This window comes from Carcharhinus amblyrhynchos, chromosome 7, assembly GCF_965287045.1.
Source record: "Carcharhinus amblyrhynchos chromosome 7, sCarAmb.v2.hapA, whole genome shotgun sequence".
In the NCBI taxonomy this organism is placed as follows: domain Eukaryota; kingdom Metazoa; phylum Chordata; class Chondrichthyes; order Carcharhiniformes; family Carcharhinidae; genus Carcharhinus; species Carcharhinus amblyrhynchos.
Window position 1 is genome coordinate 22166063 of NC_137330.1, and position 72089 is coordinate 22238151.

The window sequence follows — 72089 nt, forward strand, 5'->3', positions numbered from 1 at the left end:
GCCATGATGTTCTTAAATGGTGGAGTAGGCTCAAAGGGCTGAATGGCCCACTCCTGTTCCAGGTACATAAGTATAGGACAATTAGTGAGATTTTGCAAGCCCAGGTAGGTGTTGCAGGTAGTGTGACATGAACCCAAAATCCAGGTTGAGGCCGTCCTCATGTGTGCAGAACTTGGCTATGAGTTTCTGCTTGGTGATTCTGCATGCACGCTGGTTAAAATAGAATCACTGAGCAGAAACTGATAGCTAAGTTCCGCACACATGAGGATGGCCTCAGTCGGGATCTTGGCTTCATGTCACACTACCTGTAACCATTTGGCCTGGGCTTGTAAAATCTTACAAACTGTCCTGCCTTGAGACAATTCACACCTCTTTAACTTGTGCTTAACCCTCTCTCCACTCACCTTATCCGCACTTGTAAAAACTTGATTACCTGTTAAGACTCGCATTCCAACCATTATCTTGTAATTGAGTCTCTGTGTCTATATATGATGAAGGGGCAGCATTCCGAAAGCTCGTACTACAAAATAAACCTGTTGGACTTTAACCTGGTGTTGTGAGACTTCTTACTGTGTTTACCCCAGTCCAATGCTGGCATTTCCACATCAAAGCTGCAACTCAGTATTAATTATGATTGAGGCGGCCTCTGCTGTTTAGAACTGGAACTACCATGTCTTAACAAACCACTACATTTAAAAATTAGATTGATATAATCAGCAACTTTGATTTACTTAGACAAGGATACATTTTAATTGTAAAATTTATTTTTAAAAATCTTTCATTTTAAGGTTTAATTGACTAGGTAAGCTAAATTAACTCTCAGTATGTAATGTGATCCATACATGTTAGCTTATTCATTTTAATCTCAAGAAATGTTAATTATTTATGTAGCCAGCTAGTAAAACCATATTAACAGTGGGGATTATGATAATGAAGCAATCCCTCATTATAATTGTAACACTTCTTGCTTTTGGAGTTCAGCTTTTGCTGTAATGCTGGTTGGACTGATGAAAATTATAGCAAGATTAGGCTGTCTGTACATTTTCTGTACTCTTGGTTTTGCCTTTTTGATAAAAGCTGTCATGATCAATTTTAATACTTTCCTCCATGTTAACCAGCGTGCACCGTATGTTGATTACGTCTCATCAACATACTGGTTTCCAAATACTGCAGTTTGTTTTTTTGACTGTTAATTCACAATCTCCAGCTTGGTACGGCTCCTACTCTGACCAAAACGGCAAGAGACTCCAAAGGGTCATGAACGAAACCCAGTTCATAACTCAAAATAGCCTTCCACGCACTGACTCTGTCTACGCTTCCCGCTGCCTAGGAAATACAGACAGCATAATCAAGGACCTTATGCACCCTGGACATACTTTCTTCCACTCTTTTCTGTCGAGAAAAAGATACAAAACTCTAAGATCACGTACCAACTGACTCAAGAACAACTTCTTTACTGGTGCCATCAGACTTTTGAATGGGCCTACCTTATATTAAATTGATCCTTCTCTACACCCTGGCTATGACTGTAACTCTACACTCTGCACTCTCTTGTTTCCTTCTCTATGAATGGTATACTTTGTCTGTATAGCGCACAAGAAACAATACTTTTCACTGTATACTAATACATGTGACAATAATAAATCAAGTCAAATTAAATACAGTTAGTTTAGCAATCCAGTAGGTTGTAAAGCTAAAAATGCAAAAATAACCTGCTTAATAATTGAAGAGATCCTATTCATTGAATTAGCAGCAACCTGCAAATCTTAGTGAAATTGTCAGCCAAAGACATGAGGACCTCAAATGAAAGAAACAATCACTCTGTATCTCCTGGAAATGATGCTTTGGGCTGGGAATGTTTCATAGCAATGTTTAGGAATTATTTTAAATGTACTTCACTGGCTGTAAAGCGCATTGTAGCTAAGTTTTTGTTAATCAGCATCAAACATCAAAATAGGTTACATTTTCAAATTACAAGGACTCAAATAAATAGTATTTTACTGGCGTGGAATTTGCCAGCACTTCCTACCAGCAGGACTTTCCAGTTCCGAGGGAGGTAACCTCCCGTGACAGGTCCCCCGGTGGTGGGATGGGTGAACCAAGCAATGAACTTCTATAACCTAAGCACCACGCTGTTTTCATTTCAATCTCTCTCCTCTCTACTTTCCATCGTATCTTCCTGTTACACGTTCATATTTACCCCTTTAAACAATATATTGAATAAATAAAATGTTCATTTACTTCAGTTTCCTCAAAAACACACCTCAGTTCCACTTGTTTATAGAAACTCATCTGAAGCAAAGAGAATGGTACCTTTCATGACCTCAGGATGACCTTTTACAGCCAATTAAGTATTTTTGAAATGTAGTTACTGGTTTAGTGTAAGAATGGGAACAAATGCTAGCCCCAATATTTCTAATGACACACGTTACACAAAAAAGGATTGTGACAAAACATCAGACCCATCATTCCCCACTCAATTAGCTTTGACAACCTGAGCATCATACAGTTTGGTTCTTGTCTGTTTGTATGCTTCATATTCTGTGTAATTTTATATCATATTAAAATATGATGGGATATTCATATTCTAACCAAAAGATTAACTTAGGAAAAGTTTATCACTTTTCAATGGCTAAGTGAATCATTTTAAAATGAAGCTGAATACATTTATTGAGATGTGCTGAATCAATTTCTCTTAATGAATGAATTAACTTTCAATAATTGCTTGAAGCACTTCCATGTACAGTTGCTTCCTATGTAAGCTTTATGCAGATTCCCCAGGCTGGAAAGGGTGCCATGGTGGCATAGTGGTTAGCACTGTTCGTTAACATAATGGCGTGGTGGCACAGGAGTTGGTATGACTTATCATGTGCTGATCTCAACCCTTTACCAACCTCCCAGGTATGGACAGGGCAGTCCCTATATCTAAAATGGTGTCATATGTGGCCCCTTGGTAGTGCTTTGCAGTCTTTCTCTCTCAGTTCTTGAGTGTCTGAAAACTGAACATCAGAAGGAGGAGGGCTGCTATGATGGGAGAAGGTTGAGTTGGAAAGTAAGGAGTCCATAGTTACAGCACCAGAAGCTTGTTCATCGTGCCAGATGCTGGGAGTTGAGAATGGACTTGGGGCAGGAACGTTGTTCTCAGTGTTAGCTGTCCCTTGGTGGGAGGATTCATCTATTTGGGGTCATGGGTTTCAGTTCATATGACTGAAGAGACCGACCCTGAACAGACACATAGGGCAGGATGTCCCACTAGGTGCTGGGATCCAGAGTGTAGGATTTGTTTCATTTTTTTCTCTCTCTGCTACCACTCTGCATCATCATTAAAATATTGTGATTCAAAACATGATGCAACTTGATTGTACGGCACTGTATTTGGGTGCTGAGTCTTTGAGAGCCCCTGGTTCCTGTGGAAACGTAACATCTCTCTATCTGTCCACCTTCATAACTAGGGCTTCCAGTGCCATCTCCATATGGGTGGACTTTCTCTGCCCTGGTGTTCCATTTTCCTTGTTTAGAATTCCAGCAATGATATTCAACAACAGTCTCCTGTGACTCATTGCAGTTCCCCCTTTAGACTGACAGACTGCCTTTAAGAGCAGGTGGCAATGGGAGAGGACTATATGGTATACAAGAAACACAAATGTCATTGGTTAAACTTCAATATTTTGCATCATCCACAATGTCCACATGGAAAGTCAATGATGAAGCTTCACTTCTCTTTTGGAATTATTTTCCAGATGATGTTGCCTGCCATTACGTTGCCCTATGTGTGCTGAAGCCCAAGTACAGATGGTTGACATTTGATGAACCAACCTGATGCACCCATTAGCGTATGGAAATCTCTCTCATTCTTTCAGGCTCCAGTTGCTGCTACCTGGCCTACAAAAACCAAGGCACTCGCATAACACCTTCGACAAAGATTTTCTTTTTTTTTCCATGCCACAAACATGACCTGAAACAACAAATGAGCAGATACGGAACTCGCTGCGGCTCAGATTTGGGAAGATAGGAACAGACTCCTCGATGCCAGTTGTGCCCACATCTATGAATTGGCGTGAAATTATTGGATCAGAAATTGTAATGCAATCTGCTTTAACATTCAAGTGAACACTTGTCTCGCAGTCATAAATCACGCTATCCTGCTTTGTTTCAGATCAGAGTGAAAATGGCAGTCATGTAGGAAACAAACGGTGATTCTATTGAACAATTTAAAAAAAAACTAAATTGGCCTCAGCTAAAAAAGTAATGATCTGCCTACTTCTGACCTGTGGCAAATGTTTGAAGTGCACACAGGGTGATGAAAGACCTAAGCTACTGTGATACCATAGCAGGATACAGCTGCTAAGTGTTTCATGTAAACAACTCAGGAAGGCGTTTTCAGTCATGCATAGATAGCAGTGATGCTTCAAGACCTGACATTTGAATCTTATAGATGGAAAATGGTCACCTGGCATCTCAAACATTCGAACAACACCAAGGCTGTCATGTTGATAAGAATACAATTACTTTGGCTGTCATCAAGTATGAGACTTGCGCCGGTAAACCATTAATTTTATAAAGCAAATATAGATGATGAGAGGTAAATTGTCTCTTGTTGCGCTGGTCACCTGATAGATGTGGCTGAAACCAGGGATTCAAAACTTCATTGGTAAGGCTCGGTTAAGTTAATTGAGGCAGCTGTTAAGTCCGATAAATTAGTGTTGACGTTACACAAAATCCCATTTAATTATATATCAAAATCTTCCTCAGGCAAATGGAAATAATTGACATTTATTGGGAGTTTCTGGTACTAAGGGGGCAGTCTCAGGCTTTCTGACTTGTTGCTTCAGGTAGTGGTACTTTTGAAACAGGTAGGGCAACATTTTTGAGATGAAATTGGGAAATAATGGCGGTGATTCTCTCAAAAAGTGCTGAATTGGTGGGAAAACTGTTCAAGATCATGACTGTTTTCCCAGTTCAGCTTCTCACTTGAATCTCCTCACTCTGTGCACTGCAGAGGTCACAATCGTGAGTATCATTAAAAACCTGGGGAGCGGGGCCTACTCGCGCCAAAGAGCCTGAAATCAGCAGGATGAGCGGGAAACCGCGCACGTGCACATCTCTGGGAGATCGCTCAAAAGACCTCCCAGCACCCAGATCACTGCCCTCAAATCCCCACAGACATTGCTGGCCTCATCGCTGGCCCTCACAACCCCCCCAGCAGACATCGCTGCCACCCCCAGCCCCCCAGCCCCCCATCTCCTCCCACACGCAGACATGGCTGCCCGCTCACCTCACGTCCCCACGGATAATGCGGGTACCCAATCCCTCCATCCCTTGAACATACTGTCCTCACTGCCGCCCTGCAGAGAACTAGCCTTGTGCTGATACGCAAAACCCCAGCTTGTGATCACTCTCTCTTTTGAATGGGAGCCTTGAATATTGCACCCCACCCCCTCACCTTGACACAGCACCCAATCAATTTGGTGCCCTGAGTATTACAGACCCCCACGCTGGACACAGCAGCCTATTGAATGGCAGCCAATCAGCACCCCAAGGGGTGAATGACACTCAACGAAATGCGGTCTTCAAAATCTCTCGCGAGCATTTGTTGCCAACAGGCTGTTGACTGGCCACAGCCACTGCACGTGCACCCCCTAATCATCCACAGTTATACATAAGCTTCAGGAATGGACACACAGCCAGTCACGCCACGAAGATGTCTTCACGGAAACCGACTCCCAGATTTTTGGAGGCTGACCTGGAGCACCTGCTAGATGCTGTGGTGGAGAGGTGTGATCACCTGTTCTCGGCCAGGGCCCCAACCCCAGGGGTGCATCTGCCACAGCGTTGTGGGAGGAGGTAGCAGAGGCGGTGAATTCCAGGAGCCTGACACTGCACTCTGGCAGGCAGTGCTGCAAAAAAAATGTACGACCTTCTGCGAGCAGCAAGATGAGTGAGAACTTAAGAACTAGGAGCAGGAGTAGGCCATCTGGCCCCTCGAGCCTGCTTCATCATTCAATAAGATCATGGCTGATCTTTTTGTGAACTCAGCTCCACTTACCCGCCCGCTCACCATAACCTTTAATTCCTTAACTGTTCAAAAATGTATCTATCCTTGCCTTAAAAACATTCAATGAGATAGCCTCAACTGATTCACTGGGCAGGGAATTCCACAGATTCACAACCCTTTGTGTGAAGAAGTTCCTCCTCAACTCAGTCCTAAATCTGCTTCCCCTTATTTTGATGCTACACCCCTTAGTTCTACCCGCCAGTGGAAACAACTTCCCTGCTTCTATCTTATCTATTCCCTTCATAATCTTATATATTTCTATAAGATCTCCCCTCATTCCTCTGAATTCCAATGAGTATAGCCTCAGTCTAATCAGTCTCTCCTCATAAGCCAACCCTCTCAACTCTGGAATCGACCTAGTGAATCTCCTCTGCACCCTCTCCAGTGCCAGTATATCCTTTCTCAAGTAAGGAGACCAAAACTGTACACAGTACTCCAGATGTGGCCTCACCAGCACCTTATACAGCTGCAACATAACCTCACTGTTTTTAAACTCCATCCCTCTAGCAATGAAGAACAAAATTCCATTTGCCTTCTTAATTACCTGCTACGCCTGCAAACCTAACCCTTGAGATTCCTGCACAAGGACACCCAGGTCCCTCTGCACAGCAGCATCCTGCAATTTTTTACTATTTAAATAATAGTCCATCTTGCTGTTATTCCTACCAAAATGGATGACCTCACGTTTACAAGCATCCCACTTGGAAACCCGCCACATGCTTGGCATGGATCCCCAACCCTGCTTAGACACCTGAAGGCCATGCAACAAGTGACCCTTCCCCCAGGAACAGAATCTAACCCCTTCCCTCATCCCTCAATAAGTACTCTTCAGTGGTGACTGCTTTCCCCAAATCTGTCAGCACAATGCCCGAGACACAGGCATGCATTGCGCCCCATGCACTATAAGATGTTAATTCTTGCTATCCACCTTATGTTCCCACAGGAAAAGAACATCCACATGGCACAGGAGATGACACAGACTGGTGGTGGTGTGCCTTACCTGCGGCAGCTGACCAGCATGGAATAGTGTGCCAAGGAGCTGGCAGGGGGTGATGGGCTCTCCCAAATGGTCAACGGACAGGTCAGCTTCCAGCATGCAAGTGAGCAGCAGCACACCCTCAACTTAGGTCCTCCTCAGAGTAAGTGCGTTGCTGCGTGAATATTTTGCCTCTCTCCCCCTAATGTGTGTTCTTTTTTGCAGCTCTGGATCCAGAGGAACCCGGCCTTCAAGTATTGCTGGTGCCCCTGCTGCTCTGGAGTGAACTCCCTGTGACCCCCTGGATGACACCTCGGAGGCACTGAGGAATCCTCGGAGGGCAGCATCACTAAAGCATCACTGCCATGTAACATACCACCCAGCAACACAGAGACGATCATGACAGTGAGTACCTTTAGTGTTGAGGCTTCTGGGTCATAGAGCAACACAACTACAGCACAAACAGGCCCTTCGGCCCACGAGTTGCGCCGATCACATCAACACCTATCTATAACCCCCAATCCCATAAAACCCCATATACTCATCCAGAAGTCTTTTAAAAGACCCCAGCGAGTTCGCCTCCACCACCACTGATGGCAGCCGATTCCATTCACTCACCACCCTCTGAGTGAAAAACTTACCCCTAACATCACTTCTGTACTTTCCTCCCCGCACCTTAAACCTGTGTCCTCTCGTAGCGACCATTTCAACCCGGGGAAATAGCCTCTGAGAATCCACCCTATCTATTCCTCTCAATATTTTATAAACCTCTATCAGGTCGCCTCTCAACCTACATCTCTCCAGGGAAACGAGACCCAGTTCCCTCAACCTAACTTCATAAGGCATGCCTCCCAGTCCAGGCAACATCCTTGTAAATCTCCTCTGTACCCTTTCAATAGCTTCTACGTCTTTCCTATAGTGAGGCGACCAGAACTGCGCACAATACTCCAAATGAGGCCTGACCAGGGTCTTATAAAGTTGCAGCATTACCTCCCGACTCCTAAACTCAATCCCTCGATTTATGAAGGCCAGTACACCATACGCCTTCTTGACCACCTCTTCCACCTGCGAGGCCGATTTAAGAGTCCTGTGGACCCGGACCCCAAGATCCTTCTGCTCTTCAACACTACCAAGACTCCTGCCCTTGATAGTGCACTCGTTCATCCCGTTGGTTCTGCCAAAATGGACGACTACACATTTATCCGCGTTGAAGTCCATCTGCCACTTCTCCGCCCAGTCCTGCATCCTATTTATGTCCTGCTGCAACTTTTGACATCCTTCCAGACCATCCACAACACCACTGACCTTCGTGTCATCAGCGAACTTACTTACCCATCCCTCCACTTCCTCATCCAGGTCATTTATGAAAATGACAAACAGCAAGGGTCCTAGAACAGATCCCTGGGGCACTCCACTGGTGACTGACCTCCATTCAGAAAAAGCCCCATCCACAACCACTCTCTGCCTTCTGCAGGCAAGCCAGTTCTTGATCCACAAGGCCAAAGGCCCTTGGATCCCATGCCCTCTCACCTTCTCAAGAAGTCTTGCATGGGGGACCTTATCAAACGCCTTGCTGAAGTCCATGTACACCACGTCCACGGCACTTCCTTCGTCAATGTGTTCGGTCACATTATCGAAGAACTCAACTAGGCTCGTAAGGCACGACCTGCCCTTGACAAATCCATGCTGACTATTCCTGATCATGTCAAACCTCTCCAAATGGTCGTAAATCTTGTCCCTCAGAAGCCTTTCCATCAGCTTACCAACCACTGAGGTCAGACTCACCGGTCGGTAATTTCCCGGGCTATCTCTGTTCCCTTTCTTGAAAATAGGGACTACATCCGCAATCCTCCAATCCTCCGGAACCTCTCCCATCTCCATTGACGACGCAAAGATCATCGCCAGGGGCTCTGCAATCACTTTCCTCGCCTCCCACAGTATCCTGGGGTATATCCTGGGTCATGAACTGGTGACCATATTACAGCTGCTGGTGCACATTGGATGGAGGCTCGGGCACATCTGAGGGCTCGGGCATACAGAGATCTGCTGGATTCAGCTGTCCCCAAGCCGGCTGCTGGTCCCCTGGGTTTGTTCCTCCTGAGGCTGGAGGGAGATGCGTCAGGAGACCCGGGGAGTTGTGGAAGGGTTTTGTCAGCAACCAAGCTGCGACTGTTAGGGGAGTCAGACAGAGTGCTGTTGCAGGAGGTGGTGCCGACACAGCGTGAGACCCAGACCAACACTGCAAGGGTGGCGACCGCAGTGGAAAGTCTGGCTCAGGGGTCTGATCTCATGGGTGACAGGGTCCAGGCCATCCTGGAGACACTACTGGGCGAGTGTGTTTCCAGCATCCTGGAGGCACAGTGTTTGTTGGCCATGAGTGTCAGGGGGCATGTGGGAGGTACTGCTGGCCATGGCTGGGACTCTTGCTGGCATTCTGGAGACACAGCAGGCCATGGCTGTGAGCCTCAACAACTTAGCCCAGGCTCAAGGGTCAACTGCTGAGGGGTGCTCGCAGAAGGCTGCAATGGAAGGGCTCCAGAGCTTGGCCCAGTGTCAGAGCTGAGGAATCACACACATCATGGGGCAGACACATCTAGGCCTCCAGGAGCTAGGTGACGCCGGAGCTTTTGGAGCTCAGTCCAGCTACCCTGGCGTCCCATGGAGTGCCCTCGAAGCCTCTGGGCACCCCAAGGGAGGAGGAAGGGCTGTCTGTTGAGCCTTGCAGACTCAGCCACAGGTTTCAGAGTGCCTGCCCTACCTTCTCCAACATCCACCAGACTCTTGCTGCAAATGTCACCCCCCACTCCGCCTCACCTCATCATCACCTTCCAGCCTTCAACCAAAACTCCTAACCGTTGCCAGCCCAGGCACATTAATAGGATCGGATGTTTCTGGGGGAATAGGGTGGTGGGAAGACAGAAGCAGGGGAAGGCTGATGTGGTGGTTTGAGTGCCCAGATTGGTTTGGAAGGAGGAATAGAACATAGAACATAGAACATAGAACATTACAGCGCAGAACAGGCCCTTCGGCCCATGATGTTGCGCTGACCAGTTAAAAAGCAATGACCCTCTAAACTAAACCAAACCCTTTCCATCCATAAACCTATCCACAGATCTCTTAAACGCCCCCAAACTAGGCGCATTTACAACCGCAGCAGGCAGGGCATTCCAATCCCTCACCACCCTCTGGGTAAAGAACCTACCCCTGACATCCGTCCTATAACTACCCCCCCCTTAATTTAAAGCTATGCCCCCTCATGCTAGCTTTCTCCATCCGAGGAAAAAGGCTATCACTGTCCACCCTATCTAAACCTCTAATCATCTTATATGTTTCAATAAGATCCCCTCTTAGCCGCCTTCTTTCTAACGAAAACAACCTCAAGTCCCTCAGTCTCTCCTCATAGGACCTCCCCTCCATACCAGGCAACATCCTGGTAAACCTCCTCTGCACCCTCTCCAATGCCTCCACATCCTTCCTATAATGTGGGGACCAGAACTGCACACAATACTCCAAGTGCGGACGCACCAGAGTTGTGTACAGTTGCAACATGACGCTGCAGCTCCTAAATTCAATCCCCCTACCAATAAACGCCAAGACACCGTATGCCTTCCTAACAACCCTATCTACTTGATAGCAGCTGCACTTGCTCCTGGGATGTGTTGGTTGCATTCCCCCCTCACTGCACAGCACCAGCTAGGTGAAGTGGGCTGCATTCAAGGTATCCCTCGCTGTCCTTCCCTGCTCGACACCTGCCATCACCACCCGCCCTCTTTCCTCCAGCTCTTATATAGCGGGATGTCCACCATACTGCTCCTCCTCCTCGTCCTCCTGCTCCAGTTGGTCTCCCCGCCGCTTAGCAATGTTGTGATGAGCGCAGCAAACAATAATGATGTGTGAAGCACGCACAGGGTCGTACTGAAGGATCCCCCAGAGAGGTCCAAGAGGTGGAACCACATCTTCAGCAGGCCGATGCACCACTCAACAGTGGACCGGGTGACCACGTGGGTCTCGTTGTCGTGGATCTCCACCTCGATCTCGTGCCTCCCCACAGGTGTCATCAGCCATGACTTTAGCGGGCAACCGTTGTCACCCAGTAGCCATCCTGGGAGCCTGGGCTGGTCCTCAAGGAGTCCAGGGATGTCCGACGCCTGGGCACAAAGCTGTCACAGACACTCCCCGCGTGGCGTGCATCGACCTACATGATCTCCATTTGATGATCGCAGACAATTTGGATGTTCAGGGAGTGAAACACCTTCCTATTCAAAAATTGCTGAGGCTCGCGAGGCGACGTGTGTGCCATCCACTGCACCCTACACATTTGGAATCCTGGCGATGGATGTGAAGCCGAGAGCCCAGGCCTGCTGCTGTGCACGGCCTACATCGAAATGAATGAACCGCCCTACCCAGGCAGACAGGGCATCTGTGACCTGTCTTATACATCTGTGCATGGAGCCTTGGGAGATCTCAGCAAGGTCGCCACTAAATGCCTGGAATGATCCAGAGGTGTAAAAATTCAGGGCTGTCAGCTCCACGTCTACAGGGTGTGTGTGGGCACCCCTCCTGGCACCTGAGGTGCCAGGTGTGAGAGCACCTCAGAAATGTGTTGCACCGTGGTCTTGGTAGGCGCAGCCAGAGACGGCACATCTCCTCTGAGACGGCCTTGAAGGAATTGCGGAGCCTGGACCTCCTTTCCCTCAGCACCTTCCGCCTTCAGTGCACCCTCTCTGGAGGCTGCCCACCCACCTCCTGGGCCTCTGGTGGTAGCTGCTCCTGCAGTGGTCTCTCCACACCCCCCACCTCCTCCGCCCCTGCTGCTACCAACAGCTCCAGATTGATCAAACCGAGATCCGTCTGCACAGTGGGATTTGGAAAGAGCAGAGAATGACGGATTATTCTCATTGGCTGCACAGACCCAGCACCACCCCAAACCTTCATTTGGGTCAGAATCCCAACTTGTGGGAGCTGGCAACCCCATATAATGTAAAATGTCTGACAACACCAGGTTTAAGTCCAACCGATTTATTTGATAGTAAACTCACAAGCTTTCGGGTGTGTCCCTTCGTCAGGTGAATGGAGAGTTCTGGCCTCAGACAGAGCATATAAAGCACAGACAGTTTACAGATTACTGATGAGAATGCGAATCTTTACACCTAACCTGATGTTCAAGTCAGACCGTAACCCCCGTGACTTGCCTGGGTTTGCAAAACCTCGCTTGCTGTACTGTCTGGAGACAATACACATCTCTTTAACCTGTGATCAATGCTCCTTCCACTCACATTGTCAGCCACTTTAAGACTTGATTAGTCTATTTTAACACTTATACGGCGGACAAAGAATTGTGAGTAGACTTCTTGTTAGTACAACAATATTTATTTAAAACACATAATCAATAATCATCCACCGAACCAACAAGTTATCTCACAGAAAATACTAAAGTTTAATCTAGACCTTGACTTAATTTTGCATGACTGACAAGCAGATATTGGCCTTTATCTGTGTGCTGGCCTCGGTCATCCTCTGCGTAGTCTGGTCCTTTGGTCTGGTCTGGCACTCTAGCTCTGGTCTTCCTTTCTTCTCAGGTGTGGCGGCTCTCCACATGCTGGTCTCTACTGGCCATGGTCACTGTTGTTATAGCTCATTCATGGGGTCAGAGAGAGAGAGAGAAAAAGAGTTTCTTCTGTTGTGCAGCACCTCTTTTATCCCTTCTTGGTTTTGTGTCCTTTTTGGGTGATCTCCCGATCCTTGTCAATCAATCGATCAGAGTCCAATCAGGTGCTGCCACACCGATCACGGGGTGTAGGCACATAGGTCACATGCCCTGCTCCCAAATAAGGACTTAAAGAACAAAGAACAAAAACAGCCCAGGAAACAGGCCCTTCGGCCCAACAAGCCCGTGCCGCCATTTTAACATTACCAGTCCCCCCTCCACCCATGACCCTTATCTATTGTTTATGGCAATCCACATTGAGGGAAACTAATTTAGGGACAATTTATTACCTCCAATCAGCCTAAATGGCACATCTTTGGGGTGTGGGAGGAAACTGGAGCACCTGGAGATAACCTACGCAAGCACGGGGAGAATGCGCAAACTCCCACAGACACGGTTCCACTTTGTCTGGTAAACAAGTATGCTTGACCAGAGAGTGTCCATTGTCTTTGGGATGGCCTATTTTCTGTGTATTCAGTCATTTGAGCTGCAGCCTGTTTATCTCTGTCTTTTAAACTGCAGTCTGCTGTTTCAGTGCTTATCCAATTATCCCAGCGTGCTTTGCAAATCACCATTTTAGGTGGCCCGTTTGACCACAGTAGTAAAAGCTGGCGGGAAACCCGCGAAATGGTCGTCACGCACATCTCCCAGCCCAACCTGCAGAAAAGTTACGTGTCGCAATATGAGAATCGTGGCCAATACATGAAAATAAGGAAGGGATGGGTATGAAAATGAGTAAATGAATAGGAGAAATTGATAGCAATATCAAATCTCGATGTAATCTAAGAGCGTACAATGAAGCAGCAGCTACTGGAGAAAAAAATCTCACAATTATGCAGCAGTTTGTCAACAAAATAACATTCATATTCAACCGGAATATGGCTCCTTTATTTTAAAATGTTTGATCTTTAATCTCTGTTGATACACGAAAAGTTTAAGATCTTGATCTCACCTTCTTTGTCCAGGTCTCACTGGAAATATCTTCTTTTGTGGGTTTGATGTCATGTTTTGTTTTACACTGCTCCTGTGAGGTACATAAGCACATTTTATTCTGTTAAAGACACTTTCTAAATGTAAATTGCTGTATTCCCTTGAGGAAAGCTATGAAGCTCTGGCTGTTGATTTTGCTCAAAAGGATCCTGCTCATGGTGTCCCTGTTGAGTTATGTCAATCTTGCCAAACATTGAGCCTGATTTTCATTTTGAGGTGGGGAAAGCAAGTAGGTAGTTTACCCAATATTGCAACGCTGCCTCCTGCTTGGTAGTGCTCACCCATACTATTTTCTACATGGATGGCGGGACATGTTTGAGTTGTTGTTGCCATCTCCTGAAGCAGGCCTGAGACACACAGATGTCAACGCGGGCCCTCTTCTGTACATGAATATGACACCTTCGCTTTCGTTCTCCCTCCTCAATATCTGCCACATCTCTACTTGTTCCACACCACTGTGCTGCCATAGTCCCACCACCCCACCCCCCATATCTTGCATATCCCCATTCTCCTGCCCTGTTCTTCATAGTAAGAAGTCTCACAACACCAGGTTAAAGTCCAACAGGTTTATTTGGTAGCAAACACCACTAGCTTTCGGGGCTTTGCCCCTTCGTCAAGTGAGTGGGGAGTTCCCACTCACCTGATGAAGGGGCAAAGCCCTGAAAGATTTGCTACCAAATAAACCTGTTGGACTTTAACCTGGTGTTGTGAGACTTCTTACCGTGTTTACCCTAGTCCAACGCCGGCATCTCCACATCATGACTATTCTTCATACCCAGTCAACCACTGTGGATGTAAATCATGAGTAATTTAATGACATTAGGAAATCTTTGAGATGCTTATGAAACTGTCAAAATAAACTCGACTTGAAAGATATTTAATTCACTAAGGAACTCATAAAACTTTCGATCAGACACATGGTCGTTCAAAGTCCACATAGGAAAAACCCTTAAATCTATTAAGCAGTAATGAAACTGTCAAAATAAACAGCCATTCAAAAGCAATTTTAAGAAACTCCCATCCTCAGCTTATAAAACTGTTGATCTAAATTAAGTTTACAGTCTCCTCGAGATACATCAACAGCGGCTGCTGAGCTGAATCCAAATGTGGGGTTTGGAACTCAGACTGGCATACATAATGACATTCCATTACACAACAAAACATTCAGAGATGAATATAGACTTTTCAATCAACGAAAAGATCAAAACACTGGATACAATTGACACAGCAAAATCTAAACACTGTTAATTCAGAAGATAATGTTATCCACTGGATAAATTAACATAATGCATAGTAAGACTTTTCCAGCAAAATCTGGTCCATTAGCAGAGATGACTGCAAGTTTGATTAAAGAGGTAGGTTTTAAGAAGCACCTTTAAGGAGGAGATGTAGGTAGAAAGGGTGGAGCAGTTTAGGGAATGAATTTCAGAGCTTTTGACCTGGGCTCAAGTCATAGCCAGCAATAATGGAGTGATTAAAATCATGGATAGTCAGGAAGGTGCAAACATATATCTTGAAGGGTTGTGTGGCTGGATGAGTTAACAGAAATAGGAAGGGGTGAGGCTGTAGAAGGATTTGAAAAGCAGGATGAGAATTTTAAAATCAGGGGGTTGCTTGACTGGGAGCCAACGTAGGACAGAAGGCATCGGGAAATGGGATGTTAAACACAGGCAGAAGAGTCATACAACAACTTCTATTTATGTAGCACAATCAATATAGTAAAGCATTTCAAATGTTTCAGGACAGCATTACCCGAACTGAGCTACATAAGAAGGTATTAATACCACAAACTAAAAGCCAGGTCAATAAAAATGTTAGGTTTTAAGTCTCATCTTAAGGAAGGATGGAGAGATGGAGGAGCTGAATGATTTTGAGAGAGACCACTAGAGTTTAGACTTTAAAAAGCTGCCAATTATAAGGCAAAGGTAATCAAAGGTACACAAGAGCCAATATTAGAGGAGCAAGTTAGGTCGGAAGATTGGAATTCATGGAGACATTTGAACATGAAAATGACAATATTAAAATTGAAATATTGCTGGACTGGAAACACCAGTGTAACACAGTGGGGGTAGCTGAATGAAATTTGGTGTGAGTTAGGACATGAGCAGCAGAGTTTACACGAGCTCAAGTTTATGGTGGATAGAATGTGGGAGGCTGGCCAGGAGAACGTTGGCTCGGTCGTGTCTGGAGCTAACAGAAGCATGGGTGAAGATTTCAGCAGCAGTTTGGTGGAGGCATGGGCGATATTGGGCAATGTTATAGAGATGGAAATCTGTAGCCTTGGTTTTGGCACAGAAGTGAATGGGAAACCCAGCCCACAAAAGCATTGGAAATGAAGGATTTAATCAAATAACATGGCTGAATGTTTTAGAAAGCAAGATGAATGAGTTATTTCATATTATTACCCAAAGATAAATTTGTACTGTATCGATTGTATTGTGTTCATGGTCTTGGGTGCCTGCGAAATAATGCCCCTTGTTACATTCATATCAGGTAGCATCTCAATATTTTCTCAGTCTTCCTTCAGAAAGATTGTGTGAGCTTGTGAGAGCTTGTGGGATAAGCGTGACCATCTGACAATGGTCATAAAACGGTATTATTGCTACATATCTGGGCTAAACTGTTTTTTAAGTAGCTACAGGGCAGTGTGAGTTAGCTGCCATATGAGTAAGATGTTCTGTGAGCTATGAATCAGAATCAGAAAAAGGTTCTATCGTCATTGTACAGAATTGTCACCAGGGGGGATTCTCCCAAAAATGTTGAACAGGAAAATTATTCTAAATCCCGACTGTTTTCTCAGTTCAGCTTCTGACATGAATCTCCGCACTCTGTGCATTGCAGAGGTCCCAGTTGTAAATATCATTAAAAACACGGGGAGACAGGGCCAATTCGCACCAGTGTTTGACAGTTCTGGAACTCTGCACATGTGCAATGGTCCTGATTGGTCAGTCTCCCCGTTTGCTGGCCCTTCAGCTACCCCACGGCGCGATCGCAGTCCCCACAGCAATTACCAGGCCAGCCCTGATCCTAACCTATCTCGGAGCGCCCTGATGCACAGTCCACTCGTCCAGCAGTGGCGATACCCCCCACCCCCTCACTCCAACAGACCCCACCTGCTAATCCCTCCCCCACCCCCCCCAGGAGACCAGCCCCCAAGTCTGCCCCATTTGCTGCTGTCCCTCCATCCAAGCTCAATCCTGTCTGCAGAATGGTAGCAGGAGCCCCCCCCCAACTTATTGTCCCTAGGCCCCTCCCACAATAGGCCCCGCCCCCTTGCACTGCCTAATGTCTGAAGATGGGCGGCACAGTAGCACAGTGGTTAGCACTGCTGCTTCACAGCTCCAGGGACCTGGATTCGATTCCCGGCTCGAGTCACTGTCTGTGTGGCATGTTCTCCTCGTGTCTGCGTGGGTTTCCTCTGGGTGCTCCGGTTTCCTCCCACAGTCCAAAGATGTGCGGGTTAGGTTGATGGGCCGTGCTAAAATTGCCCCTTAGTGTCCCGGGATGTGTAGGTTAGAGGGATTAGCGGGTAAATGTATCGGGGTATGGGGATAGGGCCTGGGTGGGAATGTGGCCGGTGCAGACTCGATGGGCCGAAGGGTCTGTTTCTGCACTGTAGGGTTCTATGTATCATCTATGTATAATCTAAGATGCCTCTGGGCATGGGCAATTTGCCCCTTGGGCCATGCCAGGAGACACAGGTGGCACTGCCAAGGTGCCTATACCCAGGGTCACCACTCCCCCTGCCGACCGTCCCCTGGGGGCCCACAATTGCTCCTGCTTTATTCCAGCGGGGTTTCCCGCTAGTTCCCTGAACGTGGGGAGCTAATCTGAACTCTGACAGAATGAAGTACTCCTGGTGGGGTGGGAGATTCGGTCGGGACCTGAAATTTCCCGATAATGAATTGATAAACATGTTTAAAGTAAGGTTTAAATTACTTACCTGCCTTCCTGCCGGTTTCCAGCATGGTCTGACTGGCGACTGTGCGCTGGCTCTGGGAGATGTGCGTGATTCCCGGCACATGTACAAACCCCTGTTCAAGGCCAGCGATGCAAATCTTCCACCTCCACCTGCCAGAAAAGTTGTGGGTTGCGATGGGAGCATCGTGACCCAGGTTTCTGAAAATCCAATGTTTGTGATAACAAATGCCTTGTCAATAGTACCTTTGGAAAAATCTAGCATGTTAGGTAAGCACAACCTTCTTAAGTTCATGTCGATTGGCATAGATCAATACGAGTCATATGACATGGGAGGACGTCACTTATCTCATCTTGACTGTGCCTGTTCTTTGCAAGATCAGTCGTTCTTCATCCCTCACCCCCACCTTTATCCATAATCCTTTAAAATTATTCCAGTATTTGCTCACATAATATAATTTATCAAAACAATATTTGGACTTGCTAGCAAATGTATGGCTGGCAGGCTTGCTGGCAAATGTATGGCATGACAATAGTTAGACACTGCTGTCTCACAGCGCTAGGTTTGAATTTGACCTCTGTCTGTGTGGAGTTTGCACATTCTCCCCTTTCTGAAAGGGTTTCCTCCGAATGCTTCAGTTTCCTCCCCTGCTTCAAATACATGCTGGTTAGGTGGATTGGCCGACCTAAATTGCCCCTTAGTTTTTCTCTGAGTGTGGCTAACTTTGATGTGATGTGAAGCCCTTCAAGCTATATGCCATGGCAACAGAGTAGTCACCTGTTCCAGGAATAATTTGCGACAGAAATAGATAAAAGTCTGATCTATGCACCACCAGGGTGCAAAAAGGTTGAGGGAGAGGGAGAGCTAGTAAATTGCTCAACATACTGGTGCAAAACCAATATTGTAATATAGTGTAATTATTTAGAATTCTCTGAGGTCACCGTGAGCCCATTATGGGGCACTGAATATGATGCCTTCCTCTAGAATACCATCCTGTGAAATATGGATGAGCCTTTTCATACTTCTGCCAACACTATACTACTATACAAATGTACCATAAATATTGACCAGAATTCTCTGCTCTCTGGTCCAGACTTGATGTTTTGCTAGCAGTGCATGCCTGAACAAAGAGGCCCAATACTGATCTGAAATTGGCCCTTGGGCATTGTCCACATATTGGGGGTGAGCTGTGTTGCTAGTCATAACTTCGTAACAGCCCGCTACATGAGAGCCACTTTAGGTCACTGGTATTGAGTGGTGTTCTCGGAGGGAGTGTCAGATCTGGCAACACTAAGTGGATGGGGATGACCGAATGATTATCTTGCTGTGACTGTACAGGGCACTGGTGAGGCCGCAGCTGGAGTACTGTGTGCAGTTTTGGTCGCCGCACTTGCGCAAGGATATTTTGGCCTTGGAGGGAGTGCAGAGGAGGTTCACTAGGCTGATACCAGAGATGAGGGGGTTGGCCTATGAAGAGAAACTAAATAGACTGGGTCTGTACTTGTTGGAGTTTAGAAGGATGAGGGGGGATCTTATAGAGATGTATAAGATTATGAAAGGGATGGATAGGGTAGAGGTAGAGAGATTCTTCCTGCAGGACTAGAGGGCACAGCCTCAAGATAAGGGGGGGGCAGTTTAGATCGGAGTTGAGGAGAAACTTCTTCACTCAAAGGGCGGTGAATCTCTGGAATTCTCTGCCCGTTGAAGTGGTGGAGGCTACCTCGCTAAATATATTTAAGTCATGGGTAGATAGGTTTTTGATAGGCAAGGGAATTAAGGGTTATGAGGAGAAAGCGGGAAAGTGGAACTGATGCACTTCAGATCAGCCATGATCTTATTGAATGGCGGGGCAGGCTCGAAGGGCTAGATGGCCTACTCCTGCTCCTATTTCTTATGTGCTTATGAGTGTGGTGCCAGAGAAAGCAGTTTCATTTTTGACTCCACAAATAGGTGTCATTTCACAAAAGAAATAATCAGCACAACAAAAGGTTGGAAGAGGAGAGGATCTTGCTGGGATTTGGGAGGGGGCCTCTGTCTACTATTGTGAGGTGGCGGGGTGGGGGTTGCTTCTGGTTATGATTGGAGGTAATAAAGGAGGCTTCCACCCTGAAGGTGCCCTGCTTATCTGTTCAGAGGAGCCGTGTTCACCATGAGAACATGGTGGAATCACATGGCACTTGACCAACGCTTCATTCATGTGGATTCTTCACTGACAACACTGAAGCTGGCAATGTATATTTACTTTGGCTACAGCAAAGCATTCCAAAACGAACTGTTAAAAACAAACATCGTAGAGTTTACAAGAAGTTAAATTTATATGTCGATAATATCGATCGTTATCCATTTTGTCTGTTAACTTCACAGTGCAAAGGAAATTCTTCAGCAAAGCCAAGAGATATGTGGCTTCGAGATATGGAAGATATCGAAGCATGTCAGGGCTGGCAGGCTGAGACTACACTGTATACAATTAATCATCAAATTTCATCACTGTGACCCTATTTGTTAACCAGAAGGCACCTCAGCTAGTCAAAAATCACAGAGAGGGTTTTTTGTACCATGGACTGATTATTGGTTTAATGAAAAACATAAAGGATTCAATTGATTTGTTACTCTTAGAATATTTCATATCATGTTGAAAACTCAATGTTTATTTTGGCAGCTGTTTACAGTGAGGAAATTGTCACTGTCGTTGAGTTTTTCTTCATTCATCTGATGTGGGCGTCACTGACAAGGCCCATCCATAATTGGTGGAGATGAACCACCATAATGAACTGCTGCTGTCCATGTGCTCCAACAGTGCTGTTAGCAAGGGAATTCCAGGATTTTGACCCAACTGTCATGATGGGATACTAATGTACTTCCAAGCCAGGATGGCTCATGCCTTGGAAAAGACATCGGAGATGGAGATGGTTGCATGCACCAGCTGACTTTATCCTTCTAGGTGGTAGGTTGTGGGTTTGAGAGGTGGTCTTGAAGGTTTGCTTCAGCGTGATGGATGGACTAAGTGTAAATATAAGCTCTAAAAAAAAATGTTATTCTGTCTTATATAGTGCCAACAACAAGAATGAATGCACAAATGGGCATATTTACATACTGTCTTTATTACCTCAGAATGTGATTTTACAGATAATAAAGGGGAGGCGATGGCCTAGTGGCATTATAAGAACATAAGAACATAAGAAATAGGAGCAGGAGTAGGCCATCTAGCTCCTCGAGCCTGCCCCGCCATTCAATGAGATCATGGCTGATCTGTCGTGTCTCAGTTCCACATTCCCGCCCTCTCCCCATAACCCTTAATCCCCTTGCCTATCAAAAACCTATCAACCCGCGTCTTAAATATATTTAGCGAGGCAGCCTCCACCACTTCAACGGGCAGAGAATTCCAGAGATTCACCACCCTTTGAGTGACGAAGTTCCTCCTCAACTCTGTTCTAAACCGCCCCCCCTTTATCTTGAGGCTGTGCCCTCTAGTCCTACTGTCCTTTCTGAGCGGGAAGAGCCTCTCCACCTCTATCCTATCCATCCCATTCATCATCTTATATGTCTCAATGAGATCTCCCCTCATTCTTCTAAACTCTAACGAGTACAAGCCTAGTTTATTCAGCCTCTCCTCATAGTTCAACCCCCTCAACTCCGGTATCAGCCGAGTAAACCTCCTCTGCACTCCCTCCAAGGCCAAAATATCCTTGCGTAAGTGCGGCGACCAAAACTGCACACAGTACTCCAGCTGCGGCCTCACCAGTGCCTTGTACAGTTGCAACAAGACCTCCCTACTTTTATATTCAATCACCCTCGCTATGAAGGCCAGCATCCCATTCGCGAGCATCCCATTATTGCGAGACTATCCAGAACTCAACTAATGTTCTAGGGCCAGGGTTCGAATTCTGCCACGGCAGATGGTGGAATTTGAATTCAATATTAAAAAATTAAGAATTAAGAATCTACTAATGACCATGAAACCGTTGTGATTGTTGTAAAAACCCATCTGGTTCATTCATGTCTTTTAGCGAAGGAAATCTGCCATCCTTACCTGGTCCGGCCTACATGTGACTCCAGAGCCCAGCAATGTGGTTGACTCTGAACTGTCCTTGGGTGACTAGGAATGGGTAATAAATTCTGGCCAGCCAGCGATGCCCATGTCCCACAAATGAATTAAAAAAAAGTACATTTTTGAAGCATGTTTGCTGTTGCAGTACAGGAAACCTAATAGTCAATAACAGCTTCCGGCATTCATAAATACACAGTTAAGCACAGGAATCTAAACGTTTCTGTCAGACACAGCCTGGCTGTCCACACCGCACTCTATCTGTATCTCCTTGATAGATTTGCCACTGAAATCAGTGTGAATTTGTGGAATTTAACAGTTACCCACTACACACAGCCAAAAAAGTTTGGGTTGATGCATTCATGAATAAACAAATTTTTAATGGCATCAGAATTAATTTGAAACATCTCTTTTTCTGAAAGTAGATTTTTTACAGATGTGGAGACTTATTCTTTTGTGGATATTTTAAAAAGTAAAAGCACATTTTAACATTTTCTGTCGGTTTCTTTTCTCTCCTCTCTATTAATCCTATCTTTATCGTCCAATTTATATTGCACTCTCATTACATGATTTAAATTTAATTTATATTTCATCTTTGATATGGTCTTGCTGAGACTCAGTGGAAGGGTGATGGGGATATTATGTACCCCCACAAGAGTAGGAAGCATGGTGTGTGATGTGATTTCTTTAGGCAGGACGCAAAAATTTGGTTCCATAATGACACGTTGAAATGCAGAGATAAAGTCAACAGTGTGTTAGCAATGTGTCAAAAAAGAATGCCGACCTGTGGTGGTTTCCTATTTATCATGTATTTGCATGCCATGAAAGCGTAAAACAATTCTTAGTAAAGTCCCATCTTCATGATAAGGTATTGGTGCACGAGAATCTCGTGGCACCTGGTTCATGTTCGATTTAAGACGGCGTGCTCCATTGCGCTTTGTGGAGTGTGTGTAAGATCAGCAGTTTTCCATGTTTAATTTACAGGACAAGGGAGAGGAGCAGGTGAACGGTACCTATATGGAGGCTACGGGTCAGTAAAAGTGAGTCAGTGATGAAGTGCGGGTGGGGGATGTCTGCTGCATGGAGGGGGGGATGGGTTACCATTGGGGGCATGGGGGAGTGGAAGCAAGATCCAGGGAGAACAGAGGGTAGGGCCTGGGGCACGGTAAATTGAAATTGGAAGGAGCTGGCATCTTGGGTGTGTTTTCATTTCAGTTATCCCTGCTGAGAGTGATTTTGGACAATGTCTTTAATACAGAAAAGGGAGGGCCAGCTGAGATTGTACGCTTGGCCATAAATCACAGAGTGATGAGTACAACGCTGGGCACTAACAAGAACATTCAATAAGGAGTGAATACAAAAATAAAATGGCTGGGATTCTCTCAAAAAAAAATCTGAAGTGCCCAAAGGGCGGGAAAACTGGCGAATTTCCCACTGTTCTTTTGGGTGGACTTAGCTGAACGAATCTCTGACACTCTGTGCAATGCACAGTGCCCCAGCATGATTCACTCTGAAAAATAGGGGCTGGATCTCTGCTGCGCATGCACCGATCTGTCAGAGGGGCACATTTGCCCTGCCTCCCCCACTTCACTGGCCTCCTGATCCTGACCTCTCGATTTCTTTGGCAGGCCCTTCTCCCCCCATTGCTGGTCTACCCGAACCCCCCCATCTCTCAGCCAGCTCCAATTACCAGCCTCAACCCCCCTCCCACCAATGGCCAGCCACGGTCGCCCCCTTCCTCCAAACCCCACCGTTCCCATTGCACAGTGCACAGCAGAGAACCCACCCCACCATTGCTGATCACCCCACAGTAGGCTCCCCTAAGCATACCTCACCTCTCCTGGCCCTGCCCCCATTGGCAGTGCCTGGTGGGCAGTGCCAGGGTGCCCGGTGGGCAGTGTCAGGGTGGCATTGTTCAAAGGTCACTCCCTTGCCCCCAACTCCGGGGAGGGAGGGGCTCAAAGGCCTCTCTCCCCACCCGTGGGGTGAGCAAATCTGTTCCCTGTTGGTGGGGAGCAGTTCATAGAATCATAGAACCCTCAGTGCAGAAAGAGGCCCTTCGGCCCATCGAGTCTGCACCGAACACAATCCCACCCAGGCCCTACCCCATATCCCTATATACTATACCCACTAATCCCTCTAACCTACACATCCCTAGATGCTAAGGGGCAATTTCTTAGCATGGCCAATCAACCTAACCTGCACATCTTTGGACTGTGGGAGGAAACTGGAACACCCGGAGGAAACTCCACGCAGACACGAGGAGAACATGCAAACTCCACACAGACAGTGACCCGAGCCGGGAATCGAACCCAGGACCCTGGAGCTGTGAAGCAGCAGTGCTAACCACTGTGCTACCGTGCTGCCCACGGTTGTAAACCTTGCTAGTGGAAACCTTTCCCAGCAGGGAAGGGGAGAATGATATTCACAGGCCTGGAGATTATAGTTCCCTCCCCACCGGCTAATCATATTGAAATAGCGGTTTCAATATGCTAATCCGCCCCATGCTGATTTCCGACACTGCGCTGATTACGTTGAAGAAAAAGGACCTGGGAAACTCGTAATTGGCTGGTTACTAATCTCATTAGAGGCCCCCTGCTGATGAGTCCAGGCCGTGTGTGCTACTTGAGCAGTGCAGCAGGCTCAGAGAATCGCAGCCAACATTGTTCCTTCTACAAGAAAGAGAATATCCCCGGCTTTCCTGTCACCATTAAGGAATGTAAATCATGAGGTGTGGCAGTGCAGAGAGCTCTCTGACTAAGCCGGTCTCAATAAATAATGACGATGCACAGATGAATAAAGTGACCTCAGTGTAATGTGAAATATTTACAAGTAGAAATTCAATTTCGAAAAACACCCATGGCACCTTTGTGCTCTCAAGTCTTATGTAAATGGCAATGGAGTTGGGCAGGGATATTTTGGACTCCTCTTTTTTTAATGGCCCACCAATAACCGCAGTGCACCGACTGCATTGTCAGCTAACAGCAGCTTTCACCATGGAAAAACTTGCCCCTCTGCAGAATTGCAGGGAATTACCATGCAGGCTGCTGGCACAGAGTATTGTGGCATGGTGGCACAGTGGTTGGCACTGCTGCCTCACAGGGGCCCGGGTTCAATTCCCGGCTTGGGTCACTGTCTGTGCAGAATCTGCACAATCTTCCCATGTCCGTGTGGGTGTCGTCCGGGTGCCCAGTTTCCTCCCACAGTCCAAAATATGTACTGGTTCGGTGCATTGGCCATGCTCAGTGTACCAGAAAAGACGCTGGAGAGTGTTGACTAAGGGACTTTCTCAGTAACTTCTTTGCAGTGTTAAGACAGCCTATTTGAGACACTAATAAATAAACTTAAACTTAATTGCAATCATGTAGAAAATGGGGAAAAGTAAGTTTCACAAAGTTCGAGTGACAAAATGAGAGTTCACATGACACCAGCTAACAGTCCAACAGGTTTATTTGAATTCAAGCTTTCGGAGTGCTGCTCACATTAAACAGCAAAGTCTCCGTTCCAAAGCTGAGTAATGTAATGAACGGTGAGCACTGCTCTTTTCCTGCAGAGTATAGAATCTTGGCCACCGTGGTGTAGGTTAAACAGGAAGAATTAGCCAGGACACTGAGGAGAACTACCTTGTCCTTCTAGCAGTAGTTCGTGGAATCTTTCACATTTAGCTGAGAGGGCAGTGGGAGCCCTGGTTTAATGCCTCATCTGAAAGATAGATGAAGGGAATTGTGCCTGCACCCCAATATGTAGCTTGATTTTTATGTATTTTCCATTTGGTCCTCAACAATGAATTATAGTGGGAGTCTATCTTGTATGAAGAAAAGAATACTATGTAAGTCTTATATATAGAGATATTGATTATTTGTATTTGCTGCATGGAAAATGTGACCTGTTTTGCTTTCTTTCATCTGCATAAACTCAAAGTTTAAATTCTGAGATGTGAATCTGGCATCAGTCTGTGTTATGATTTTAGAGTAGGATATGGAATGGCTGGTAATTTACCTTACACTTCGTCTGAAAACATAATTGTGGACAGCAACAAGATGCTGTCAATGAGCAACTGCTCTTATCTGCTGGAATAATTTTTGACATTAATGTAAAAACGGCATTTGCAGAAGTCCGTATTGAGTTGGATGTGTATATCTGCTGCTGCATAGACTTGGCTAATGCAGATGGAGAAAGGAAGAAATACAACATGCTGGAAATTAGAAAGAATAACCATCCCCCATCATCGGATAGACAAAGGTAGGATTACATTTCACTTGCACAGCTCTGATGAAGAGTGGCACGCAAAATACCAACTTAGTTTGATTTTCCCTTTTGATGCACTATTATTTGTCATTTATATTAATGATTTGGATGAGAATTTAGTAGGCATAGTTAGTAAGTTTGCAAATGACACAAAGATTCTCCACTGCAAGGGGATCTTGACTAAATGGGCCAGTGGGCTGACGACTGACTGATGGACTTTAATTTAGATAAATGTGAGGTGATGCATTTTGGTAGATCAAACCAAGGCAGGATTTACTCAATTAATGGTAGGGTTTTGGGGAGAGTTACAGAACAAAGATATATAGAGATACAGGTTCATAGCTCCTTGAAAGTGGAGTCACAGGTAGACAGAGTGGTGAAGAAGGCAATTAGCAAGCTTGGTTTCATTGGTCAGAAAGTTTCATACAGGAGTTGGGACGTCTTATTGAAATTGTGCAAGATATTGGTAAGGTCTGGAATACTGTGTACAGTTCTGGTCACCCTATTATAGAATGGATAATATTAAACTTGAAAGAGCGCAGAAAAGATTTACTAGGATCTACAGGGATTTGATGGATTGAGTTATAAGGAGAGGCTGGATAAACTGATACTTTTTCCTCTGGAGCGTAGGAGGTTTAAGGGTGATCTTATAGAGGTCTATAAAATAATGAGGAGCATAGATCAGCTAGATAGTCAGTATATTTTCCCAAAGGTAGGGGAGTCTAAAACTAGAAGGTATAAGTTTAAGGTGAAAAGGGAGAGATTCAAAAATGTCCAGAGGGACAATTTTTTCACACAGAGGGTGGTGAATATCTGGAACAAGCTGCCAGAAGTAGTGATAGAGGCGGGTACAATTTTGTTGTTTAAAAAGCGTTTAGACAGTTACATGGGTAAGATGGGTATAGAGGGATGTGGGCCAAAATGCGGGCAATTGGGGCTAACGTAGGGGTTACAAAAAGGGGCAGCATGGACAGGTTGACTGAATTACCTGTTTGAATGCTGTAAACTTCTATGACTCTCTGCAGATTGAGATGTATAAAATTATGGGGGGACATAGAGAGAATAGACAGGAAGAAGTTCTTCCCCTTAGTGGAGGGGTCAATGCTTTGGGGGCAATGATTTAAGGTAAGGAGCAGAAGGTTTAGAGGGATGTGAGGAAAAGCTTTTTCAATTCGAGGGTGGTGGAAGTCTGAAACTTATTGCCTGAAATTGAACATGAAGTGGACTAAACAAACAGGAGCTGCTGAAGAGAATCTTTCATTAAAATAGAAATGAATCAACACCTTTGTTTTTCCCACCAGTTTTCTTCCTTCCACTCCAGAATTTGGACCATCTGCCATGGGAATCAGAATGGATGGGGGCGGACAATGGGAAGGTCCATTGATCTCGGGCAGGAATTTATGATTTTGGGATGAGCGAGCCGTAAAATCCCACCCACAGATCCTCTCCTTATTTCAGACTCAATGGATAGCAGCAACACTCAAGACAGCACAGGCACAAAAGAGAGAGCAAGGGGGCGAGAGAGAGAGCAGGCGGGGGGCGAGAGAGAGAAAGCATGGGGGCAAAAGAGAGATCATGGGGGGCAAGAGAGAGAGAGCACGGGGGTGAGAGAGAGAGAGAGCAGACGGGGGGTGAGAAAGAAAGCATGGGGGCGAAAGAGAGAAAACATGCACAACTGACTGTTTTTACTCCGTGAACCCAGACAATGAAAAATCAATCTTTTGGTAATATGAATTTGAAAAATTGCTCATTGAAGATCAACAGTTTTTATTCTTGGCTGTGGTCAGTGTTTTGGAGCAGGGGAAGCGAGGATGCATACAAGATATTAAAATCAAATCTAACCTCTTTCTCACCTGACACTTACACATACACCTCTACTGGAGTAATCACTGCATAGCATAGAGTCATAGAGGTTTACAGCCTGGAAACAGGCCCTTCCACCAAATTTGTCCATGCCAACTCTTTTTTCTTAACCACTAAGCTAGTCCCAATTGCCCATATCTCTCTATACCCATCTTACCCATGGAACTGTCTAAATGCTTTTTAAAAGATAAAATTGTATCTGCCTCTACTACTATCTCTGGCAGCTTGTTCCAGACACTCACCACCCTCTGTGTGAAAAAATTGCCTCTCTGGACATTTTTGTATCTCTCACCTCTCACCTTAAATCTATGCCCTCTAGTTTTAGACTCCCCTACCTTTGGGAAAAGATATTGGCTATCTAGCTGATCTGTGCCCCTCATTATTTTATAAACCTCTATAAGATCACCTCTAAGCCTCCTACACTCCAGAGAAAGAAATCCCAATCTATCCAGCCTCTCCTTATAACTCAAACCATCAAGTCCCGAAAGCATCTAGTAAATCTTTTCTGCACTCCTTCTATTCTAATAATATCCTTTCTATAATAGGGTGACCAGAAACCAGGGCAAACAGGAGTGGGATCTCTCGCCCACTTTCCCTCCTTAATCCAAAGTTATAAAATCAATTATAGGAGGCATGTCAATGGCCAGGTGTAATCAGATGACATAACATGGAGTGGGGTCAAACATGAAAAGCTCTGGTCTGTATAACTCATGATGTGGGTATGCCGGCGTTGGACTGGCGTAAACACAGTAAAAAGTCTGACAACACCAGGTTTTAGTCCAACCTATTTATTTGATAATATTCTCACAAGCTTTCGAGGGGTTACCCTCTTCGTCAGGTGAATGGAGAGTTCTGGCCTCAGACAGAGCATATAAAGCACAGACAGTTTAGAGATTACTGATTAAAATGCGAATCCTTACACCTAACCTGCTGTTCAAGACCTGAAGTGGCTGATAATGTGAGTGGTAGGAGCACTGATCACAGTTTAAAGAGATGTGTATTGTCTCCAGACAGTACAGTAAGTGAGGTTTTGCAAACCCAGGCAAGTCACGGGGGTTACAGATAGTGCGACATGAACCCAAGATCCCTGTTGAGACCGTCCTCATGTGTGCGGAACTTGGCTATCAGTCTCTGCTCAGCGACTCTGCGCTGTTGTGTGTTGTGAAGGCCGCCTTGGAGAATGCCACACATCTTGGAGTTCCGCACACATGAGGACGGTCTCAACAGGGATCTTGGGTTCATGTCGCACTATCTGTAACCCCCGTGACTTGCCTGGGTTTGCAAAACCTCACTTACTGTACTGTCTGGAGACAATACACATCTCTTTAACCTGTGATCAGTGCTCCTTCCACTCACATTGTCAGCCACTTCAGGTCTTGAACAGCAGGTTAGGTGTAAGGATTCGCATTTTAATCAGTAATCTCTAAACTGTCTGTGCTTTATATGCTCTGTCTGAGGCCAGAACTCTCCATTCACCTGACGAAGGGGGTAACCCCTCGAAAGCTTGTGAGAATATTATCAAATAAATAGGTTGGACTAAAACCTGGTGTTGTCAGACTTTTTACTGTATAACTCCGCAGCTCATTGTCATAACCAGCAGGGGGAGTTTCAATTACACAATGACGACTTCAAATCAATTCTACTGCTTTTAGTGAGATGTAGTTAATTAGCCAGGGATCACTCTTGCACATATCCTAGCGGCTGAATTAGATCAATATGGGTCAGGGATCCGCAAACGGAGGGGTAGATTTTCCGGGGCAAAACTCTATAACCCATTACCAAAATGGTGCAGTTTCAAAAACAGTGGGCTGAATAGTCTCCTTCTGTGCTATAAGATTCTAAGATTCTTATACCTTTTATAAGTGTGAGTACTCTAAAGATGTGATTCCAGGTTTATTGCAAATCCATGACATGGAACGAATTCATTAAGTGGTTCAGTGGCTTTATTCTGGGGGAATAATCATAACAACATACAAAGGGAGATTTGCAATGGCATTCTGAACTTCACCTAATGAAGTTTGAGCCAGTGCTGGATTACAGCTTTTCAAACGTCAACATTTTTTTTGCATGTTTTCATGCCATGATCAGTGAGAAAGGAAATACCTGTACGAAGAGAGATAAAGGAAATATAGTACTAAGAACAGGCTAACATCTAACTCACAGTCACAGTCTGATATCCATAGAAACATAAAAACTAGAAGCAGGAGTAGGCCATTTGGCTGTTCGAGCCTGCTCCGCTATTCATCTTGATCATGGCTAATCATCAAATTCAATATCCTGATCATCCCTTACTCCCACACCCTTTGATCCCTTTAGCCTCAAGAGCTATACAGAAATCAGACAACGTTTTGACCTCAACTGCTTTCTGTGGTAGTGAATTCTACCCATTCACCACCCTCTGGGTGAAGAAATTTCTCCTCACCTCAGTTCTAAAAGGTTTGCCTCTTATCCTCAAATTATGACCCCATTGGGAACATTCTTGCTGAATCTACCCTGTCAAACCCCGTTAGGATTTTATAAGTTTCTATGAGATCCCCTCTCTCTCTGCTAAACACCAGTGAATATAATCCGAAATGACTTAATTTCTCCTCATATGACAGACCTGCCATCCCAGGAATCAGCCTGCTAAACCTTTGCTGTACTCCCTCTATAGCAAAGATATCCTTCCTCAGATAAGGACACCAAAACTGCATTCAATACTTCAGGTGTGGCCTCACCAATGCCCGATACAATTGCAGCAAAACATCCCTATCCTTATAGTCAAATCCTCTTGCTATGAAGGCCAACATATCACTTGCCTTCTTTATTGCTTGCTGCACCTGTGCACTTACTTTCAGCGACTGATGCACAAGGATTTCAAGGTCTCATTGAGTATTCACCTCTCTCAATTTTTGCCCATTCAAGTAATAATCTGTCTTCCTTTATTCCTACCAAAGTGGATAACCTCACGTTTATCCATATTATGCTGCATCTGCCATGTAGATACCCTCACAGCCTGTCCAAATCACACTGAAACATCTCGGCAGCCTCCTCACAGCTCACCCTCCCAGCCAACTTTGCGTTATTTTCAAATTTGGAGATAATACATTCAGTTCCTTCTTCCAAGTTGTTAATATATAATGTGAACAATTGGGATTCTAGCACAGATCCCTGCGGATCTCCACCAGTCAGGAGTTGTTTATTCTTGTTTCCCACTGGTCCTTCTTCCTTCCAGGTTTCTCAATGCCCCACCTCATATCTGATTACGTTGTTTTGACCCATTTACACTGGGAGAGGTTACTTACAGTAAGATATGGGCCCAGATTGCACTGTGACTTGACTTGCATTGTTAAGAGTCTGTTGTAGGTAAAATAATACCTCTGAGACAGTGATTCAAAACACAGTGGTTTTTATTACAAAACTCTGGCGTCTTATTCCAGGATTTTGGGAGAAGTCTGGTAATCTATTATAAGGAAGCAGTTCCTCCCAAAATTCTGGAATAAGACGCCAGAGTTTTGTAATAAAAACCACTGTATTTTGACTCACTGTCTCAGAGGTATTATTTTACATACAACAAGTCCAAAGGGTTGGATTTTCAACATATGCCAGAAAGGTGGAAAAAGTTGTCAGAATGGCCATACCACATCTGGTTGCCAGAAACATTGAATCATTGGGTGCAGTTTCAAAAACAGTGGGCTGAATGGCCTCCTTCTGTGTTATAAGATTCTAAGATTCTTATATCTTTTGTAAGTGTGATCACTCTAAAGATCTGATTCCAGGTTTACTGCAAATCCATGACTGGAATGAAATCATTAAGTGGTTCAGTGGCTTTATTCTAGGGGAATAACCATAACTACATACAAAGGGAGATTTGCAATTGCACTCTGAACTTTGCCTAATGAAGTCCAATGAATGTGTCCAATAATGTGTGCGATGATGGTAGATGACTGGCAATTTAGATGGGTGAATTAAATTCTTAAACTAATAGCGCGTCCTATGGAGTAGTGGGGCTAGAACAATTGCGCATCCACAAAGCGAACCTTCATGTCAATGCCATCAGTTATGAGGACAGGTTGGAAAAACCTGGTCATTTTGTTAGAATTATATCTTTCGGGACAATATTTTGTTTTAAAATTTGGAAAGACATTGCATTACTTGGGACACTTGGATGAACAAACAGCTCACAAGTTCATCTTTCGACTAGAAAACTACGATTTCCAAAAAATCACCTGACCATCTTGGTGAGGGAAACTATTTGCTTGTTCGCACTACAATTATTTAAGTTGGGGGGGGGGGCATGAGCAGGGGGTGTGGAGTGCTGGTTTAAAGGCAAAAATTAATGATTTACTGGAAATCACATGATACGACATGGATGAATATTTTTTGAACTTGTTTTTCAAATTCAGTTGGGACTGAACTGGGAAAGTGAACAGCGGTCCAACTCGCATTCTTTCTGAATTACCCAAAGTAGAATGGCTAACAGTATCCAGCCAGGAATCTTCATCTCAGGAGAACTTGTCTCAGTAGAACCCGAGAGGCTGAGTCAAGGAGGATTGATCCAGCTCTATTTCCCTCCACACCAAAGGTCCATTGCTGAGAACTTCTAGGCAGCTGCTGGGTCAAGCAATCTGTCTTCACAAGTGGGAACACCAGATCAACAGTATCAATATCCTGTGAACTTTATCTTTTAGTTTGCCAAAATCTATTCTCTAAAGCCAATCTCTGCAGAGGCATTAAATGTGTGTGTGTTTGAAAGGAATAGATAGTTGTACTTCCAGATAACATTTTATACTAAGTTTTTCTTGTAACTTCTTTTTTTTAAATGTTTTATAATTAGGCAATCATTCTGAGCTTATTTAAAGAAGCCTGGTTAAAATCTGTTTTATTCTGGACGCAGTGAAGGTAGATGACTGGTAATTTAGATGGGCGAATTAAACTCTTAAATTAATAATGAGCCCTGTGGAGTAGTGGGGCTAGAACAATGGTGCAATACTCCCATCCTGGTTATAACGACTTCAGCTCAAAAGGAGGCATCAGAGAAATGTCTTTTGTGAGGTAAGAAGTAGTGAGTGGCTGGAAAAGATCAGTGTCCAATACTTCTTTAAAGGGAATAGACAAGGGGACGTGTGTTGGGGCTAATAAAAAATAACTTTTAGACCAAATCTGGAGATTCTTCTTCATGTAGAGAGTGATCAGCACCTGGTACAGATTTCTAAGCAAAAGGGTGAAAGTGAAAAGGTCTGAATCGCTCATTGAAACAACTAAATGCAGCAATGGGTTTGCATTGGGTTATTCTGGATAATAAGGTACGTTGAATGACCTTGGTCGTCCGTTTATATCTTGTCATCTTGCCTAGTCTCGTGATGAGCAGTTTGTATCATCTGCACACGTCAACAGTGTTCCCACTGTGGTGATGACTAATAACCTTCTAAAAGTTACCTTTTCAAAATATTGCAACAAATACACAGAAATATTGAAGTGTTTTCAGACCTCAGTAAAACATGAAATATTTATTTTTAAGAAAATTCTTCCCCCACCATTTGATTGAAACATTATCGTTTTAAAAATCAAAAATCATTAAAATAAGACACAACTTGTTTGGTAGAGTACTTCAAACATTTAACTTACCAGAAAATTCTGATTAGGTGGAGGTACGATTAAAATGCAATTATTTTAATGATAATAAAGGACCCAAAGTGAGTGGGGTATAATTCAGGAGGTTCAATGTTCAGAATGGTTGCATTAAGCACAAGTCGATTACCCAGTATGATAATAGACATTATACGATAATTTATGTTACTAATAAATATTTCTGGAGCACTTTATAACGTGTTTGGTTTCAGGCACAGGGATTAACAAGCCATTTCTGCTTAAAGTCTCATGACATTCTTGTCAAGACACAAGCAATAGATGGAGCTGCTCCCACAGACAGTTAAACAGGAAACCAGATTTTAAAGAGATGTTTAAAATAAACACATTTATGTTATGGTGCTGTAATGCAGTGGTGCATGACTGAGATAGGTAGAAATTTGTGTGTAAGATGGTCACACCCCTGCACAGCAGGCTACACGCCATATCAGTCTGGGAAACTTTTTTAACCTACTGTTGACCCCTGTTCGTAATGATCAAAGATTAGGTTGTGAAGGAAACAAGTTATGGTTGTTTATTGATTGTAGTAGCCCATTACTATATTTATAAACTACATAACCTTTATTATTCTTCAGCTTCATTCATTAGTAAAACTCCTAGTCAGCATCCTAATTACAATTGATCTGTCGTAGTTATTAACTTTAAATTGTCGATAAACTAGTTGAGCTAAAGGAATATAAGTCATTGAGGTCGTGTAGCCCAGTTCTCAGGCTCTTAACTAGGGATGCTGTCGGCTAGAGCTAATGGAATGAAGGTGAAAGAAAGAGGTTACAGACCAGAATCATGAAACTGTGTCTGCTCCTCCTGATTCACAAGCAGTACTGTAAAAAAAAACTTTCGTTGGAGCTGGAATTTACATCTCATTAACATGATATAATAAGAACAAAGAACAAAGAACAAAATCAGCCTGGGAAACAGGCCCTTTGGCCCAACGAGCCCGCGCCGCCATCTCAACACCACCAGTCCCCCTACTCCACCCACGACCTCTGTCTAATGTTTTATGGCCATCCAGATTGAGGGAAACTGATTTAGGGACAACTTATTCCTGCCAATCAGCCTAACCGCACATCTTTGGGGTGTGGGAGGAAACCGGAGCACCCGGAGAAAACCCACGCAAGCACGAGGAGGATGTGCAAACTCCCACAGACACCGGCCCAAATCCATGTATCTGCACAGCAATCAGCGATAGTCACTGAGCTGTCGTGTTGCCCAGTATCTGGTCCAGTTTAGGCACCCTAACGATATGAAGCACTAGGCTATCTCTCCAGCAGGCATTACTTAGGCGTCTCTGAAACCCACTGAGGTTAAACCAAAAGCAGAAGTATTCATGATTGGTTGGTTCCGGGTTTCCTGTACTTGCTGACTTATCCAGCTCAATTTGGAAATATTGGAAATAACCTCTTGCATCCCTGGAGGTTGAGCTGGATTAGACGGTCTGATGGGATTCTTGGCCACCAGTTGGAGCATCGATGGGAAACCCCTGTCAGTTCCATTGGGTGGGGGTGGAGGGAGGTGGGAGTAGTCCTGACAGTTTTAAGTTTCCATCAGGCACTTAAGTGGTCACTGTTGTATCTTTCCCAGGCTTCAGGACCTTGGTGGTGAGTGCCTTGTCAGTCAGTCGGAGGCCAGCATGTCTCCATTGCTCATCAGCACTGCCAAAAATGGTGGCAGCTGCTGGCAGTGCAACCATCAGAGGCCTAGGATCACAGAGGATCCCCAGGTCAAAGGTGACTGAGGGCCAGCTGGGGAATGCAGGGACACAATACTCTAAATGATGCCTAACTAAGGTACTGTACAGCTGCAGCATGACCTTCCAAATTTTATACTGAATGCCCTGACTGATGAAGGCAAGCATGCTGCATGCCTTCTTGACTACTTTATCCACCGCCACAGTCACTTTCAGTGATCGGTGGACATGTATGCCTAGATCTCGCTGCCTGTCAGTACCCTGAAGGGCTCTACCTTTTACTGCATTGGACCTTCCAAACTGCATCATCTCACGCTTGTCCAGATTAAACTCCATCTGCCATTTCTCCGCCCAAGTCTCCAACTGGTCTATATCTTGCTGTATCCTATAAGAATCCTCTTTACTATCCGCAACTCCACCAATTTTTGTGTTGTCTGCGAACTTACTAATAAGACCAGCTATATTTTCCTTCAAGTTATTTACGTATACTACAAACCACACAGGTCCCAGAACTGATCCCTGTGGAACACCGCTAGTCACAGCCTTCCGTTTAGAAGAACACTCCTCTACTGCAATCCTCTGTCTTCTGTAGCCAAGCCAGTTCTGTATCCATCTTGCCAGATCTCCTCTGATTGTACCAGTCTACCATGAGATACCTTGGCAAAAGCTTTTCTGAAGTCCATGTATACAACATCCACTGCCTTTTCCTCATCTATCATCCTTGTCACTTTCTCGAAAAACTCAATCAAGTTAGTGGGGCACGAACTCCCCTTCACAAAATTATGCTATTACTAATAAGTCCATTTGTCTCCAAATGTGAGTAAATCCTACAAACCTTCTCCAATAATTTCCCCACCACTGACTTAAGGCTCACTGCCTATAATTTCCTGGATTAACCCTGCTGCCCTTCTTAAACAATGGAACAACACTGGCTATCCTTTTGTCCTCTGTCAAGGCCCCAGCAATTTCCATCCTTGCCTCCCTTACTATTCTGGGGTAGATCCCATCAGGCCCTGGGGACTTATCTACTTTAATGCTTTAACTGGACATATTCCTGTGGTGAAGGCAGAAGGTAAAATATTGTGATTTTTTTTAAGAAGTTATTAATGAAATGATCATTGCCTATGTGGAGTTTGCATGTTCTATCCATGTCTGTGTGAGTTTGCATGTCCTGTCCATATGTGTGTGGTTTCCTCCGGGTGCTCCAGTTTCCTCCCACAGTCCAAAGATTGCAGGTTAGGAGAATTGCTATGCTAAATTGCCCCTGATTGTCAGGGAGACTAGCAGGGTAAGTGTTTGGGGTTGCAGGGATATCGGCTGGGTGGGATTGTTAACAGTGCAGTAGGGATTCTATGATTCTATAACTTTAAAATATACTAATTAGTCAGTTAAGAACACTCTAGGAACATAGAATTATTTTTACTGGGCCAGTTCCATTGTTCATTAAATTTCATTGATCATAATGCCATTAAAAAACCCAGTTATAAGTGAGTGAAGCAGGTGTAAGTTTTAAAAAGAGTTTTGAACAGGAATTTGGGAGCAGGAAGGTTTAAGTTCTCACTGATTGAAGTGATTACTGGCTGAGGAGGTGTGGATCTGCACCACAGCCTGTGCTGGAGTGATGCAGTGCAATTGCAGGATTTATGTGTCCAGCCTGACATCCTGGGGTTGCAGTCAGCTTTGGAGTATGAGTGACAGTGCATGCAGCCAGTTCGGCTTCAACCCCCTTCCCACATCTGCCCTGTTAAAGCCAGGTGCCCACTTTCCAACCGTCCAAAGCCTATAAAATGGCAAAGGAAACCAGGCAGACAAAAATGGAGTGAATATTAAGGCAAAAAAGAAGAAAAATATCACTTGCAATTGAACATGTCTACTTTCTGGCTGTTACAAAGGACACATTGGGTGAGATTTTCTGACCTTTCCCATTGGCAGGGTTTTCTGCTCTCACTGAAGGTGACCCCGCCAGAGTGGATCGAGTAGGCTGTACAAAATGCCGTAGGCTTTGGTGGGACCATAAGGTTCTACTGACGGCCACTTCTGCTGCTGGAAAACACACGATGTGGGGGCGCGGGGAAGGGGGGGGGTGTGGTGTGGGGGGTGGAGGGGCTGGAAAATTCAGGTTGGCTCATGTAAAGAGCCTATTGTCTCTGAAATCCTGCCCAAAAAGCAAAGTGAGGAGCAACATCATTAGGAGAAACAATGAAAACAGACATTGAAATCCAAGAAAGAGACAAGGCTTTAATGGAAAAAGTCAAAAATTGGAAGATTGTGTCCTTAAAATGCAATAACAATCATAATGCTCCTCTAATATTTTAAACAAAATTCACTTATTGTTCACGTAAAATAAAGTGTTTCAGAAATAAATGGTGATTCTGGACTGATAGTGGACTGTCAGAAAAGACATTTTTTTCCCCAATTACTATTAGATTTTAGATCAAAATCACAATTTGGAAGTAAAGTCAATTTTGATGAATACAAAATCATTTTCAATTTTTTAACCACTTTTCGGATTTCAGCCTGTTGTTTTCACCTTTAAGGCAAAATATTCCTGTTCCACCCACCAGGGGAATTGTAGTGGGTGGGATACAGGCCATGCAAAGATCTATTTACCTCGGGTGGGATTTTCCGGTTTTGGGGTAGGCGTGGCCAGAAACTCCCGCCCTTAATATTTTACATATTTCAGATTCTTGTTGATATTTCCCTTTTCCCTTAAAGAGCAACAAACTGGGGGTAATTCGTGTTAACAAGAAGGGAATTTGGAAGCGATGGAATTAGTGAGAGTGTATATTAGGAATGATTAAAACCATATATGAATTTTAAATGTTTGTAAACATGCATTTTACTTTACAAACTGAAACTAGCCTTTCTCCACTGAATGGTGTCTCCTTGGCTTGTTATAGGGTGCAAACTTACCCAGTTGACAAGGCCCAATAAAGCATGCTCCTGCTATGATGAAGAAAGTCGGAGAGAAGGTCAAGGGAATAGGCAAGTAGTGACAGCAAGTCTGGGAAGAGAAGACTGAGGAAGGTGAGGATCCTGGGAAAAATACGACAGGAAATGATGCAATGAGTCTTGCTTGCAACAAAGAGAGGATACAGGAGGCGGAAATGTGTGTAGGTGTGTTTGAACCCTAGACAAAAGAAATGAAGGAATGTTCAGGCTATCAGGGACGGTAACTGTATCGATAAAGTAGAGGCAGATACTTCCAGTAATATGTTAACTGTACATATTAAGAGGCCAATACCAAAAGATTAAGAAGGGATAAGCGATAGCTGGACATCAGTTCTTGCTACTTTAAGTGCATCTTTCTGAAGTAGAATATTCTGATTCTTAAAAAGTGTCCCCAATCACAAGTCAAAGTGCCAAAGTACACTTGAAACATTCAAGAGATATTTTACTAAATGCTAAAGGATTGACAGACCGGGGAAATAACTTTTCCTTTTAAAAACTGATGAAAGGCTATATCAAAGCTTCAAAGATTGAAGAAAAGCATAAAAAAGCATTGAGTCTTGTCATGTACTGCCGTTTAGGGTCATGACTTGACCTGTTGATATTTCTAAACGTTTGTATGTAAGTCATTCATGACCCCAACCCACAAGGAGCTCTCAGCCATGTTATTTTAGAACCTGCTGACAGTCATGGCTTAAAACCTGTAATACTTGGTGGGTGTGGCCTTTTCTCAGGTCACCTTCATGCTGCAGAGCCCCAGTCGCTATCGATGTGCTGAGAAATTCTTTGAACTGCTGATGGTTGAAGAATTCTAATTGAAGTAACAATAAACACCAGAGAGATTACACAGATTTCGAATCAGCAAATAGTTGCATGCTGTTAGTAAAAATTTAATTCCCAAGGTTTTCATGTTGTCATGAATGCGAGAACCATATCTTTCCCTGTCACAGTACTTAGCTAACATTTCAAATTTGCCTTTGTCTTGCTTCAAAAGTGGAATTTAAAAAATAACAAAAAGTCAATCTCTGATTTGTGTTTTTTGCAGGATTCTGCATTAGACAATCCAGAAAAACATTTTTCAGCTGTGCTATGGAGGGTCCAAGTAAGTGATGTAGGGCAACACGAGATAGCAAAACTGAACATGCTGGAAAATCTCAGCAGGTCTGGCAACCTCTGTGAGGAGAGAAAATTTCTGACATTTCAAATCCAGATGGCCAGATAGCAGACACTGCTGCTACAAATATTCTGTTTCTACAAATATATGAAATGAAAAAGAGTGGCGAAAGTAAATATTGGTCCTTTAGAGGACGAGAAGGGAGATGTAATAATTGGAAATGAGAAAGTGGCTGAGGCATTGAACAGGTATTTTGTGTCTGTTTTCACAGTGGAAGACACAAATAACCTGCCAAAAATTGATGACAGGAAGGCTATGGCAGGTGAGAACCTAGAAACTATCATTATCATGAAGGAGGTAGTGTTGGGCAAGTTAATGGGGCTAAAGGTAGACAAGTCTCCTGGTCCTGATGGAATGCACCCCAGGGTACTAAAAGAAATGGCAGGAGAAATAGCAAATGCACTAGTGGTAATTTACCAAAATTCGCTGGACTTTGGGGTGGTTCCCGCAGGTTGGAAAACAGCAAATGTGATGCCACATTGCTAGAGGGGTAAAGTTTAAAAAAGGAGGTAGACAAAAAGCAGGTAACTATAGGTCGGTTAGCTTAACTTCTGTAGTAGGGAAAATGCTTGAATCTATCATCAAGGAAGAAATAGTGAGACATCTGGATATAAATTGTCCCATTGGTAAGACGCAGCATGGGTTCATGAAGGGCAGGTCATGTTTGGCTAATTTGCTGGAATTCTTTGGGAACATTATATGTGCAGTGGACAATGGGGAACATGTGGATGTGGTGTATCTGGATTTCCAGAAGGCATTTGACAAGGTGCTGCACCAAAAACTGCTATATAAGATAAACGTGCACAGTGTGATGGGTAACCTATTAGCATGGATAGAAGATTGGTTAACTAACAAAAAGCAAAGAGTGGAGGTAACTGAATGGTTTTCTGGTGTGCCTCAGGGATCAGTGTTGGGACTGCAATTGTTTACGATTTACACAGATGATTTGGAGTTGGGGACCAAGTGTAGTATGACAAAATTTGTAGATGACACTAAGATGGGTGGAAGAGCAAAGTGTGCAGAGGACACTGAAAGTCTGCAAAGGGATATAGATAATCTAAGTGAGTAGGCGAGGGTCTGGCAGATGGAGTACAATGTTGGTAAATGTGAGGTCATTCATTTTGGTAGGAATAACAGCAAAATGGATTATTATTTAAATGGTAAAAAATTGTAGCATGCTACTGTGCAGAGGGACCTGGGTGTTCTTGTACAGGAATCTCAAGGAATTGGTTTGCAGGTTTGCAGGTAACTAAGAAGGCAAATAGAATTTTGTCCTTCATTGCTAGAGGGATGGAGTTTAAAAACAGTGAGGTTATGTTGCAGCTGTACAAGGTGTTGGTGAGGCTAGGTTGATTCCAGATTTGAGAGGGTTGGCTTATGAGGAGAGACTGAGTAGACTGGGGCTATATTCTTTGGAATTCAGAAGAATGAGAGGAGATCTTATAGAAATATCTAAGATTATGAAGGGAATAGATAAGGTAGAAGCAGGTAGGTTGTTTCCACTGGCAAGTGAAACTCGAACTAGGGGGTATAGTTTCAAAATAAGGGGAAGCAGATTTAATTCTGAGTTGAGGAGGAACTTATTCACACAAAGGGTTGTGAATCTGTGGAATTCCCTGCCCTGTGAAGCAATTGAGGCTACCTCATTGAATGTTTTTAAGGCAAGGATAGATACATTTTTGAACAGTAAATAAATTAAGAGTAATGGTGAGCGGGAGGGTAAGTGAATCTGAGTCCACAAAAAGATCAGCCATTGAATGGTGGAGCAGGCTCGAGGGGCCAGATAGTGTACTCCTGCTCCTAGTTCTTATATTCTTATTATCATAGAATCCCACAGTGCAGAAGGAGGCCATTCGGCCCATTGAGTCTGCACCAACAACAATCCCACCCAGGCCCTATCCCCACAGCTCCATACATTTACCCTAGCTAGTCCCCCTGACACTAAGGGGCAAGTTAGTATCCACCTAACCCGCACATCTTTGGACTGTGGGAAGAAACCGGAGCACCCAGAGGAAATCCACACAGACATGGGGAGAATGCGCAAACTCCACACAGACAATAACAATATTCCTAGATCATATCAGATTTTTCTTATCTAAGTATAAAACGTACAGTGAAAAGTTCTGAGTGGAGGTCTATTACCCAGACAAATAGGATTAAAAACAAGACTTGTTTCTAAGTGTGAGTTAGATGTTCAGCACACTTTGCAAGAAATAGTTTGGATTTCTATCTAGTAACCCATTTTGGTAACTGAACACAAGTTGACTTCAAATATTTTACCTTTGTGTTGATAATCCCTCCATGAACAGACTGCTAAATTTAACAGAAGTCTTACTTGAGAACCCCTTTTTGTGACCCTATATAATAAGCCATCATCCAGTTGCTATGTTAAAAGTGCAATCAAAAGTTGGAGTCTGATCATCTTAGAGCAGATTAAAACTTGAAATCTTACTCTTCATAAAATTACAGTTTATGGTGTTATCCACAAGATCAAAATTACAATTTCAGTAAGCCAGAGTCTAGAATTAGACCTTGTCTTGCAATCCATTTTATAACTAACACAGGTGTATAGTCTTGAAACTACTGTTTTCTAAATGCTCAATGTGTCCATGAGCTATTTCTTGTCAACTATTATAAAATAATAGAATTGCAGGATTTCAAGGTGAAGCCTTCCATTGTTTGCTGGAGCAGACGAGTGAAGGAGCAGAGAGAGAGCTAAGATTTTACCTGTTAAAAACCTGTTTAAAATAAGTTTAAAGCACTTTGTTCTTTGTAGAACTGTTTAAAGCATTTATTTATTGTATTTACTGCTTTAAGAATTCTGAGGGAGTGGTTAGCAGGCAGTTGTGGGCCATCAGATTTAAATCAGCGCCAGGTTTAAAAGGAGGCCTGGTGTAGACAGCGGGCAGCGTCTGAGCGGGCAGTGGAGTGAGAGGGAAGCAGAGTGAGCTACTAGGGCTTAATATCAAAAAGGGCTGGAAGGAAAAAAGGCCAGGTGAGTTTGTTTGAAAAACAAAAAAAACAAAAAAAAAAAAATTTTTTCAAAACTACTACAGTGAATAATGGAGGGGCATGTGATGTGTGGTTTCTGTATGATGTGGGAACTGGTGGACCCTAGGGTTCATCCCAGTGACCATGTCTGCAGTAAGTGCAGGTTGCTGGAGGAGCTCCAGCTCAGGGTAAATGAGCTGGCCTCTGAGCTACAGACATTGAGGCTCATCAAGGGGAGAGAGGGTGCCATTGTCAATGGGGTGCAAGTGACATCCACCCCCCCTAGACTGGCTAACTCTAAGGGTCAGGGACAAGAGGGGGCTACTGGGAAGAGGAAGGGGGGTGAGGAGCGGAAGCCTCAACCTCTTAATCTGCATAACAGGTTTGAGGTTCTTGCTTCCAAGTTGGACAAGAACGCGGCAGGTGAGGTTGGTGAGCAAGCTACACAGCAGAGGAGGTTTACTAGGCTGATACCGGAGTTGAGGGGGTTGAGCTATGAGGAGAGGCTGAATAAACTGGGCTTGTACTCGTTAGAGTTTAGAAGAATGAGAGGAGATCTCATTGAGACGTATAAGATGATGAATGGGATGGATAGGATCGAGGTGGAAAGACTCTTCCCGCTCAAAAAAGACAATAGGACTAGGGGGCACAGCCTCAAGATAAAAGGGGGGCAGTTTAGAACGGAGTTGAGGAGGAACTTCTTCACTCAAAGGGTGGTGAATCTCTGGAATTCTCTGCCCGTTGAAGTGGTGGAGGCTGCCTCGCTAAATATTTTTAAGACGCGGGTTGATGGGTTTTTGATAGGAGAGGGGATTAAGGGTTATGGGGAGAGGGCGGGAAAGTGGAACTGAGCAGCGACAGATCAGCCATGATCTTATTGAATGGCGGGGCAGGCTCGAAGGGCTGGATGGCCTACTCCTGCTCCTATTTCTTATGTTCTTATGTTCTTATTAAGACCCTTGTTTATATCTGACTCAGTGATTTTATGTGCTTTAATTTAAATATTGGACAAAGAAGAAGTACAGTACACTCGTTTACAGGCGTCCTGTGAATCTTAGCACCTCACCGCAATGCAGAAATGGAGCATTTTGTTGACACAGATACTCTGCAGGTTCTGTATCACATTTACCATAAGAATAAATTACTAACATAGGAGGTCTTGTGGAGCAGTGGGTTGAATCCCTCCCTCCGTGCCAGAAGTTCTAGGATCAAGTCCCATCCCAGGACTTGATGGCCAAGGAAAGCACGTTCACTGGAGTATCAACCCACCAGAGTCTCCCAACATGCCAACGGCAGGTGATAAGATTGTGAGAGACTACTGGTTGGTCATGCTTGGTGTGGAGTAGTGCCATTCAAACTATAAGCCTCTGATGACAGCCTAGCAACCCGACCCAGGTAAAAAAACCTCACTATAGAGTCAGCTAAAAGTCTGCCTTGTGCACCACTCGGGTGGAAAGAGAAACAAAACAAAATTACTAACGTATAATTAACTACACTGTTTAATAGCGGTTGGATCCAATTTAAGGAATGCTGCATATTCTAATATTTAAAGTTCTTGTACCATCACTGCTACTGTCACAGTTAGAATAAAATATCAGGCTTTATTTCACCAAATGACTTGAGGCAATATGCTTACCAGTATTTTTTGAATATATTCAAAAAAATGTCCAATATGAAATTAGAGTTAAATCCTACTGGTGTGTAACATGACTGGATAGCTGAGAATATACAGCCTTTTACGTTACTTAACTATTTTCTTCCACATGGAAATGAAGTGTACAGTTTAGTTGCCTCAGCAAGTATAGGGCAAAATATATTCTGTATTAATACTTTAGTAAAAGTAGGATCCACAAAATGTTGCCAAAACCTTTTTTTTAAACAAGGAGGGTGAATGTAATAACTCCACAGAGGCAAAAGTCCCATCACCAAGTTACTTTATTTACACCATCCATCTGCACACAGCCAACTCTCCAGTTGCTCCCTGCTGAATGCAAGCTGGGAGTCTGACATATCTGCTTTAAATGGGGAGCAGGAGGCTCCCTGATTTAACCATCAATTAGGACTCATCAGATAGCTCATTTGACACCAACCAAATAAACGAATTCAAATTAACAGACGGACAATTAAAAGGGGCAGCTCCCCAAAAGGAAGAGGGGAACAGCCCAAAAAAAGGCAAAGTCAGAAGGGAACTTAAAACATCAAATCAAAAGGCGATAATCGGGGTCTATAATGCACCCCAGCCCCTGCGGTGCCCAGCGGGCGCGGAAGGTGTCAGTTGCGCCTGTAGACACTGCATGGTCCCTCACCAGGGACACCTGGCTGCGAATATAGCTGTGGTAGAGGGTCAGACAGTCAGGATGGACGACCCTGTCGATCACCCGCTGCCTGGACCTGTTGATGGCATGTCTCACCAGGCTCAGGAGCAGGGACATGAGGAGGTCATCCTCCCGACTTGCCCCCCCTCCACTCCAGGCACCTGTAGGTCAGGAGCTTGGGACTGAAGTGCAGACAAAACATCAGTAAAAGATTTTTCAGGAAATTGAAAAGGGTGCGCAACCTATAACACAAGACGTAGATATGATCCACAGATTCCACAAGATTACAAAAAGGACATGCTTGGGAGCCCGTGAACCTGAAAAACCTACGGTTGTACAGAAATGCTAAGTGCAACATTTCCCCAAGATAGTGCAGGGAGATCCCTCCGTAGAGGGACCTCCACTGAGAACCTCTGCCACCTAGTGGCAACAAAGGCCTGCCAAGGTGTATCCGGCAATGGGTGTGCAGCAGCAGCCCGTACAGGAAACGCATCCACGCAGTGGCAAAGGGCACGGAGGACATTTCCATGAGGCGACACACGCTGTGGGGGCCCTGACTGGGGGGGAGGGGGAGTCTAGGCTTGGGGCCAATGTGTCCCATCCGAGCAGGGGAACACTCGGGCAGGATCCCACCGCACTGTTGCGCCGTCTCAAGACAGTACAACTGTTCTAAGGTCTTGGATGGCTTTGGCCACATGACGGACAGTCACCCCCACACACTCAGCCAGGAGTGGGCTGGATTCATCCAGCCCCCTCCTCCGCCAACCAGCACATCCCCGATCCTGCTCATCCCACCATCCATGGCCCTCCTTCCCACCAGCCACCTGAAGTTACACGGTTGGAGAAGCAGATTCCTCAGCAGCGGCCCTCACACGAGAGCCGCTACTCCTGACGGGAGAGAGCTGTGTCGCGAGGTGACCATGTTCCAGACCATGACGGTAGAAGATGGACAACACCTGCATGGAGGTTGGGAGATGCCTCAGATTTACATACAGGAGCTGCACGTCATAATTCATGCTGTGCCACTGGCAGAAGAAATATGTCACCGGGGCACACCATTGTGGAGGAGACTCAACATCAAGGTATCTCTGCAGGGTCTGGAGGCAGAAGGTCGCTATCTGTATGTGGAGGCACACCAGACCTTGACCACCCTTCCCAAGTGGGAGAAGCAGAACCTCAGCAGAGACCCAGTGCAGTCGGTTGTCTCAGAAGAACTGGACAAGGGTTCTCTGACGCTTGTGGCAAAGTTAGGGGGAGGAATCAAAATAACCAGCCGGTACCACAACATGGAGGTGATGAGCTGGTTTACGACAGTCCTGCGCTGCGAGCAGAGACTTTGGCCTCCAACTCCTGCCAGTTCGCCAACCAGGATTCCTCAGCTGGGCAGAGATGGACCCCCAAGTAGAGGAGGTTGGTCCTGCTCCAGGTGAAAGGCCTGCGCTCCTCCGGAAGGGGGTCCGTCTCCCATGGACCGACCAGGAGTCTGGAACACTTGGCCCAGTTGATCTGGGCAGAGGGCGCAGCGGAGTACGCCGCCTGGCATTCTCGTATCCTCCGCAGGTCAGCCGGGTCCGTGAACATGAGGAGCACGTCATCGACGTAGGCCGACAGGACCACCCCTACGTCCGGGCCACGCAGAGTCAAACCCGACAACCTCCTGCACAAGAGGCGCAGGAATGGACAAGGGGCAAGGGGCAGCCCTGCCGTACTCCTCTCCCAAAGCAAAGGGGTGCTGTCAGGGGCCCGTTAACCTTAATTAGACACTCTGCAGCAGAGTACAGTAATCAGATCCAGGCAACAAAATGCGTCCCAAACTTGAATGTCCGCAGAGTTCCAAGTAAATACTCATGTGTGAGGAAGTGGAGGGATGGGTAAGTAAGTTCGCTGATGACACGAAGGTCGGTGGTGTTGTGGATGGTCTGGAAGGATGTCAAAAGTTGCAGCAGGACATAAATAGGATGCAGGACTGGGCGGAGAAGTGGCAGATGGACTTCAACACAGATAAATGTGTAGTCGTCCATTTTGGCAGAACCAATGGGATGAACGAGTACACTATCAAGGGCAGGAGTCTTAGTAGTGTTGAAGAGCAGAAGGATCTAGGGGTCCGGGTCCACAGGACTCTTAAATCGGCCTCGCAGGTGGAAGAGGTGGTCAAGAAGGTGTTTGGTGCACTGGCCTTCATTAATCGAGGGATTGAGTTTAGGGGTCGGGAGGTAATGCTGCAACTTTATAAGACCCTTGTCAGGCCTCATTTGGAGTACTGTGTGCAGTTCTGGTTGCCTCACTATAGGAAAGACGTAGAAGCTATTGAAAGGGTACAGAGGAGATTTACAAGGATGTTGCCTGGACTGGGAGGCATGCCTTATGAAGTTAGGTTGAGGGAACTGGGTCTCTTTTCCCTGGAGAGACGAAGGTTGAGAGGCGACCTGATAGAGGTTTATAAAATGTTGAGAGGAATGGATAGGGTGGATTCTCAGAGGCTATTTCCCCGGGTTGAAATGGTCGCTACGAGAGGACACAGATTGAAGGTGCGGGGAGGAAAGTACAGAAGTGATGTTAGGGGTAAGTTTTTCACTCAGAGGGTGGTGAGTGAATGGAATCGGCTGCCGTCAGTGGTGGTGGAGGCGAACTCGCTGGGGTCTTTTAAAAGACTTCTGGATGAGTATATGTGGTTTTATGGGATTGGGGGTTATAGATAGGTGTTGACGTGATCGGCGTAACTCATGGGCCGAAGGGCCTGTTTGTGCTGTAGTGTTCTATGTTCTATGTTCTATGTTCCACCCTGTTGAACGCATTCTCCTGACTGAATGCTAAGAAGGCGCTCAACAGACCAGCCCTTTGGGAATGACGGATAAGATCCCGGGTTAGATATAAATTGTCATGGATTTGCCTACCTGGTATCGTGGTCAGGCTGCATCATGTGGTCCAGCACAGACCCAAGGCACAAAGCCATTGCCCTGGCTAAGATCTTATAATCCATGCTGAGGAGGGAGACTGGGCGCCAGTTCTTAAGACACTGGAGATTCCCCTTCTTTGGCCGCAGAGCAATGATGGTCCTCGCCATGAAAGGGGCTTCTCCCTGGTAGCGATGCTCTCCCCCAGGATCCTTGCGTAGTCGTTCCCCTAGGACGTCCCAGAGCGCCCTGAAGAAGTCCAGCCCCGGGGCCTTGCCTCGTTGGAGGCTGTTGAGGGTGCCGGTCAGTTCGGCCATGGTGATATTGGCCTCAAGCCTGCCGACATCTTACGGGCTGACCACACAACTCTGTGGGCATCCTCACTGGATGGATCCAGAGAGAAGAGTGTAATAGTCTTGGGCAATAGCCCTGATGCCCTCTGGATCCTAGACCGGGGAATCATCGTCGGCCCGCAGCGTAAGGAGCTGCTGATGGTTAGCCCGCCCTTTTCCCAGTGAATAGAAGAAGGGGGAGCTGTGATCTGGGTCCACTTGGGACGAGTTACAGGTCCTGCAGCGCGTCCTTCTTCTCCCTGTACCCCAGACGCAGGGCTGGGTCCGCGTCGGGCTGACTGAGGCGTGCCTCCAGGTCGAACAGCTCCTTCTCCAGCTCCTCGAGCCTGGATCTCCGCCTCCTTGTCGACCCCCTCGTGTACTCCTGACAGAAGGTACGGATGTGAGTCTTGCCCACATCCCACCATAGCCTCAAGGAGGGGAAGCCTCCCCGTTTCCTTCACCAGCCGGCCCAGAATCGACGGAACGAGTCCCGGAAGCGCTCGTCCTCCAGCAGCGTGTTGTTCGAGTGTCAGTACACCGACCCCCCCTGGATGCAGGATGGACCAAATTCTGCCCACACCAAGTGGTGGAGGCCAATGGGGTGCTCGACATGTGCGCCCTCGTAATAGAGAGGCTGTAGAGTCTGAACGCTCCGCCTCCAGGCTTCACAAAAGTGGAAGTCCTGGAGTCAGGATGGAGATGTCTCCAGACGTCCATGAAGCCACGGGTCCCAAACAGGTCCCTCAACTTCACCAGCGCCAGGGCGCACAGCCAGGGGCCGGTGAGGTCCTGAGCCTCGAAGGTACAGTTGAAATCCCCCCCCCCGAGGATGATGCATTTGCCCCCTGCGATGGTGTCGAGATGAGCGGACACTTTGTCATAGAAAGTCGTTTGTTGTGGTCCAGCAGTCGGGGCCGAGACGTTCAGGAAGTGGATGACCTCCTTGCGGATTGCCAAGTGCAGCAACCGGCCTGGCACAGGCTCCTTGACTCCCAAGATCCCTGTCTGAAAACGCGGGGCCAAGAAGATAGCCATCCCATTAGGAGCAAGCGTGAGATGGCTCTTGTAGACCCCACCCCCAGCCACTCCAGGAGCTATCGGGCTTCGTCGCTCGGGTTTCTTGCAGGAAACGCAATGCAGACTTCATCGCGGAGGACCGAGAAGTTCTGGGACCTGCGGAGCGGTTCACTGCGGGCGTTGACGTTGAGGCTGGCTACAGTCACCTTCTTGTCAGTAGCGTTGGGCCACCGTCACCACTTAATCTAAGTGCGTGAGGGAGTGCTGGCGCAAGACGCGCCAATCCGCTCCCCCATGAGCCCGTCGAGGATACTCCTGTACCCGGCATCACTCTTTTTCAGCCAGGCCTGGCACACCCTGGCAGCAGCTCCAGGTCCGACCACGGTCGAGGGCCAGTCGGACGTTGTCAGGGCAGCCAGAGTGGTCATTGATAAAAAGGGGGGAAGAGGGGCAACTCGGTGGGGTGCATGAGGGAGTTTCCTCGCCTCGCCCCAGGCAGACCTCAAAACTGTCCCTGTCCCACCACTGAGCAGCTTATCTCTCATGGGGCTGTCAGCCTTCGACTCTGAGCTCCCCACTGCAGGACGTACAGCGGGCGGCACGGAGACGCCAACTGGTCCTGACTCCCCGCCCGATCTCACCCCCAGGATCAGCGGAGAAAGGGTTTCCCCCCCCACCCCCGGGCTCTTCTCCCTGGGTTCGTGGGTTAGAGGGCGATGGTGGCCAAGCCCCCACCTCTGCCCCAGAAACCTCACAGATCCGGAGAACCCTCCAGTCTGAGGTGGGCAATGCCCAGCATCAGAGGTCGGTGGTGAGGAGGGGGGGTTCTTCCTCGCCACTGTCACCCAGGGACCCAAACAACGGGGTGCTGCCGCAGTCCCCCAGCAGGCTAAATAGGAACTCTTCTGAGATGTTGAAATGCACCGGGTGGAACAGGACCGTGGGGGCCCTGCTCTCACCCCGGCCCCGGGGAGTCCCGCTCGGAGGACTGTGGCAGCATGTCTTTCCTGTTCATGCCCTTGCCATCGTCCTGGGGGCAAGGCACGAAGACGGGCGGGGACAGCGCAGGGGATGGGACAAACGTGGAGAGGGGTGTAGGCACCTCGATCTCTAAGCTAGGGGCAGGGGGTGTGGGGACCCCCACAGGTCTCAGATTACCCCTCCCCTGAGGCGTAGTGCCTCTTCTTGAGAAGCAACCCCCTGGCAGGGGGATGCCCCTCGCACTCTGCCCCTCTCCTTCCTGCCCTGCCCCTTTGGGCTTTCCCTTTCCCTCCCCAGGAGGCGCTGTTTCTGCTGGCTCAGGTTTGCATGCCCCCCCCCACGCATTGACCCGGGAGCCTGTGCACCCGTGACGCCGGGCCTAGCACCTGGCACTGAAGCGTCCACGGGCACGGTAGATGGTTTTGAAGGGGGCCAGAAGTGCCCTTTTTCCCCGAGGTAGCTGCCAGGGTGACTGGGGTAGTGGGAGTTGGAGTTCCGTTCCCCCCCCCCCCCCACTTTTTTGCCCTTCTTATCTGGGGTCTTCTGGTTTCATGGAAGTTCTGCTCCCAGCACCCCCCTCCACCGGCAGCCAAGATGGCAACTGCTGCCTACACAGCCTCCTCTTCCGGGGGGCCAGGTGAGACTTGGTTGGGGGGAGAGGAGGCTGCAGTGCCAGCTGCGGCGGCCTTGGAGTCGTGGCAGTTCTTTTTAACGTGCCCCACCTCCTAACAGTCATGATACCGCATACCGTCAATGGACCAGAAGACCCTGTAGGTGGTCCTCTTGAAGGGGATGTTAAAGCCCCCTCGAGACACTCTTCCCGGCCAAGCGGACATAGACCTGGCGCTGGAAGGAGTACACGTGCCTGAGGGCAGGGTCATGAGGATCGGTGCCATGCTGGACCTGACCTCCCCCAGTAGATGGAGATGAGGGATGAAGGGTGGGACGTTCGAGATGACAATTTGACGGATGGTGACCTCTGGGGGGAATGTCCCGCCGCTGTGAGCCCCTTTTCCAGGGCGAGGTGGACCACCCGTTTGGCCTTCGAAAAGAATATGGCCCTACTCTACATCTTTGAGGCCATGACAATGGCTGAGGGGCTGACAACCCCAGCCATTGCCCGAACGCAGGTCTCAATGGTCATGTCGGGGTGGGTGTGGCACTTTACACCCAGTTGTTTGGTGCTGAGGCTGAAAGATGGCAGGGCCTTGGGAGCGGCGGGGGCTTTGGCCTCCGCCATACCTGCATAGGTGAGCCTGGAAGGCCCTGCCATGGCGACGGTGTCACTGTCACAATGTTTTCAATGGGTGCTAAGCCCACCCAAGACTGCCCAGGTGCATGGCAGGGCATACCAATGATTACTTTTTCCATGGGGTGGGGGGGGGCTTTGCAGGGAGGGGTGGGTGAGGGGCCTCTCTGGCCTTTATGACAGGCGCAGAGAGGGATAGAGAGGGAAAGGAGTGTGGGTATAATGGGAGGGGGGGTGGACATGGTGTCTCTGCCCAAGTGTTGGGGAACAGAGAGGGAATGAGGGAGGGTGGGGTGGCTGGGGGTCCAGGTGCTCTCTCCCTGGTATCAGAGAGAGAGAGAGAAGGGGACGGACGGGCAGGAGGGAGGACAAGGGACATGGCACTGAGGAGGGTTGGTGCTCCAGTCAGGAGGAAGGGGTGCCAGTGTTGGGGGCAGCAGCATTGGGTAGGGGACTTCCAATCTTCAGTCCTGTTGGGACAACCAATAAAAAATCCCGGGGGTCTTCACTCTCCCACCCCTATAGCTTCCTGTAGTTCCCCCCCACCTTCCTTTCAGGCACGGACCTTGGATAACTGGGGACACCAGCCCAACAACCCAGTCCTTAGATGTTGAGAGCCTTCCTTTGCGGAGTGCTGTTCTCCCTCCTGCAGGTGGAGAGCATCTCTTTCCCTCCCTCCCTTCTCCCACGGACAGAGCACCTTCTGGTAGCTCCCCGCGCAGGATGGGCGGTGGATCCTACTTCCTGCCTTCCTTCCTGTGGAAATCCTTGAAGGGAAGCAAAGGGCCCCTCACCGAGCTTTCCTCTTTCCAACAGCAACAGCACCAACAGTCCACTTCTCTGCTCATAGGCAGCCATGTGAATGCAGGCCGGGAGATTGCCTGTCTATTAATTAATGAGGGGCATAGACAAGTCATTATCTTTTCCCAAAGGTAGGGGAGTCTAAAACTAGAGGGCATGGGTTTAAGGTGAGAGGGGAGAGATACAAAAGTGTCCAGAGGGGCAATTTTTTCACACAGAGGGTGGTGAGTGTCTGCAACAAGCTGTCAAAGGTAGAAATAGAGGCGGGTACAATTTTGTCTTTTAAAAAGCATTTAGATTGTTACATGGGTAACATGGGATGTGAGCCAAATGTGGGCAATTGGGATTAGCTTAGGGGTTTTTAAAAAAAGGGTGGCGTGGAGAAATTGAGCTGAAGGGCCTGTTTCCATGTTATAAACCTCTGTGACTCTATAACCTGCTTTAAATAGGGAGCATGAGGCTCCCTAATTTAACCATCAATTAGGACTCATCAGTTGGTTCATACTCACTAGCCTGGCTGAAGTCATCACGCTCCTCCCCCCCCGCCTCCAAAGTCCAAGGAATCCCCTCGGTTTGCTTCCCTCAGGGGTCTTTTCCTCAGCCTGAGCACCGGGTCAGCCTCTTCCAACTCGGCCTCTGATGTTGGCGGTGCGTAACAGTTGGGCGCCCGCCTCTTCTGCTGCGAATGCTGGAGGTCTGGTTCCTCGTTCACCTCAGGTGGTCGGGGAATCGCTACAGCTTCATCCCCTGTGTCCATTTTGGACACTGAAGTCCCCATCAAGAGTGCAGTACTTGGGGGTGAATGGGATCAAAGATTATGGAGAGAAAGCAGGATTAGGCTATTGAGTTGGACAATCAGCCATGATTGTAATGAATGGCAGAGCAGGCTGAAAAGGCCAAATGACCTCCTCCTGCTCTTATTTTCTATGTTTCTATATTTCTATGTTTCTACATGTTTCATATCTCCAGAAATATTTTCCCCCCTCTGGTTCTTCAGGTTCATTCCCAGAGGAGGAATAGAGTCAGAATGATGAGCGCACCAAAGAAACATCTAATCAGAGAGAACCCACCACACAATCCGAGCTCAGATCCTACACTGTAGAAAGAACACAAAGGCATCAGATCTCTGGTAGGAATCTTCACAGAGCCCTATCTAAACTTTATTATAAAAGATAAAACGTTACGACACCAAAGACAAGGATACAGATTAACCAAAGCTGATATGTGTCTGTGCTACAAAACCCTATCACACCTAAAATACGGTGAAGCATGCAGAACATTCAATTTGCTTGTGATGGTTGTACAACAATGTGGCAATGTTACAGAATATTAACATCAGCACATTGGTGCAGAAAATTGGTTCTACAGCTAACCTTTTCATCGTAGGGAACAGAAAAATGCCATCTCCCAGGATACAACCATTAAAGCTCTGCTAAGTCCTCTGCACTCCAGCCTGTCACCAAGACCTGATTTTCACTTTAATGGACAGGTCTCCTGTTGTGGTGAAAATCCCATAAATGGGCAAAATTTCTAATACCAGCCCCTGAACTCTGCATTTCCCATCTTTGTGGGAAAAGGTTAGGAGTCAGCTCATTCATGCTTACTTAATCGAGGCAACTGGTCATTTACTGAAGGCATGCTTTCACTGATTGAGCACTTATAGTATAATATAGAAACATTGAAGATAGGAGGAGGAGGAGGAGGCCATTTGACCCTTCAAGCCCACTCTGCCATTCATCACGATCATGGCTGATTGTCCAACTCAATAGCCTAATTCTGCTTTTTCCCCATAACCTTTGATTTCACTCGCCCCAAGTGCTATATCTAGCCACCTCTTGAATACATTCAATGTTTTGACTTCAACTACTTCCTGTGGTAATGAATTTCACAGGTTCACCACTCTTTTGGTGAAGAAATGCCTCCTCACTTCCATCCTAAATGGTCTATCCTGAATCTTCAGACTGGTTCTCGATTCCCCCATCATCTGGAATATCTTCCCTGCATTGACCCTGTTTAATCCTGTTTAGAATTTTATAAGTCTCTATGAGATCCCCCCTCATTCATTTGAATTTGGCGAAAACAATCCTAATCTGGTCAATCTCTCTGATTTTCCACACGAACATGAGCTGATTTTCTATATTAGGTCCAAGATTCCACATTATCCCCGTATTCAGCAATTCCCTTTGTATCTTAAAACTTATTGACCTCTGTTAACAACTGATCATCCACAGTTCTTTGGGATAGGGAATTCCAAAGGGAAGAAATTTCCCTCCTTTCAGCCTAAATGGTTGACCCTTATTCTGAGTCTGACTCAATGATGCTACATTCTACAGCCCAGGAAAATAATTTCTCAGCATTCACCGTTAAGCCCCTTCCAAATGTTACATGTTTCAATTCGATAGTGTCTCATTCTTTGAAACTCCAGGGAATATAGACCTAGTCTACTCAATTCCTTCTTATAGGATAATAACTTCAACCCACCAACCAATCTAATGAACCTTCATTTCACTCCATGTAGGATACGTATGTCCTTCCTTTGATAAGGAGACCAAAACTGTACACAGTATTCCAGTGATATTTTTGACGTACAGCTACGGTATTAAATATCGTCAATCAGGGCAATATACAAATGCTGAAGCTTTGTCAAGATTGCCATTACAAATTGAGCAAGAACCAGTAGAAAAGTTTTGTCAACATCCTATATTTCTCAAGTGGATAGCGTACCTTCATCTTAAGTTCAGAGACACACAAGAACCTATCCAGTAATGGGGGATGCTATGGATATGGTTCTGGAGCAGCACAATGACAGTGGTTAGCATTGCTATCTCACAGCGCCAAGGGCCCGGGTTCGGGTCACTGTCTGTGCGGAGTCTGCATGTTCTCCCGTGTCTGCGTGGGTTTCCTCCAGATTCTCCAGTTTCCTCTGAAAGATGTGCTGGTTAGGTGCATTGGCAGTGCTAAATTCTCCTTCAGCGTACCCGAACAGGCACTGGAGTGTCGTGACTAGAGGATTTTCACAGTAACTTCATTGCAGTGTTAATATAAGCCTACTTGTGGCACTAATAAATAAAACTAAAACTAAAGGGAACAATGACAGAAGAACATTGTAAAAACCCAAACCCCAGGCCTTACTTCACAGGACAGTTTGGAGTGGAGTTTCATTTACGGGGAACCTGAGTGATTATTTCTTTGCGCTTATGTGAGAGAATCCTTAAACAGTTACACGAGAAACATCCAGGTGTAGTGAGAGTGAAGGAACTGGCATTTAATTATTTTAGGTGGCCAGGATTAGATGCACAAAATCAAAGAGAAAGGAAGAAACACTCCACCGGTACAAGCCTTAGACTTTATTCTGTATCTAACCCTGTGCTGTACCTGTCTTGGGAGTAAATGATGGGGACAATATAGAGGGAGCTTTACTCTACCTGTCCTAGGAGTGTGTGATGGGGAGAGTGTAGAGGAAGCTTTTCTCTGAATCCAACCCCGTGCTATACCTGTCCTGGGAGTGTTTGATGGCGGACAGTATAGAGGGAGCTTTACTGTGTATTTAATCCTGTCTGTACCTGTCCTGGGAGTGTATGATGAGGACAGTAAAGTGGGAGCTTTATTTAACCCCATGCTTTACCTGTCCTGGGAGTGTTTGATGGGGCAGTGTCGAGGGAATTTTACTCTGTACCAACCCCGTGCTGTACCTGTCCTTGGGAGTATTTGATGGGGACAGTGTAGAGGGAGATTTTAACTGGTGTTGTGAGACTTCTTACCATGGCTGAAACAGCCATAGCAGAGAATGCATTTAGATTATGCTGCTTCAGTAGAGGGACACATGATCCTTGTTTTGGTAGATGCACAATCTAAATGGCTGGAAGTAGTGATCCTGAAATCCATGAAAGCAGAACAGATCACTAAGGGTGAAATATTTGCTAGATTTGGTAGACCTGAGCAATAGTAAGGGACAATGGGACACAGCTCACATCCAAGGAGTTTGAAAACTACTGGAAATGGTACACAACTCATCAAGTCATTTCCGTACCATTCATCTACAAATGGACTTGCCAAATGATTCGTACAGTCACTTAAATATTCAATAATGGTATCAACGGACCAAGGTGCATTGTTAAGATGAGTAAATAATTTCTTGATATTATACAGGAACACCATACACACAGAGTTCACCAGCGATGCTGCTTTTAGAAAGAAAGCTAAGATTAAAATTTGACCTTTCGATACACCTGATACTTCAGAGATTGTTGAACAACAAAAAAAGGCAAGGTTTTCTAGGAGGGAACAGGGTTAAAACCAGTCTTTTAACCCTGGTTAAAAGAGTATTTAACCAGGGAGAGGAAGTACTAGCAAAAAGCTACACTACCAATGAGAAATGGGTATCTGCAAAAAACAGGTTCAATAGCTGACAATATTGTACAGATCGATGTTGAGAGAGTTTGGCGACGTCCACTGGCTAGATATTACCCTCAAGAAGTGAAATCACTGAAGCTTCATGAGAAGTACTTTACATCAGAAATGTTAAGTAGTGAGATCTCCGAACAGAGACTAGCCATAGAGTTAAATTCAGATGCTGTTTCTGAAGAATTTTCAACACCAATGGAAACTGACACCAAAATAGTTTCATATGAAGAATTACAACAGAAGAGAAAGAGGACACTTCAATGGGGGAATGCCATCAAGTGGCTGTGATGGTACTTGGTGAAGGTGGTGAGAGTGTAATTTGTGGGTGAGGAGGGTATTCAGTGGAGTTGGGGATTGTCAGAGGGTCGGGAAAGTAGTCGGGAGGTGGGGAGTTAGTAGTTGGGGGATGAGTGGTGTCAGATAGTTTGGCTTGGTGTGTTCTGGGGGGTAGCGGAGTTGTCAGGGGATGGTGTTAGTTCGGGATGGGAGGGTACGATCCTAGTACATGACCAATCTAAGAACGGAGGTTCTGGGCCATTCGATTTGTCTAATTCTTCCGACCGGATTGGATAATTTCATGCTTCATTACATTGTATGCCACCTTCCATGTTCTCATACAATCTAATCATATTCCTCTACAGCCTCTTTACATCCTTTTCACTGCTTACTTTCCCATCTAACTTTATATTGTCAGCAAACTGAGATACATTGAATTAAGTTCCCTCTCTAAGTCAATAATACAGATGGTAACTAGCTGAGGCTCGAGTATGGATCCTTCTGATGCCCTGTTGGTTACAGCCTGCCAACCCAAACATGTTTGATTTTCTTCCTATTCTCTATTTTACCAATCCATGCTAGAAGACCCAAGGCTGAATTTTCTGGTCCTTCCTATTGGCAGGATCTCTCAGTCCCACTGATGGTGACCCCAGTGTGGCAGGTTCCCGAGTGCCATGCCCAGCCAACAATACAAAACGGCATCGACAGTGGCAGGACTAGAAAATTTTGGTGGCGGATGTGGAAAATCGCACGCCTAACTTTGTATAATCCTGTTTTATGAGGTACCTTGTCAAAAGCTTTTTCGAAATCTAAATACATCACATTCACTAGTTCACCCTTAGCCACTTTACTTGTTACATCCTCAAAAACCATTAACAGGTCTGTTAAACATGATTTCCCTTCCATAAACCAGTGTTGACTCCATTTAATTATATTACTATTTTCTAAATGCCCTGTTCTATGCACCACATCCCGAAATTAGATTTTAGCATTTTGCCTGATAATTTGAGGCTAACTAATCTATAAATCCCAGTTTTCTCCTTTCTTAAATATTAGGATTATCTTCCGATCCTTGGGAACTGTTCTAGAATTTAAGAAATTCTGAATTATCAAAACTCTGCAGTTATATTTTTAAAATTCTAGGATGCAGGTCAATGGAACTTCTTACCATTTAATCTCATTAATTTATTCAGTCTTATTTTTTTCCTTTTACTGAATTCTTCCCGATCCTCATTCTTACTGGACCCTTAATTCATTTCTGGAATGACACATCTCTCGGCCTTTTGGCTTAGATCAAGTGTAGTGTAGACATGCTATGCTTGGTTGAAGTCATCAGGTTACATTGCAGCTTCATTTGAAGCAATTTTTAAAAGCGGCATCTCGGCCTTTTGGCTAAGATGCAAATGAGATCAAGCCTTGGAGGAGGAGCTATGCCGACACGCCAATCAGCTTGGATCATGTCGATCAAGCCCAAGACAGGAGGTGAGAGCCCTGTCTTGTCAGTGTGGATCAGGAATGTCTCAACTTGTTGAGAATCTGAATTGGACTTGATTTGATAGAATTGCAATAAAAACACAAAAAAAATCTACAAAAGGACAGACACAAAGCATTTATTTAGTGTCTCTGCCATTTCCTTATCCTGTATTGAAATTTTATTTATTTATGCCTCTAAAAGGTCTATGTCTACTTTCATTAATCTTTTCCTATTTGCATATCTATAGAAATATTTATTTCTCATGCTAGCCTTGTTCATTTGTTCTCTTTTCTCTTTCCTTATTGACTTCTTGTTCCTCCTTTGCTGAATTCTAGATTCCATTAACAAACTGTGGATATTGTGACAGGGTCAACACTGAAGGTACTTGGACACCTACAAGGCGGCAGTTCAGCAAAGCACAGTGCTATGGATGTTTGGATGCTGTGTGAATATGATTTGCGAATCATCATGGAACATTATTAGTAAGATTATTCCAAAGGATCATGTAAACATTGTTGTGGTTGTGTTATTTCTTAATTCACTGCCAAAACGTCTTTGTTGAATTTGGAATTGTCTAAGATGTGCTGGCTCATGTAACATAAATATTTATGTCTCTGATGGATTATTTGTTGAGTTCTTTCTTGTCAGTCACGCTGCACATAGGTTAACGTCAATTAATTCTACCTGCATGAGCAAGCTACATAGTTTCAGATGGAAATTACAGCTTTGATAGGGTGTAAAAGCGATATCAGCAGATTTCCAAGCTGTTTTACATTGGCACATCAATGCAAAGTTGTAATATTCCACAAAGAAGGTCTGATCTGCTAATGCCTGCTTCATGGCACCATGAAAGTTAAAATTTTCACCCTATATGTTAGAGTCTGGCCAATATTCACACTGATTGTAAGTCTACCTCTGGCCAATATTTCTGTCTCAGTTCAAGATTTACATAGTACAGGAAGGCTTTGATATTCGCAGTTTAGTGCTGTCATTGTACTGAATGTGGCTGGGGATTTAGTTAACAAGACTTGGAATAAATCAGTGAGTCCATTCAATTATACACATGCTGTATTAAAAATCTGTGAATGGCTGAATAATTAATGGTGCAATGGTCTATTCATCATCCATACTGTTCCCAGTACAGACTCCACCAGAATCCTCATCAGTCTGTATGTCATTCCTTCACAACGCTGCTCTTTGCCAGTATCTCTCAGTCTATTCTCATGTGCTGCTGAACTTGGCCTCCACTGATTGACAATCTTCCTAGTGGCCTTTGGTATTAGGCAACCCCTTCAACCTGTTGTCAACCGAGCCTAATAAGGATAATACCAGGCACAATTGTTTTGATCTAGGCAATGGATTTGGTTACAACATGGGCACACCAAACCCAATCAACCCTGCAAACTCTTCCACATTAAAATTGTGCCACTGGTTCCACAAGCTGGTCAAACAACCAGCCTGATGTAATCATACTCACCAAATAATACCTTACAACCAATGGAGATCCCTTCATTATCATTTTTGAATATTTTCTGTCTCACCAGCAGGACAGACACATACAGTAGTGGTGGCATAGTGGTATACAGTTGGGAGGGAGTGACCTTGGGTGTCCTCAAGTGTCCTTGACTATGGAGCTCGTAAAGTCTCATAGCATCAGGTCATTGTGAACAAGAAAACCTCGTGCTGATTACCACTGACTGTCCTCTCTGAACTGCTGAGTCAATACTCGTCCATGTTGAATTCTATTGTGAAGAAGCACTGAAGGTAGCAATGGCATAGAATATACACTGGGTGGAGAACTTCAATGTCCATCACTAATACTGGCTCAGTAGCACTGTTACTGACTAAGCTGGCTGAGTCCTGAAGGATATCTCCTTTACGATAGCATTGGAAAGAGATAGGATCAGGCAAGCTAGGAAAGTGTTTATCTGCAATAAGGGGAAATATGAAGGCATCGGGCAGGAAATTAGATGAGTAAATTGGAAGGAGGTGTTCTTGGGGAAAAGTACCGAAGGAAGGTGGCGGATTTTCAAGGAATGTTTGCCTGGAGCTCTGCACGACAATGTTCCGATGAGACAGGGAGGTTTTGGTAGGTTACGGGAACCGTGGCGCATGAAGGTTGTAATGAACCTAGGCAAAAAGAAAAAAAGGCGTACAGAAGTTTAAGAGAGCTAGGAGATGTTAGGGATCTAGAGGAGTATACGGGTTGTAGGAAGGAACTTAAAAAGGAAATTAGGAGAGCCAGAAGGGGTCACGAGAAGGCCTTGGTGGGTAAGATTAAGGAGAACCCTAAGGCGTTCTACAAATATGTGAAGAGTAAAAGGAAGAGATGCGAAGGAATAGGACCTATAAAATGTGAAGGTGGGAAAGTTTGTGCGGAACCGGTAGAAATGGCTGAGGTGCTTAATGAATACTTTACCTCGGTATTCACGATGGAAAATGATCTGGATGGTTGTACTGCAGGTTTGCGGCGGACTGAAAAGATTGAGTATGTGGACATTAAGAAAGAGGATGTGTTGGAAATTTTGAATAGCATCAAGATAGATAAGTCGCCAGGACTGGATGAGATGTACCCCAGGTTACTGTGGGAGGTGAGGGAGGTGATTGCAGAGCCCCTGGCGATGATCTTTGCATCGTCGATGGAGACGGGTGAAGTTCCGGAGGATTGGAGGATTGCGGATGTGGTTCCTATTTTCAAGAAAGGGAACAGGGATAGCCCGGGAAATTACCGACCGGTGAGTCTAACCTCAGTGGTTGGTAAGTTGATGGAAAAGATCCTGAGGGACAGGATTTATGAACATTTAGAGAAGTTTATTATGCTCAAAAGTAGTCAGCATGGCTTTGTCAAGGGCAGGTCATGTGTTACAAGCCTCGTTGAGTTCTTTGAAAATGTGACTAAACACATTGATGAAGGAAGAGTGGTAGATGTGGATGATATGGACTTCAGTAAGGCATTCGATAAGGTCCCCCATGCAAGACTTCTTGAGAAAGTGAGAGGGCATGGGATCCAAGGGGCTATGGCTTTGTGGATCCAGAACTGGCTTGCCCATAGAAGGCGGAGAATGGTTGCGGATGAGTCTTTTTCTGCATGGAGGTTGGTCACCAGTGGAGTGCCCCAGGGATCTGTTCTGGGACCCTTGCTGTTTGTGATTTTCGTAAATGACCTGAATGAGGAAGTGGAGGGATGGGTTGGTAAGTTTGCCGATGACATGAAGGTTGGTGGTGTTGTGGATAGTCTGGAGGGATGTCAGAAGTTACAGCGTGACATAGATAGGATGCAAGACTGAGTGGAGAAGTGACAGATGGACTTCAACCCGGACAAATGAGTAGTGGTCCATTTTGGCAGGTCCAATGGGATGAAGGAGTACACTTTCAAGGGTAAGACTCTTAGCAGTGTAGAGGATCAGAAGGACCTTGGGGTCTGGGACCATAGGACTCTTAAATTGGCCTCGCAGGTAGAGGATGTGGTCAAGAAGGCGTATGGTGTACTGGCCTTCATCAATTGAGGAATTGAGTTTAGGAGTTGGGAGATAATGCTGCAGCTCTAAAAGACCCTAGTCAGACCCCACTTGGAGTACTGTGCTCAGTTCTGGTCGCCTCATTACAGGAAGGATGTGGAAGCAATTGAAAGGGTGCAGAGGAGATTTACAAGGATGTTGCCTGGATTGGGTGGCATGCCTTATGAGGATAGGTTGAGGGAGCTCGGTCTTTTCTCCCTGGAGAGACGAAGGATGAGAGATGACCTGATAGAGGTTTATAAGATGCCGAGAGGTATTGATCGGGTCGATTCTCAGAGGCTATTTCCCAGGGCTGAAATGGTCGCTACGAGACGACACAGGTTTAAGGTGCTGGGAAGCAAGTACAGAGAAGCTGTCAGGGGTAAGTTTTTCACTCAGAGGGTGGTGGGTGAGTGGAATCGGCTGCCATTGGTGGTGATGGAGGCGAATTTGTTCGGGTCTTTTAAGAGACTTCTGGATGAGTACATGGTATTTAATAGGATTGAGGGTTATAAGTACGCCTAGTAGGCAGGGACATGATCAGCACAACTTGTGGGCCAAAGGGCCTGTTTGTGCTGTAGTTTTTCTATGTTCTATATTTATGATATTTCTGCCCAATTGGGCCTGCAGCAAGCGGTGAGAGAACCAAAACAGGGGAAAAATCTACATGACAGATTCCCATTTGACAACATCGATAGAAATGATAACCATGTGGTCCTTGTGAAGACATAGATACACCTTCACACTGAGGATACCCTGCATCATGTTATGTGGCACCACCACCACCACAGTAAGTGACATATTCTGGATCTATGTCCAGTTTTGAGCTGCTAGGTATGTTCCAAATCTATTTGATATCTGTAACCTCATGGCTCAGCATATCTCTCATTGTATCATCTATCAAGTCAGGAAGAGACACTTGCCAAGAGCAGCCTTCAGACCTACCTAAAAATGGGGTACCAGCCTGGTGAATCGATGGGTGAGATTCTCTGCCTGCACCGCCACCCCCCAGCTGTGTGTTTGTTGGCAGTGGGATGTGGCATGGCAGCAGCAGGAACTTCAGGTCCCACTGCAGAGGTGGAACTGTAAGATCCCACCAGCTTGAATAGCCGGAAACTTCCAGCCTACATGTCAGGACAACACGTATGCTAAACATTAGAATCAGCATGTGATAGACAGAGATAAGCAATCCCAAAACCAACAGGTCAGGTCAAAGCTCTACATTTCTTTTACATATGGCCGTGAATCGTGGTGGCAATTAAATAAATAATGGGAGGAAGAGGTTTTGCAAACAACTCTATCCTCAATGGAGGAAAAGTCCAGTACATCAGTGCAAAAGACAAAGCTGAAACATTTGCAATCAAATCTTAGCCAGAAGTGTTGAGTGGATGATCCGTCATGCACTTCCCTTGAAGTGCCTACCATCACAGAATTCAGTCTTCAGCTTATATGTTTCACCTCATGTGATATTAAGAAAAGGTTGATCGTGCCACGTACAGGGCTATGGGCCCTGAGAGTATTGAAGACTTGTGATCCAGAACTAACTGTATCCTCAGCTAAGCTGTCCCAGTATAGCTGCCTGACAATATGGAAAATTACCTACAGTCACAGATGCCATAATTCCTGTCATTAGTGCTTCTACTGGCATTGAGGGTAGAGATGGACCTTCCAGGGTGTATTTACAGCTGGAATTAGATAAGAGCAGAAATAATAGGAGTGGGTGTAGAAGGAGGCAGGTTCAATCAGGATTTTCAAGAGGGCATTGGAGAATGATTTGAATAGAAATGACGTGTTAGGTAAGGGAAAAAGGCAGTGGAATGGCAATAAGTCATAATGCTGAGAGATAGTACAGACACTATGGGGTGAATGGTCATCTTTTGCACCATAACAATTCTGTGACTGGATGGCAATTGAAAGGTGCAAACATCTGAAGATGATAGAGATGGTCATAATAAAAAAAAGTTGGCAGACATTGGGAATGGTGTTTGAGAAAATGGACAGAAGCTGCACATGTTATGTTTTTATAAAGATATAAAGGCACCAATCATTCATAAAGGTTTGGGTAAAAATATTATGGGTTCATTTATTGAGACATGGCACACATGAACAGATATATATATAGATAGAAGATATCAAAACTGCAGAACTGTGCATGTGTGCGCTGCTAAAGCAAAAGTGAAACTAAAGCTGAATTGCATTACAGGATTCATTTCTGGTGCTGCTGCAATCCCTTAAAAGTATATTCCAACAGGATGCAGCACTTTATCTGGAGGAAATCAGTGCTAACCTTAGCATAGAGGGAGCGGAAACGAAAGGTGTTAGCATGACCACTAGGCGAGGAAAGCATGTCATCTTGAACTAGGCGGAATGAGTAGAGTTCTCGGTTCAGTTGAATGAGCAAAAGGAAATAATTTCCTCCAAGATCTGTGATGCCAAAAGAGAGAATCTATCTCAAAGGATGGGGCATTGTATGATATGCAATGTTTCTGAATTGTGTCTTGTAGGATTTGAAAACCTTAGAGAATTAAAGCCAGAAGTGTAGGACAAGGGAGCATGTTGCTTGAGGCAACTTTTGGGAAGTGATGATTTGGATGCCTATTGAAAGTTGAATTGTCATTTTGATTTTTATCAATTGAAATGTTAATAAATGTCCAAGTAATACTGGTGATTAAAATGAACAAGAACGCATAATTTTTTATGTGAAATGTTTAAAGTTTTCTGGAAAGAACATAAAAGAAAGACTTGCATCACATAATGCTTTGCACAAACACCAGGTAACTCAAAGTACATCACAGTTAATTAAGTACTTTTGAAATGTTGTAATGTCAAAAGTGCACAGCCAATATGCATGTTGCAAATTCCCAAAATCGGCAATGTAATAGTAACCAGATAATCTGTCTTTGTGTTGTAGATTGACCAGGATACAAGGGATGACTCCATTGCTCATCTTTGAATTAGTACCACAAAATCTTCGATATCCATCCAAAAAGGCAGATGGAGCCTTAGTTTAATCTCTCATTGAAAAGATAACACCTCCAACATGGCAGAATGCACTCAGTACTGCACTGGAACAGGTTTTGAACGCAGAATGTAGTGACTTAGAGGCAAGCATGCTATCAATTGAGTCATGGCTGAAACCTAAATGGTACCTTAACTTCCTTAGCACTATTTCAGTTTTGTTTCACCAATACCAATGGAGAATTGTTGTGCATACCTAGCACTTAATTACAAAGTCTGCATCACTGTTTTTCACAGGACCAATTTTGTATTCTCAAGTTTTTTGCAATTGTGAAATTGTTTTATATGAAATTGTCTAGGTTGGTATGTTTGAAAGAGTGACCAACATTTGGAATGGACTTTTAGGCAGGAAGCTTAAGAAAAAGTTAGAAGTTAAAAAGGAACAGTTGGGAGCTGTGATGGAACATGCCCTAGGTGGTGAGCAAGTGGTTCTTCATTCATGTTTATCTTGTGTGACACCATTTATCCACTTGCCTTTGAGATTTTCAGTCAACCACAGAATAAATCTTCAATAGGCAGGCAGCCAACTTTAAAAAGGGTAAAATCTAAAAATACCTGTGAAGCTAAATGTATTTGAAAATCCATTAATTGCTGCACACCCATGGACCTTCAATACTGTGATGTAGCAAGAACCAGATGACCAGTCGGGTACCTAAAACTCCACGTCAAGTATGCTTGCAAGTGTGACATGAAGACTCTGAACATCAAACCCTTGGAAGTCACTAACTGACAACAGAGGAAGATGGCAACACTACCTACAGGTTGATGTGCATCACCAAATGACCAGTGGCTAGGCAACAGGTGCCAAGGTTGAAATCTACAGCCCACATTGACACCTGGAACTTTCATGTGCAGCACATGTAGCAGCACCTGCCTCTCAAGGATTGGCCTCAATAACCATCAGCAAAGGTGCGCCATTTGAAGACGCTCCTTCTGAAATGGATTGTTTACTGCATTTGGAGTCAATCTTTTGTAGATAGATGGATGCCGACAACAAAGGTTGTGCAAGTTATAACTCTGGTATTAAAACCAGATTGCTTCCTTCCTGACAAATACTATACAAAACAGCCTCTATAAAAATGCATCCCGTACTCAAAAATGTTTTTCATCTCACATCTGAAAAGGGTGCAGAACAAAAAAGTGACTTATCTTCAACTTTCCAAATAGCAGTTTAAACTTATATGATAGCACAGGGGAAACATTTTGAAAAAACTGATAGCTAAGTAATTTAACTAGTTCTTTTCTCTCATCTTTCCTCTCTTCCTCACTTCAATCACCTCTGAATGACCCTAGTAGCAGGAAGAGGGATCTTTTCTTATGCCAATTTTTCTGGGGTGTTTACAAAATCCTGGTCCAACCACAGACTCCAGATCTAACAGTGTTAAAAAGATTGATTTTATAGATACTTCAGTTTAAGAGCTGAGGGAATATTTTATTGTTTTAAGATCAATGAGAAGATAAACTGTGGAACCGACGTGCATGAAGTATGATGTTCTGAGGCACAGCTTATATCTTGTTTACATATTAGTCATATTTGCCCAGGTTATGTCTGGAGATGTTTCAACATAAATGTGACACGTAACATTAAAGGCTTCTTTCGTCTGAGCAGAAGTAAGAGATAGTAATCTGTTTAATCTGAAGATTCACTGAAGTTTTGCAACTGTGGTTGATACACCTTGTTGTCCTTTTTCAGTTTTGCTAATTCTGGCTCTCACTGATTTAATCCCAAACATGGACATTTGGACAGTGCTAACACACTTTGGAGGCATTATCAAGGTTATCCGCTTTCAACAGTCAATGTGACTGAAAGGCATGATGTCGGCCAACCATAGTTACGATATTAACCGAGCATGCACATAGGTTAAAACTGTGCACACCCAAAATGAATCAATGATGACAAATTCTAAATATATTTTTACACTTCATTACAGGTCTCAAAAGTCAATAAGGAAGTATAAATATGGAGTTTTAATAATTCTACTACCATTGTGCCAGAATTGCACCTATACTGCTATTATCAACATGACTTATTTAGAGGTTTAAACAGAAGCACCAAAGCAAAATACTGCTGGAAACCCTGAAAGAAAAAATGCTGGAAATACTCAGCAGGTCAAGCAGCATCTGTGGAGAGAAACATAGCTAACGTTTCAGGTTGAGGATCTTTCATCAGGATATTTTTAATGCAGAATTGAATGACTGCCACCGGTCAATTCAAATCATGTAAGGAGTGGACCCTTTTTTTCAGCTCAATGCTTTTTCCTTTGCACTGTAAATTTGTTGCATGCAGGGGTCAAATTCTGGTGTCATATCAACTGGAAAGGTTGCCACCATGGCAGAATAGTGCTCCTTCTGAGTCTTCTGGTGCAACCTGGGAACGTCGATGTAGGTGCCCTTCTCAAGGGGGTCGGCCACATGGGCCTTACCAGGAGAATCTGACGGCGCAGCAGAACACAACACCAGGAGCACGCAATGCCTCCTCAACTGTTACAGAGATTAAATTCGCACGCAGGGTTTGCAGAACATTAAAGACTTTTACAAAAAGCTAAAATACTGATTTCAAAAAATAAAGCAAAAGATAAAAATCTCAATTTTCTATATGCCACAATTCTCACCCTGAAATCTAAAATTGCATTGGCTTTTTATGTCCCCATTCGTTGTAGTTTTGCTTTTAATGTTTTTTGAAATCTTCTTGTTGTTCTATATAATCCACCTCGTCCTGTTTAACAAAGTATTATTACTCTATTTTTAATAAAATATACTAACTCATGTTTATTGGCTTTGAATTCTATTTTATACTCTTTGTCCAATTCGTCCTGTTGTTGATATCCCCTTGCAACTTCCTCCTGTTTTAGTAGCATCTGCAAATTTGGACACTACTCACTTGAGCTCTGAATCTAGATTATTGATACACACAATGACCATTTTTAGATTAAAAATGTCCAGCTTTCTATGCTATTCATGGCAAATAAGTTGGATTTGAATCATCTGGTCCTTCTTTGAACCTTATCTGGGGCTTCAATATCACCAGCAATGTGGCAGGGACCAAAACTGGACATAGTTATCAGGAATATACTTGAAGTTTATTCCTGCTCTGCTATTTTAAATAGGTGTGTAGAAACGTCAGTATAGTTTTCAATGCACCTCGAAGACAATGGAGCAGGAGCTGTTCCAAGCAAATCCAAGGCAAGTAACTTAAATGAGGTTCAGCTAAGGCTTTATACAAAATAGAATGGTAGATTTTATTTTGTATTCGATTACTCTGGCAATGCATTCTGACACTTTACTTCTCTGCAATTGTGACACTGATCGTAAACCTTCAGAAAAAACCTGTTCTTTCTCCCCCTCTATATCCTTAAACTCACAACACCGTTTGGTGTAAACATGCTTGACATTTATCCCCCGCCCCCGCCCCACCCCTCCCCGCCCCATGCAGAAGTCTATATTAAAGGATAAGAACAAAGAACAAAACAGCACGGGAAACAGGCCCTTCGGCCCAACAAGCCCGCGCCGCCAGTTTAACAAAGGATGTGCAGGTTAGGTTGATAGGCTATGCTAAATTGCCCCTTAGTATCGGGGGATTAGCAGAGTAAATACATTGGTTATGGGGATAGAGCCTGGATGGGATTTTTGTTGATGGAGGTTTGATGCACTGCACTCCTTCTGCACTGTAGGGATTCTATGATTCCATGAATTATGAAGTGAAATGTGCCAGATTAATCCAGATTAGCTGTAACCTAATGTCTTCATCAAAAGCTTCAACATCTGATCAAATGTTTGTATCATTCACAAACTCATCTTCAACAAAAAGAGTGAAGAGTAATAGTCTGAAACATTGATCCTTGTGGGACTCCACTCATATGCTCAGAGTCATTACCACTAAAAACAATGGTTATAATACCTTTAGGGGAGGCGATGGCTAGTGGTATTAACCCAGAAACCCAGCTAATGTTCTGGAGACCCGTGTTCGAACCCCGCCATGGCAGGTGGTGGAATTTGAGTTCAATAAAAAATATCTGGAATTAAGAGTCTTCTGATGACCATGACACCATTGTCGATTATCAGAAAAACCCATCTGTCCTTTAGGGAACAAAATCTGCCGTCCTTACCTGGTCTGGCCTACATGTGACTCCAGAGCCACAGCAATGTGGTTGACTCTTAGTTGCCCTCAGAAATGGCCTAGCAAGCCACTCAGTTGGAACAATCGCTACAAAATCTCAACAAAGAAATGAAATCAGGGTGGATCATCTGGCATCAACCTAGGCACTGGAAAAGATAAGGGCAAAAAAAAAAACAGCCCTGTCAATCCTGCAAAGTCCTCCTTACTAACATCTGGGGGCTAGTGCCAAAATTGGGAGAGCTGTCTCACAGACTAGTCAAGCAACAGCCTGACATAGTCATTCTCACAGAATCATACTTTAGAGAAGAGTGGCTTGGCAGCAGCATTAAAGATCAAGCTGATTGCGTCCGAAAGGATATAATTGCTAGACTGGGTTTGCAGCAAGTGGTGAAGGAATCAACGAGAGGAAATAACATACTTGACCTCATCCTTATCGATCTGCCGGCTGCGAATGCATCTATCCATGACAGGATTGTTAAGAATGACCACTCCACAGTCCTTGTGGAGACGAAATCCCACCTTCATATTGAGAATAACCTCCATCGTGTTGTGTGGCACTATTACTGTGCTAAATGGGACAGACTTCGAACCGATCTAGCAATTCAAGACTGGTCATCCATGAGGCACTGTGGGCCATCAACAGCAGTGGAATTGTACTCCAGCAAAAATCCGCAACCTCATGGCCTGGCATATCCCCCACTCAACTATTGGCTTCAAGCAGGGGATCAATCCTGATTCAATGGAGAGTGCAGGAGGGCATGCCAAGAACAGCACTAGGCATGCTTTAAAATGAGGTGTCAACCTGGTGAAGTTACCAACAGGACAACTTGCATGCCAAATGGCAAAAACACAAGTGATAGACAGAGTTACGCGATCCCGCAACCAATGGATCAGACCTAAGCTCTGCAGTTCTTCCAGATCCAGTTGAGAATGGTGGTGAACAATTAAACAACTCACTGGAGGAGGAGATTCCACAAATATCCCCATCCTCACTGATGGAGGAGCCCAGCAGATCAGTGCACAAGATAAGGCTGAAGTATTCGCAGCAATCTTCAACCAGAAGTGTCAAGTGGGTGATCCATCTTGGTCTCTTCCAGTGGTCCCCAGCGTCTCAGATACCAGTCTCCAGCCAATTCGATTCATTCCACGTGATAACAAGAAGCAGTTGGAGGCACTGGATACTGCAAATGGAAATGGGCCCTGATAACATTCTGGCATTAGTACTGAAGACTTGTGCTCCAGAACTTGCTGCTCTCCTAGCCAAGCTCTTCCAGTGCAGTTACAACATTGGCGTCTACCCAACAATGTGGAAAATTGCCCAGGTATGTCCTGTACACAAAAAGCAGGACAAATCTAACCCCGCTAATTATTGCCCAATCAGCCTACTCTTGATCATCAGTATCCAGTATAGAAGGGGTCATCAACAGTGTATCAAGCAGCACTTGCTCAGCAATAACCTGCTCAGTGGCGCCCAGTTTGGGCTTTGCATAAGTCACTCAGCTCCTGACCTCATTACAGCCTTGATTCAAACATGGACGATAGAGCTGAATTCCAGAAATGAGGTGAGAGTGACAGTCCTTGACATCAAGGCCGCATTTGACCTAGTGTGGTATCAAGGAGCCCTAGCAAAACTGGAATCAATGGGTATTGGGGGCAAACTCTCCACTGCTTGGAGTCGTACCTGGTACATAGGAAAATGGTTGTCGTTGTGGAGGGTCAGTCATCTCAGCTCCACTGCATCTCTGTGGGAGTCCCTCAGGGAAGTGTCCTCAGCCCAACAATCTTCAGCTGCTTCATCGATGACCTTTCCCCGTCATAAGGTCAGAAGTGGGGATGTTTGCCAACTATTGCACAATGTTCAGCACCATTCATGATTCCTTAGATATTGAAGCAGTCCATTTTAAAACGCAACAAGATCTGGACAATATCCAAGCTTGGGCTGACAAGTGACAAGTAACATTCATGCCACACAAATTCCAGGCAATGATCATCACCAATCAGAGACACTCTAACTGCCGCCCCTTGGCATTCAATGGTGTAACCATCACTGGATTCCCCCATCTTTGCAGTTACCATTGACCAGAAACTGAACTGGATTAACACATAAACACCGTGGCTACAGGAGCAGGTCAAAGGCTCAGAATACTGCAGCAAGTAACTCACCTCCTGACTCCCCAGAGCCTATCCAGCCTCTACAAGGCACAAGTCAGGAATGTGATGGAATACTCCTCACTTGCCTGGATGAGCGCAGCTTCAACAACATTCGAGAAGCTTGATACCATCCAGGACAAAGCAGCCCACTTGATTGGCACATCTACTAACATTCAACCCTCTCCCACTAGCTTATCACTAGTAATCATTTCCAACACCTCATCTGAGGCAAAAGTCACGTTTAATGTGTGCAATTTCCTACTTCTGAACTAATATTTGTTTTAAAATATTGGTATCGTTATACACCAGGTTCTCATTTCAAGACATGTAGTTAGAAGATTAATTCTGTGAGATGTTTTGACCACTGATTCTCCTTCTGTTGTATTCCGTACAATGTTTTGAAACATTTGATAATGTCGGCACTTCCTGACAACATACGCCATGGCTGAAGGATCATGTTAAAATGAAAGTAGAATGCATTTTAAAGCAATGAGGCTAAACCTCCGGCGATGAGTAGAATCCAAGAGTTTGAAATGTTCTAAATTGAATTTTGTCCGGTCTGCATCGTCACAGATATTACAGTGAGTATTCAAGAGATTAGATGAAATCCTTGTATGTCATTTTGTAAGGTGTAGTGCAATGTTTAGTGTGAGTCTAAGGATACTGAACAGCATAGGTATCATTAGGGATTTGTTGATCAAACAGCAGGTAATAATGGTTGGTCAATTTCTTCTTAATGTTGATCTGAAATGGATTGTTGAAGTCACATTTAAACCTAATGGATGCCTCCTGCATATTAACATGAAGCAACTAGATGTGTAAGATAGTCTTATCCACAATGGAATTTTATTATTTTCTTTCCTACATTTCTTTTCCCAAACTTAATTCAGCTCAAATTTGCACAGAGTCTGAGATTTGTTTTCTATGGTTTCCCTGGTAAAGTTGAAACTTTCTAAACAGGCTGGAAGCCTGAGTATTCAGAGCAAAGGCAATTAGTTGGCAAATTCAAGCTTGATTAAAAATTCAGATCCCTTATTAAGTGCAGTGGCATTTCATTGTGACAAAACTCACTCTGTTGGGTAGCGCTTTTGTTGCTGTCTCTAACGTAACTTCATTTTAATGAGCACATCCAAACACTTGGCCTCCTTAAACTCCAGTCTACTAGAATCACAGAATTCTCCGATCTGTAGGAGGCCATTCAGCTCATTGTACTTGTGCTGGCTCTTTGAAAGAGCAATGCAATTAATTCCGCTTCCCTGCTCTTTCCTCAGAACACTGTGAATTTTCCCTTTCAAGTATATCCAATTTCCTTTTGAAAGTTACTGCTA